Raw genomic sequence first — 72,089 nt, forward strand, 5'->3', positions numbered from 1 at the left:
ATATGACCCTTGTATATGATGTTCAAAACCTGAAAACAGCAGCTATTGCCTTGAAAAACGCTTGCAGGGCGCTGCAGAAATTACTGTCTGCGCGTCTGTGGGAGGAGAAAATTTGTTTATAATGCCCATAGAATTCAAAAACCGGAACCCAAAAAACAATAAGACAAATTCAAAAAAAGAGAGGAAGGGAAATAAAAAGCTAACAGACAATTTTTCCAAAATTTAAATTTGGAAAAGTATACACTATAAAGTATACACACTTGCCCAAATTCAAACCATAATAAATGCAACACTAGTCTATATTTCTCACCACTTAAATAGGACTAACATGGATGAACCAGTCAAGTTAGTCAAATAATTTGTATTTATTGACTTTCTTAATTTGAGTTGGACAGATATGTTAGTTTATCTATCTGTGTTCTTTTATCATTGCGGGCTTCACCCAAACTCCCAAAGTACATATTAGGAAAGCAGTTGCAGGCTCTTCAGTAAATTGAATGATAGTTAACTTGATAACTACAAGATTTCAAGTTTGACTTTTTATGAACTCGCTATTAATCTTCGTGATTTGATCCGATCAACTATGGACAACATAAACTGATTTATCTTATTCTGGTCTTTTGCCGGCTATGATCACAATGTCGACTTCACCAAAAATTTTGGAGCATGATTAATATACCTGAAAATCACAAATTTAATTATTGCCAACACTTATTTAATCGCACAAAACCTTTCTAGTGTGATTTTTTGCTCGTGTGTAGACTATATGACCATTAGACTTTGGTATGTGTCATATTGAAGAGCTATGTGTTATATTATTATGGTTATGTGACTTATTTATTAACATTTTTTTTGTAATATTTAAATTTTAAAGTTTTACTTTCCAAAATATAATACTTGTCATATTTTTTTTAACATAAATATCGTCACATCATAATCATCTATTCATCTTTATTGTCATATTAGTTCTATCAGTCTGTATAAATAATTTAATTGAGTTAATACCCAAAATCGTCATCGACTATAGTGGTTTTTCTCAATTTCGTCCTAAACGACTTTGGTGACCTAATATCGTCCCAGACTTTTGTGTTTCGCTCAATTTCGTCCTCCATTTGTTATTCCGTCAAATTGGTGTTAAATAAAGGGACAAATCAGTAATGTCAATATTGATCTTTCTTTACTTTCAACTTGTGAAGTGCGAAATTCCTCTTTCTTGTACGAATTACACCCAGAATTACTCCCGGACTTGCAAATCAAATTTTATATTCGCAGTTTTAGGAGTAATTCTGGGAGTAATTCATAAAAAAAAAAAAAAGGATTTCGCAGTTCACATGTTTATGAGTAAAGAGATGTCAATATTAAAATTACTTAATTGTCTATTTATTTAACACCAAATGGACAGAATAACAAATGATGGACTAAATTGAGTAAAAGCACAAAAGTCTGGGACAAAATTGCGCGAAACACAAAAGTCTGGGACGATATTAGGTCACCAAAGCCGTTTAGGACGAAATTGAGAAAAACCACTATAGTCGAGGACGATTTTGGGTATTAACTCTAATTTAATTGATCAAATGAGTAAAATTTGAGAACAATATTAACTCCACTACGTCATATTACCATGTATTATATCATAATGATAATGAAAGAATAAATCTTCAATATATTATTATTAAACTGAACTTTATCAACTAATATTACAATTAGGAGTATCAATTTGTTAATATCTGTACTATTTTATTTAATTAAATATTTATACTTTGCTTTGGATTTGATGTAAGTTAGGAAATTAATGAAACATCTTCCGATTTCACAAATGTACGAAAACTTAGAAAAACTTGTTGAAAATTTTACAAAAACTAATTAAATAGAGAGATTTTTTAACACAAGTACAGACGGTTAACATATAATTTCATTATTTAAATCTATTGTCTTAATATTTAATTTCACTCACTCTATCATAATTTCTTTTAATTAAATGATGAAATTACTTATTAACTATTTTTATTAAATAAAGGAATGAAAAAACTTTAGCATCTACATCAGAATAGAAATAGGGGAGAATTCGCTACTTCTAAGATCAAAACGCCATGGTGGCCGAGACAAAACCAAGAGAGAGAAGGGGTGGGGAGCATCTTTTGCAAAGGTTGAGATATTACTATGCCCAAGAAAAATGAATTAATGATGGAAGAGAGAGAACCAATAGAGAAAAAGAATTACTCTGACATGCTTATTTTTTATATATTTTTTTAAAAAAATTAGTTTCGATTTTTTTTCCTCTCCTCCCACATTATTCTCTTTCCTACTCACTCTTATATTCTCCCCCTAATATCCCCAACTGATAAGGATACTCTTAAAAAGATGAATAATTGTAACAAACATATGAAAGTTTTAAAATGTAATGAAGCAAATTTTTTAAAATAATACTAAATATAACAATGTTGCAATGGTCAATTATTAAAATTGGAATTTACATTTTATTTAATTATCAACATTAAACATTTTTCTAATCTATATCAAGTTTACCAAGATACTACATAGTACATATAGATTAGAAAAATGCTTCTTAAGTTTCCTAACTTACATATTTTTAACCAATATTATAAACATATAACTTAAGGGCCAAGCACCTTGTGCTTAATGACACCTATGTTTCGAGTCTTTAGGCTGTAATAAATAGAGAAAGTATAAAACAAATACTACTCTGTAATAGAGTTCATAGTATTCAAATATATATATATATATATATATATATATATATATATATATATATAACTTAAAGGGTAAAAGCATCATTTTCCATATGTAAAATAATGAAAATGAAAATTATTTTTTAAAAAGATAATAATAATGAAACACAAACACCATATATCAGATGAATTATTATCTACGGACCATGGTCCACATTTGTGTGAATCATAAATAAAAAGTACATTTTTAATATATTAAAAATATATTATTTGTATACTGTAAAATACATTATTTTACTGTACATGATTTTTTATATGTTATCAAATAATGTACATTCAGTACACAAATAATGTACTTTTAATATATTAAAAATGTATATTGCATTCATAGTCCGCACAATTTTATGTGGACCATGGTCTACATAATAATTTGTCTGGTTGTTATACCATGGATCATGATCCAAAAACGGCACCGTTTCTTTAAGTAAAGAAACGACATGCGTTAAATTTTAACAAATCTCGTATTTTTTGTGTGTTCATAACAAAATGAAACTAGAGTGTATCTAAAATGAAACTGTATAACTTGTCTCGCATATTGTGCTTATATTATCAAATGAAACTTTAATTGAGTTGAAATGATACTTTAGTTGTGTTGAAATGAAACTGCAGCATGTATAAAATGAAACTGAATAATATATCTCACATATTGAGTGTATATTGTCAAATAGAAATGTACATAGTTGAATTAAAATGATACTTTAGTTTTGCTGAAATGAAAGTACAGTATGTATAAAAAGAAATTGAATAACATGTCTCACATATTGAGTGTATATTGTCAAATGGAGCTGTAGTTAATGATACTTTAGTTGTGTTGTAATGAAACTACAGTGTATATAAAATGAAACTAAATAACAGTTTCACATATTTGAGTGTATATTGTCCCATGAAACCATCGTTGAATTAGAATTATAATTTAGTGATGTTGTAATAAAACTACAATGTGTATAAAATAAAATTCAATAACATGTCTTGTTGTAATAAGACGATTTTATATATAATGTCGAATTAAATTGTACTTGAAACAAAATGAAACCACAATGTATATAAAATGAAATTGAATATGTTATACAAACAGAATTAATTACGCGGAACGGGTGTCGTTTCATTTCATTAATGGGCTGTTTGGTTCACGGAATAGGCCTGGAATGACATAGCATTCCCAATAATAGGCCTATCCATCTGTTTGGTAACCACTTGTATTCCCAGGAACATTGTTCTCGGGAATGACATATTCCCCTAGTAAGGAGAATAGAGATTCGTGGGGGGCCTCTGGTATTAGGTTATTCTTGCGTTCTCATGAATAGCCTAAAGTTTCTATTTCTTATTTTTCCCCAGTTAAATTTATTTCCTATTTCACCACCGTCGTCGTCGCCATCGCCGCTACCACCACCCCAACACTGCCACCACCATCACCGCCGCCACCACCGCCGCCACAGCCGCCGTCGCCACCACCACCCCACCACTGCCACCACCGACGCCGCCACCACCAACGCCACTGCCACCATCACATATTTTTATAAGGGTATTTATGTCTTTTAAAATATATTTCATTTCTATTCATTAAATCAATCAAACACTGTAATATAATCCTAAAATCTATTCCTTCCGCAAACTAAATAATAGAATACAATTCCTATTTCATTCCTTACCTATTCCATTCCGTATGAAATAACATTTTTATTACCTCAAAATTCATTCCGTGAACCAAACGTGTTGTAAAAGAAAAGACACAGTTTTAGATCATGATCCACACAGCAACGGTAAAATTTGCCATATCAAATTGAAGTCTATCCGAAATAACATACGAAAATAAAAACAGTAATTATTTTGCTGGTATTAATTAATGCGGTGTAGCTAGATTTGCATGCTGTAGTTTAATAATCAGAACACTTTACGTTGTGTACTTGTGTTCTTCTTCAAAAAAAAAAAAAAAAAAAAAAAAAAAAAAAAAAAACACTTTACGTTGTAATTGCTTGTGGGCCAACTTTATACGCCAAAAGGCCCAAAACCCAGCTGGATTTAAATTATTACTATTATTTTTTTTTTTTTTGGTGAAACAGCTGGATTTTAAGTTGATTGCGATAATTAAGTTAATCATTCCCACTTACGTATGTAAGAGCTATTAGTTGGGAGACCACTAAAATAGTATTACGTAGTATTTACTCTGTTTTTTTTTTTTGAAAATAATATTACGTAGTATTTTAATCATTAATGAATGTATTACTTGTGAAATTAAATAATAATCACTTACAATTGAAGAAATATTAAATAAGATATTATTACATTAAAACCTAGAATCACTATATGATGTTTAAACTACATTACAAGTAAATCGCAATAAAAAAACTGCGTGCGACACGTTCGATCAAGATGATATTAACAATAATTAAACTTGGATGTCACAACTTTTACGGCATAAAGGATTGTTGATGAATTTCGTACAATCACGGGTCTCCTCGCAAATTTCTAATCAATCACCTCTCGTTGCACCCACACACAAGAGGTGTAAACAACACTAGAAAGATTCTATGTGACGAACTCAATCTAAAGAATGTTGGCATAAATCGTACGCATAACCTTCAAATACAATAATTATGTCCCATCCACTCAACACCTATTTTGAGGCCCGATACATGGTTAAAATTAATATATTGAACAAAATTTTAATTTTTGCAAATGCAATCTGACGTGACTTTATAATGAGCTTAGTCATATATAAATAATTTCGTCACATTTTGACATTAACTTTCATAATTTTACCAATTTGACCAGGACTATGTGGTCTAATGGTATCCGAGTTGGACTTCTATTTGGAAGATTATGAGTTCGAGCCTCAGTGGAGGCGTTATTGGTTCTTTGTGTTTCAGTAGGTTGAGAAAGTATATGAACAGATACTACAATGTAATAGAGCCAGTAACTTTCAAAAAAAAAAAAAAACTCTCCATCATATAATTCGCATTGCGCGATTGAGATAATGCCCAATTTTTTTTTTTTAAATAAGCTAAGTACTTTAAAGTATATCAAGGCAAGATTATATTGGAATTGTTCATGCATAAATAATTGAATGTTAAATTTGCGTATTTAAATAGGCAATTCTAAGTTTACAAATACAAGATAATATAGTCAAGATAGATTATAATTGTCAATAAAATGATTGTATAGGTATGGTTGAAACCAAATACGGGACATAAGGGAGAGCAAATAAAAATTAGGGCATAAAATATTAAATATATACTAATATTGAAGAGCTAATTGCTGATTGTCAAACAAGGAGATTGTGAGATAATTTCCTACTTCAATTTGTTGTGTGATTTGAATACTCTTTTTGTCAAAAAATCCCCCAAGTAGTTAATATGATTGTCTTAATTATATATATATTTTTTATTTTTTTTAAACAATTATTATTATTATTATTATTAAATATTAAATATATGTATACCCTTAGGTCATTTTACATGTTAATCTAAATAGCTAATTTTTTCAAATATCTTTTTACCAACCGTTGATATAATTCGCTAATATAATTCGCTAACGCTAACCGCTAACTGCTGATTGTCAGACAAGGACATTGCGAGGTAGTTCTCACTTTAATTTGTTGTGTGATTTGAATACTCTCTTTGTCAACAGATCCCTCAAATAGTTAATATGATTGACTTTATTAATTATATTTTTTAAATTTTTCATGGTATTAATAAAATACTTGGTAAATAAATATATAGCATTATTTTGTATTATAACTTTGATATTTAATTAAAAAATAATGCACACAAAAAATAGACAATGTAGTGAATATAATCAATTATTTAATTGGAATGTAAAGAATTTTTATATTGAAAAAAATAAATACAATATAACTAATGAAATTATTTCTCTTATTTAATTTATTGATAATGAATAATTTTTTTTTGAATAAAAACATAGTACACACATAATTCTAAATTAAAGAAATGCATATGTATTATTTTTTGTTGTAACTACTAAATTATTATTTAATTTACTTCAACTTTGATTGGGATGAGGTTCGAACCTAAGACCTTTCTTATTGAAATCAATGAGTAAGTTAACGGTGAACTAACAAAAATTAACGGAAAAGATAATATTCAACGGAAAAGTTAACGGATAATCATATTCATTAAGGATAAATTAGGAAATCTTATGAAAAAATTAAAATCTGATCAATCTGAGCCATTCATTTGATTAAAAAATCTGACCGTCATTTTTTCTACCCATTATAGGCCTAACTCTCTTGGGCTCTTATTAGTATAGTAGATATATATACTAGTTTTTTTACGCGCATTGCGCGATTGAGATAATGCTCAATGTTTTTTTTTTAAATAAGTACTTTAAAATATATTAAGGCAAGATAATATTGAAATTGTTCATGCATAGATAATTGAAGGTTGAATTTGCGTATTTAAATAGGTAATTCTTCTCCCAAAGGTTGAGTCCCCAACCCCAAGGGCCCCCCACACTCCGACCCGACAAAGCATTGTGGGAAGTTGTAAATCACGGTGACTCAATGGTTCAGCAGACAGGGCCAAATGCTGATACACACAAGGAATCTGCCAACTTTGGACGTAATTCCCGCATTGCCGCCGCCGAGGTTCAAACCTTGGTCTCTTCTCCCAAATACTACCCACTAAACCATTGAGTTAAGCCCGTGCGGGTTAAATAGGTAATTCTAAGTTTACAAATGCAAGATAATATAGTCAATATTGATTATAATTGTCAATAAAATAATTGTATAGGTATGGTTGAAACCAAATAGGGACATAAGGGAGAACAAATAAAAATTAGGGCATAAAATATTAAATATATACTAATATTGTTTGAGGAGATTCTGACATTAGGATTTGTGGTTAAGTTCTATTAGACTTTAATATTAGAATTAGATTAATGGTGTAGTTATAATTCTATATTAGAATTAGAGGGTGAATTAACGGAAAAGTTAAATGGATAATCATATAATTAAGGATAAATTAGAAAATCTTAAAAGAAAAAAATTAAAACTTGAACAATATGAACCATTCATTTGATTTAATAATTTGGCGGTCATTTTTTCTACCCAATGTTAATAATTAAATAAATTCGCTGGTCAAATCCGCAAGTATAATCCGCTAACGCTAACCGCTAACTGCTGATTGTCAAACAAGGACATTGCGAGGTAGTTCTCACTTCAATTTGTTGTGTGATTTGAATACTCTCTTTGTCACAAAATCTCTCAAAGTAGTTAATATGGTTGGCTTTATTAATTATATTTTTTAAATTTTTTCATGGTATTAATAAAATATTTGGTAAATAAATACATAGCATTATTTTATGTTATAACTTTGATATTTAATTAGAAAAATAGTGCACAAAAAAGATAATAGATAATGTAGTGAATATAATCAATTGATGAATTTGAATGTAAAAATTTTTACATTTGAGAAAAATAAAGACAATATAACTAATGAAAATATTTCTTTTAATTAATTTATTAATAATTAATAATTTGTTTTTCACTGAATAAAGACATTGTAAGGATAATGTAGCGAATATAATCAATTAATAAATTTGAATATAAAGAATTTTTATATTGAAAAAAATAAAGACAATATAACTAATAGAATTATTTATCTTATTTAATTTATTGATAATGAATTTTTTTTTTTTTTTGAATAAAGACATTGTGGACACATAATTCTAAATTAAAGAAATGCATATGTATTATTTTTTGTTGTAACTACTAAATTATTATTTATATCTACTATATATATACTAATAAGAGCCCAAGAGAGTTAGGCCTATAATGGGTAGAAAAAATGGCAGTCACAGATTTTAATCAAACGAATGGCTCAGATTGATTAAAAGATTGATCAGATTTAAATTTTATACTAAAATTTCCTAAAATACCCACACACCGTTACTAATTCTGTTAAAATTTTAAGAATTGCCGTTAGTTCACCGTTAACTTACTCATTGATTTCAATAAAAAAAAAGGTCTTAGGTTCGAACCTTATCCCAATCAAAGTTGGCATAATTAGTACTCTATTTTACTCTTATTATAAATTATATAAATAATAATTTAGTAGTTACAACAAAAAATAATACATATGCATTTCTTTAATTTAGAATTATGTGTCCACAATGTCTTTATTCAAAAAAAAAATTATTCATTATCAATAAATTAAATAAGATAAATAATTTTTTTAGTTATATTGTCTTTATTTTTCTTCAATATAAAAATTCTTTATATTCAATTTTATTAATTGATTATATTCGCTACATTGTCCTTACAATGTCTTTATTCAGTAAAAAAAATTATTAATTATCAATAAATTAATTAAAAGAAATATTTTCATTAGTTATATTGTCTTTATTTTTCTCAAATGTAAAAATTTTTACATTCAAATTCATCAATTGATTATATTCACTACATTATCTATTATCTTTTTTTGTGCACTATTTTTCTAATTAAATATCAAAGTTATAACATAAAATAATGCTATATATTTATTTACCAAGTATTTTATTAATACCATGAAAAAATTTAAAAATATATAATTAATAAAGCCAACCATATTAACTACTTGAGAGATTTTGTGACAAAGAGAGTATTCAAATCACACAATAAATTGAAGTGAGAACTACCTCACAATGTCCTTGTTTGACAATCAGCATTTAGCGGTTAGCGTTAACGGATTATACTAGCGAATTTGACCAGGGAATTTATTTAATTATTAACATTGGGTAGAAAAAATGACCGCCAAATTATTAAATGAAATGAATGGTTCATATTGTTCAGGTTTTAATTTTTTTATTTTAAGATTTTCTAATTTATCCTTAATTATATGATTATCCATTTAACTTTTCCGTTCATTCACCGTTAGTCTAATTCTAATATTAAAGTCTAATATAGAATTATAATTACACCATTAATCTAATTCTAATATTAAAGTCTTAATAGAACTTAACCACAAATCCTAATGTCGGAATCTCCTCAAACAATATTAGTATATATTTAATATTTTATGCCCTAATTTTTATTTGTTCTCCCTTATGTCCCATATTTGGTTTCAACCATACCTATACAATTATTTTATTGACAATTATAATCAATATTGACTATATTATCTTGCATTTGTAAACTTAGAATTACCTATTTAACCCGCACGGGCTTAGCTCAATGGTTTAGTAGGTAGTATTTGGGAGAAGAGACCAAGGTTTGAACCTCGGCGGCGGCAATGCGGGAATTATGTCCAAAGTGGGCAGATTCCTTGTGCGTATCAGCATTTGGCCCTGTCTGCTGAACCATTGAGTCACCGTGATTTACAACTTCCCACAATGCTCTGTCGGGTCGGAGTGTGGGGGGCCCTTGGGGTTGGGGACTCAACCTTTGGGAGAATAATTACCTATTTAAATACGCAAATTCAACCTTCAATTATCTATGCATGAACAATTTCAATATAATATTGCCTTAATATACTTTAAAGTACTTATTTAAAAAAAACATTGGGCATTATCCCAATCGCGCAATGCGCGTAAAAAACTAGTAATTTAATAAGAGTAAAATAGAGTACTAATTATGCCAACTTTGATTGGGATGAGGTTCAAACCTAAGACCTTTTTTTATTGAAATCAATGAGTAAGTTAACGGTGAACTAACGGCAATTCTTAAATTTTAATGGAATTAGTAACGGTGTGTGAGTATTTTAGGAAATTTTAGTGTAAAATTCAAATCTGATCAATCTTTTAATCAATCTAAGCCATTCATTTGATTAAAATTTGTGACCGCCATTTTTTCTACCCATTATAGACCTAACTCTCTTGGGCTCTTATTAGTATAGTAGATTGTAGAATTATAGGCCTAACTCTCTTGGGCTCTTATTAGTATAGTAGATAGTAGATATATATATATATAATGCCCTTTGAACGAGTTTGATGTTGCAGGAGTTTCTAGATGTTATTATGCATGGATTGCATTCCACATTCAGATTTTGACGTTAACCATTATTGTTGAATTAGTTCTTAATTCAAATTGTTACCGTTCTCAACTCTCTATCTTATTATTGGACCAAAAAGGCAAAAAGTCATTGGTTACATTATTACCAATTAAATTGTTTTTGAAATCTCTATTGCATTTCGTATGGTTAACTTAATAGTACGTATGCAAATGATTTTAAGTTCAACTAATATGCCTGGCATTGTTGACAAAATAGTATGAAGAATATCATTAATCAATAATCAGTTGGTGATGATATTGACTACTGATGAGACTCTGCATGTCACTCCTCTAATTTCACCTATTAATTAATACCGTTAAATATTGATTCATTCCGTGCCGCTAATGTCTAATGAGGCAAGTAGTGATACACAAATACCATAATGTTGTTGACGGGAATCGAATTTGATTTTTTTTTTTTTTTTTACACAACATAACCATTGATAAATTATACTATGGACTATATATGGCGTAACTTGCATTGATCCAAAAATAATATTTATATTCTATATTTACTTGACACTTTCTTACTTGTAGTTAACTATTTTTGTATCGGCAAACAAATTGAAAGCACATCAAATTGTAATTGTAGACATATAACATGATAACTATAGATATATAAATTGTCAATTGCATGTACAGAATATGTTATACGCACATACATAACATGTTAACCAACATCTCATCTGTCTGAAGTTAACATCTTATGAGTCTGTAATTATCATGTTATATACATTCAATTTGTTTACGAATATAAAAATTGTTAACTGCAAGTACAAAATGCATTAATTGCAAACACATAATTTTTTACCACGATTCACAATGCAATATAAACTCTGGTCTATGGTATAACAGTGGTCTATGCCTAGTCTTGCACTCTTGCTCTTGCTTATGGATATATAAAAAAAGACAGTCGTTTTACTTAATTTTATTTCTTTCGCGCACCCATATACATTTTTATAGCTTATAATGTACATTATTTTAAAACATAATGTACATTATATATGTTACCTTAAACGTTTCATTATTCTAAACACATAAGATACAATATTCTAATACGTAATGTACATTACTCTAACACATAATGTATATTATTTTTACTCATAATATTCATAACGATGTTTTGGACCATAGTCCACACATAATTTGCATGGATATATTGGACCAACAATTAAGCCTTGCATTTCTAATTCCTTAAATTGGGCCTATGGTGTCAAACGAAGCCTAGCCCAAAATCATACCAATTTTGAATGAAAAATGGGATAAAATAAAACGGTCGTAGATTCGTATTAATTTAGAATTATTTGGTTCGCACTAATTTATCTCGCTTCGCTATAGAGATATTAGGGAAAATGACACTTTTTCCCCCTAAGTTATATATATATATAGCACTTTTTCCTCTTGAATTATTCAAGTGGCTGTTTTTCTCCCTGAAATGTTAAATGGACATATTTACCCTTAAAATAAATATTTCATTTATTTTTTTTTCTCTAACAAATTATGGCCACAAGTTGGTTCAAACCAAACAGACACTATATAAATTAAACCGAAATATTCTAATTACAATTTAGAATCGAAACCCGATATTTAGATTTTATTAAAATCGTGAATCGGGACGGCCGGTTCATGTTCCAAACTGAAAAAAAAATAAAATACATTTATTGTTGAATTTAGACTATTTTAAAATAAAAAATTAAAATTTTAAAAATAAAGACTGTTCAAAATCGCTAACCGGATCTAGAACCGTCGGTTCACGGTTCAAGATCCAGTTTTTTCAATTCATAATTTTAATGAATTGAAATTAAAATATTGGGTTCTGGATCTGAATCATAACCGGAAACTTTTAATTCGATTGCAATAATTTATTGAAAAGGAAAAATAAATAAAATGTTTACTTTAAGGGTAGAAATGTCAATAAAATATATTAGGGGGGAAAACCGCCACTTTTATAATAATTGAGGGGGCTAATGTGCTTACATGAATAATTCACGATGAAAAAGTACTATAAGTATATAACTCAGGGGGAAAAAGTGCAATTTTTCCGAGATATTATTAGGTCTATTATGGGAAAAAAAATCAATAATTGGATAAAAGAAAAACACAAAAGCGAGGTGTTCAAACATCCGAATAATAATCATATTTAAAATTAAATACTCCCTCCGTCCCGAATTGATTGTCTCATTTGTTTTTTGCACGCTTTTTAAGGAATTAAAGTAAATGTTATGTATTTTCCAATTATGCCCTTCACTTTTTCACTTTTGGGAATAAAAGTAAAAGTCATAAGGGTAATTTGGGAAAAAGTAGAATGATGGTGATGTTCAATTTTGGAAAGAGGACAACATTTTGGGACAAATTAAAAAGGAAAGTAAGACATGCAAAATGGGACAGAGGGAGTACTTGACAATTGTAATAAATTTTAGTAAATAAATGACAAGTAGAATACTAATAAGATGTAAATGAGACAATTTGAATCTCTTACAATTTAACCAGAGGTAGTTACATACCTTCAAAATTTGAGTTAGTGTTTTTCCCTCTTTTAAGATTTTACTTGACACGAATAAGATTAGTCTCTCAGGTACTAGTATACCATAACTAAGAAAATCAATAATCAGTCAAAAAAATTAGAATAAAAAATAAATAAATAAAATAATAATAATTAATTATATAATACACACACTCACAATATATATATATATATATATATATATATATATATATATATATATATATATATATATTAAAATTTCATGTTAAATGTATAGATAATGGTTTTTTTTTTTTTTAATTCCCAATTTGTATTCCAAATTTCAAAAGTATGAGAGGGGAAGGATAATAACTTTTACAGAGCGTTTGGTTGGAAGGAAGGAATTAAGGGGGAAAGAAATTATAATTCGGTGGGAAAAGAATAAGGTGGGAATAAAGTAAGAATTGCAATTAAATTATTTGGTAAGGAGGAATAATGGAAATGAGAGAAATGATATAAAGACTAAAATACCCTTGTATACGTAATAATAACATTCAAGGACAAATATGTCATTTCTTACATTTTTCCTTTTCATTGGATGAATTCATTAAATTGCAATTCATAGGGGGGAATTGCAATTCCCTCAAACCAAACAATGAAGTTTATCATTTATTGAATTGCAATTCAAATAAGTCACCGAACTATTTGAAAAACAATAATTAAAGAGTTAATTATCAAAATAGTCCCTTAATTATAGCAAAATTATCAATTTGGTTAACCTATAAGTGCCAGCACACACGAGATTAGCGAGAAAGAACCTCTATGCTATACAATTCAATAAATTTAAAAATAGCTATTGTATAAATAGTGGGGCAAATCTTCTTCCCAAACCAATGTGGGACAAAAACTAACTTTTTCCCTTCATTTTCCAACTCAAATGAGTCTACTTTGAGAGTCAATATCTCATTCACCCATTGTCTTTTTGAGTGTACAATATATCGATCTCTTCGTCTCACTACGAAGAATCCGAATCCACTTTGACCCGACCCAAATCGAAAGTGGACCCCATTGATAGTTGTACCACAAAATAGCAACTTAACATGCCATTTTATGCCATTTTAAGTTATTTTTTTCAACAATTTTTTTTTTGGATATTATTTGAGTTCGATGGTTTAATTGTTGTTTTCAAATAGTTCATATGTACTTTATCCCTTAACTCTTATTATTGTTAGGGCATCCTCAATAGTGGTAAGATTCTGAGGAGTTTTTGCAGGTGTGATTAGGAAAGAGAAATAGGTGAAAATGAAAAATAAAAAACAAAATCAAAACCCCCCCAAAATCCCCTAAAATTTTGACAACCCCAACCTTCTCTCTCCTCCAACACATCAACTTTTTCTTAAAATATGTGCAAAATCCCCTTAATGGGGATGCCCTTAAAAGATTTGAATCTAATAATAAAATAACAGAATAGCACACAACAAAAAAAAAATACTCCGTAAAATATAATAAAAAAATAAACTTACATGTACATGGCCTGATAACACTATATCCTCATACTACATGTAACCTTAGTTCATAACTTTATGTGTTGCCACCACTGTTAACTTCCATTAACTTTAATTCATGCCACAAAAGTCAATCAATTCCTATGGTTTATCATTTCAACCACCATACTCTATCCCTCAAAACCACCCTTAAATCCAATTCCCATACCACTTCTAGGGTGAAGTTAGTATGAAATTTGATAAATAGGAATAATATTGTAGAGAAGGTGACAAGACAGTTAGTAGAATTGGATTGGGCCATGAAAAATGTGTTTAAATTTCCAACAAACAAAGAGGAAGATTGCAAGTCAAAGTTGCAGTAGATCGAGTTGAGGCCAAAGAGGCATCTATGAGCCACTTTGTCGCATACGTAGGCGGTGGTGTGAGTGAGAGATGCATGAGAGCAAGAAGACAAGAGGAGATTGTTAATCTGCATCGAATTCGGTGCCTCAAAACCAACCAGAATTGGCGGAGGTGCATGGCGGTTTGCTGTACGATGCGGTGGCGCCACCCCATCCCATGCCATCGCCTTTACCTCCTTGTACTCATTTCCTCTGCCCCATATCAGATAATGCATATCTGCCTTAGCTTCCTAACATTTACCTACCTTTATCCTGCATACTATACTCCATTTCCCATTACGCTTGGATTAAAATATAATTAACCAAAAACCCAACCATTTAGAATAGTAGGTAGGCAAATCCCTATTATAATTGTAAGGAATGCGTTATATTAAGAAGTTGTAAGTCGCCAAGGACCTGGTGGCATCTAGTGGCACCAAGTTGCTCTCCATATGGAAGGTTGTGGGTCCGAGCATCAGTGGAAGTCATATTAATTATTTGTACTTTAATAGGTTAACAGATACTGCATTGTAATAATCAAATGATGGAGCTGCTTACTGCCGATGCTTGTAATGTTACTCACTTAAGAGTCAGATAACACTCTCTTGAAGGGCTTCAATTTCACCAAAAAAAAAAAAAAAAGATACTGCATTGTAATAGAACTAGATATTTTTTTAAATAAGAGTCCAACTTTGCAAATATGACCCTTGACAAATCTGGATTAGACTTTCAAGACCCACAAATTATATCATGCACTTGGAGTTGCATATTCATTTTTAGTGTATTGCAAATTAAAGTGAACTTGCATTACACTAAAAATGAAGTTGTATTAGTGATTCATCTTATGGGTCTACAACATAAGACTATAAGTATGACTGAAGACCCCTAATAATGAATTTTGATTACTCTTTGATTTACCTGAAAACCCACAATCACTATCATATGTGCGCTTTGAATGAAACTCGTCTTGTGACTATGGCTGACAAAGGATCACAAGTAAATCAGCTTAGGTTGTTTATAACTTATCGGCTCAAATTAAGAAGTAAGAGTTAAATTTAAAATTTTATGGTTATCAAGTTATGTGACATTTTAACTGGGGTGTTTAATTTGGTTAGACTCTCATTGGTGAGATACCAATTAAATAATGTTTAATAAGAAAAAGCAAATGATCTTCCTTAATTACTCTTTAATTCCCTAGATTAACGTAGTAGTTTTAAGCATAAAATTAAATTGATCTATGGAGTAGTTAGCAAACGCAAAGCATTAGTACATTGCACAAAATCTGAGGAAAGATATTAGGGTGGCTGAGATTGTAGAACTACTAAACGTCAATATATAGGGGTTTACAACAATTAATCACCATGATCAATTAACGATCTTAATTCCCGAGGACGAAAAAAACATACGGAGTACAAAGGTTTTAGAAAACCTCAAATAGCCGCCTTATATTAATGGCTCTGTCGTTGAAATTAATCACCAATCCACCTAATTCATTAATACTTAATTGTAGGAATCTGTAAATGAGTTTATTCCAGAAGTTTATGCTTACACATACTTACTCCAACAAATATGGCCTTGCGGTTGCCTTTTCGTTCCTAAATTACTAACCTAATTAGTTTTATAATATATGCTTCCAGATATTAAGGACTAATTATAATTGTATTATTAATCTGATCCGTTGTTGTTTTACCTTTCTCTATTTGTTAGTCTTAGACTAAGTCTGCAGTCTGTTATAACTTTCTTTAGATTAATATATTTTGCAAAAATTCTCCTTTTTAAATAATATATTTTGATTCAAATATGGGATAAAAAAGTAACACTACACTCTTTTTTACTCGTGTTACAAAAATAAGTCAAGCTTCTTTGATTTGTGTGAAAATTCACAACTACTACTCAAAAGCGTGATATGGCCCATGACCGGCTATCTGGACGAAGTCCGCCTTGTAACCTTAGGCAGCAAAAGATCTTAAGAAAGCAAACTATGTTATATATATTCATAGTTGAATGACTCAAACCAATAAAGAACATTAATCACTCTAACTGAAAGTGAATTTAGAATCTTGTGATTACTAAATCAATAATATAATCCAACTAACTACAATAATATAATCCAACTAACTATGGTGAATCATGCATGTGAAGATCTGTTTGTTAATCAAAATGAGAGAGAGAGAGAGTTATTACTTTGCTGGAACTTCAATTCCCAAAGCCTAGGCTCTATAGTCTACACCTTACAACCCAACCGCCTGTCTTTTTCTTCCATTTCCGCAAATCCTCTCATCTCTCTCCCTCCCATATATCCATAATAATAATCCATTATCCCTTTAATTTACCAGTTACGTTTGCCATGGCGTGTAGTTTTCACTATTCTCATTATATCATCTCTCTCTATCTATCGTATCTACTATCTCTTTCATTCCCGAGAACCACTAGAGTGGAGTGCAGGGTTAGTTTTGTCCTTTCCTGCATGCCGCACCACCTCCCACTCCCCTAGCCGCTAACCGCCATGTTTTCAGAGATGTTCAACACAAACTACAATACGCATGTCAATATCTATCTGCTCACTCTATACGCATCCTTTATTATTCTCCCTATAAAACCCATTATCCTATCTCTCTATCTTTCCACCATCTCTGATCTTGAGTTTGTTTCAATGGAGGATGTTAATACGGCGAGTAATGGGTCGAGATGGAACCCCACGAAAGAGCAAATCAACTTGCTTGAGAGCTTGTATAATCAAGGGATAAGAACCCCCACGGCGGAGCAGATTCAGCAGATCACCGGAATGCTTAGGGCTTTTGGTCATATTGAAGGCAAGAATGTGTTTTACTGGTTTCAAAACCATAAAGCTAGACAACGCCAGAAACAGAAGCAAGAGAATTTGGCTTTCTTCAATCACTTTCATTACCCTTATCCCCATCCTCATCATCTTTATCTTCAACATTGTCCCAATGGTACACTCTTCTTCTTTTTCTTTTTAAAGTAACGAAAAACTTGCAGTCACTACCCGACAGGCCATTAGGTTACCAAGTTAACAGCCTGATTAAATTGGTTCGGGTGTCTATTTTGTCAACAGTTGACCAGCTTGGCTAATGTTGTCTAGACTCTTTTTGCAGTTATTTACCGGCCGTACTACGTACCACCGCAGGGGGATCTAGGGTTCTATGCAAAAAGTCCTGGTTTATTCCTTTCTGCAGGGTCCACTACGGGCTATAAAAGGAACGCACCAAAAATGGACATAATGCATAAACCCTCACCGCCAACTTCTACGGGCTATAATGAAGAAGAAACTAACACTGCAAAGGCAAAATGCAGTCCAGAAACATTGGATTTGTTCCCGCTTCTCCCTACCGGGATCTTACAAGCGTCGTCAAAGAGTGTTAATGGGGTTTCCGGTGATGCTCCGTCGTCGGGTGCGGTGGAGATTAATTGCTGCGGTGATGAACATAGAGGAGGAGGCGGCGGAGGGTCCGCCGGAGATCACCCTTTCTTTGATTTCTTCTGCGGAAACGGTGGTTATGGAGCTCACTGAATGTGACGCTGCTGTTATATGCTGACAATGTTTGACTGATAACTCTGATGCCTATTTCCTTATCCAGTGAAGTACTAGAAAGATGTGACTGTTTTTCTTCTCTTTTTGGTTGTTTTTGACATAGACTTGAGAATCAAGATTATGTTTCCTTAGTTTTACAAGAAAATGTGATTTGAAGAAAGTTTAATCCTTTGTAATTTTAATGTTTTGTTTTGTTATATGGTTAACTAATCAAATTATCTTGTTTTTATTACAAACTTGTTTAGCAAATGGTTTTGAATTTATAAATATGCAAATATGAAATGTGTGTAACAAATGTTGTTGAAACAAAAACGCATTGTTGAAGAAGATGGCCATGTTCTATGGCAAATTATAGTGTGGGCCCAAGTCTATCTTTCGGTCCAAAATTGCATTGTTTTGCTTCAAAACGAAGCGGTTTGATTTTTTTTTTCTTTAAATTGCTTCTTTCCTTGCCGTTGTCGTTGCCGTTAGTATTCATAATTCGTTTATCTATGTTTACAATTTTATATCTCAATATACAAAATTGCATAATTCAATATTCACAATTGTCGAAGTCTATATTTACAATTTTAGAACTCGATATTCACAATTGCAGAACTCTATATTCACAATTTATTTTTGAACTCTATATTCACAATTTTAGTATTTAATATTTACAATTGCAGAACTCTATATTCACAATTATATTAACAGTTAACACTATTTTTGAATCTATATTCACAAAATAAAAATAAAAAATCACTGACTGAGGAAACAGTGTCACTAACGGCACCGTTATTCCAGACACGCAAAGCAACGTTGTTTTGGACTGCAAGGTGGACCCAGATCCATGGCATTACAATTGATGTTCTGTGGAATGGGCTGGTTGAAAGCCCATTTAATTTAAAGGCCCAGCCCGTGAAAAGGTGACCATGTCCCAATGAAATTCGACCCAAATTCTCAGTCAGCACCCAGCAGGCCAGCAGTATCTCTACACGTTAACAGTCGTCAACGTTTGATAACGTTGTTCAGCCCGTTATCGTGCGGGCAAGCAGAACGTGTAAATTAGGGGTCAACGTTAGTTAAAATGCGGATGATAACGGCATTGGTAACGTCGCCGTTTACCCCGTGTATCGAACAGGGTAGGGGTCTCTGTGTCCGGCGTCTATTTCCCCACAATCTCAAGGCCTGTGTCCCTTTTTTTTTTCTTCTCCTTCTCTTTCTGAAGCTGTGGATATCTGCAGATGATTCTTGCGAAGATCTTTACAGTTTATATGGATTCAAAGCAAATCTCTTTGATGGTAATCTCAATCTCCCTAGATCTTTTTACCCTTTTGTTGTTTACTTTTATGTTTCTGAATTTTCTTGGTTTATGCCACTGTGAATACCCCTTGAACTTGATAGTTTTCTCTGTCAAGATTTCAGATTTTCTGGGTAAAGCCTGTTATGCTGATGATTTTATAATTTCCCATGTTAATTTTATTGTTTGTAGGTAAAAATTGAGTCTTTTTTGCTGTGATGACTGGTGAGCATCGTTTAGGGTATCTATTTGGGGGCTTTTTGTATATGGGGTTGTTGTGAAGTGATTTTACTGATTTTTGGGGCCTTTGGAGGCTGCATATAGGAATTAAACTTGAATTGTTATAAAATTAGAGGGCATAAGGCTTGAAGGATGGGAGAAGACTTGCTTACAGGGCTGTCAATTGAGAATTACCACCCTTCAACAATCTTGTCCATGGATTCAATTGCCACCTCTCATGAAGAATCGGAGAGAGATATGACTCGGCATATTGTTCTGTCTTGCCCACCAGATATTAATCTCCCTTTGTCTGTGGAACCTAGTCCCCCACCTCCATCTTGGAACCATGAAGCTTTTGATATGCTGGAGGTTGGGTTGGGACCTCAAATTATTGACTCGGATAAACTTCTTGATATACCGAAGGTTGGGAGGAAATGCGCGAAAAGACTGGATTGTGTATGGGGTGCTTGGTTTTTCTTTAGTTTCTACTTCAAACCTGTTTTGAAGGAGAAATCTAAGTCGAACATTGTTAGGGACAGTAATGGGGTTTCTGGCTTTGATAAGTCGGATCTCCAGCTTGATGCCTTTTTGGTTCAGCATGATATGGAGAACATGTATATGTGGGTTTTTAAGGAAAGGCCTGAAAATGCTTTGGGGAAGATGCAGTTGAGGAATTATATGAACGGGCATTCCCGGCAGGGGGAGCGGCCATTCCCGTTTAGTACGGATAAGGGGTTTGTGCGTTCTCACAAAATGCAGCGTAAGCATTATAAGGGAATTTCTAATCCTCAATGTCTTCACGGGATTGAACTGGTTCCGTCGCCAAATCTGTCGTGTATTGACGAGGAAGAGCGGAAGAAGTGGATGGAGCTTACGGGTAGAGATCTCAACTTTTGCGTCCCATCTGAAGCAAGAGATTTCTGTTCGTGGAGAAACCTTCCAAATACAGATTTCGAGCTCGAGAGACCAATCCCCGCGCCAAAGAACAATGCGCATCCTCCCTCGAAAAAGTTACTTAGCGGGTCTGGGATGAACTTGTCGACACAGTCATCAAACCATGTTAACAGCAACGGGTTGGATCTTTCTTCAGGTTGCGGGAAGAAAAGGAAAGACCTTTTCTCACATGGAAGTGACGAGGAGTGCTACTTGCCTGCTATTCCCGGTTCCGAAAGGCCTCAAGATGCAGGAGACGTTCATTCCATCGAGCGGCCTTGGATGAGCGAGTTTTCTGGGGTAATGAGAAACGTTTACGGTCCCGTCACGGCTGCAAAAACGATATACGAGGACGAAAATGGATACTTGATTATCATCACTTTACCATTCGCAGATCCCGGGAGGGTTAAAGTTCATTGGTGGAACAATCTCACTCATGGCGTCGTGAAGATTTCGTCCGTGAGCACAGCATGCATGCCGTTTATCCAGAGAAACGACAGAATGTTTAAGCTAACCGATCCATCTCCAGAGCACTGCCCTCCCGGGGAGTTCAAACGGGAAATTCCACTCCCCACCCGAATCCCCGACGATGCCAAACTAGAAGCATACTTTGACAAGAGCGGAACGGTGCTTGAAATAAAAGTGCCAAAACACCGAGTTGGCCCAGAAGAGCACGAAGTTCCTGTTTGCCTTCGCCCTCCAAACGAGTTTGTCTTGACTTAACCATTTTAAAAGATTGGAGAAACACAAGAACTATTTAAAAGATTGGAGAAACACAAGGAATTGGTAAAGGCAACTTCTATTCAATTCGACGACAAGGTAAAAGAAGGGAATCGGGGATGTATGCAGGTCAAGGTTCTTAGCCGTATTGACTAGATAGGTTATTTAATTTGGATCATACTGATTATATCGGGTTTTTGTCCTTTTGGCATTGTGATAGCTTTTTAGTCAATAGCTCCCAATCTTAGGATTTAGTCGATGTGTTAGAGCCAATTGTAAGAACCCTGCAGTTTCTCTCTGGCTATAGATCAGCTATTCAGCATACATAATGCCTGCCTTGTTATCTATCTCTTCATTACCTGCTTAACCTTTTGATCTCTTTCTTCCATTCATGAGATGATAGGTAAATATTGTTATACTTTACAAAACTTGGGGCTTTTGCATCTTCATTACAGGCATTGAATGTTTCAATTTGGTATCAGAGCCATGCCAAAAGTCATGTGTTCGAATAAAAAAAGAGACTATGGTCCACGTGTTGTTTGGAGCCCATAAGTAATCGGTCTAGCCTATTGTGGAGTTTTGGCATTGCTCCATTTAAAAGGAAAAACGACATTGACATGAAGAGCTTCAACTTGCATTGCATACTATGTATAGTTTGTGTTGTGTGGAGCTAAGAACCGTACTGTGATGGCACTGTTAAGGTAAAAGATAGAATCTTTCTTGGTTAAGAATACATGCCATTTGGAATGCGCCAAAACTGAGACACCCTAATTTGTCTATACCACATTTCAGTCTGTGACTTTATCCCGTCTTAACCAGAAGTCTCGGGTTCGAATTCGCAGAATGCAATTACCTTAAAACCTTATTGAGGCTAAACCCATCCTTAATCTTCCCAAAGATCAGCGGAAGTTTCATTTGACAGATGTAGGATACACTTGTGTCGTAAGATGCTTTAACTGGGAATGCATATCTTCTTATTTTTCGTTAAAAGTCCCATACAAAAACGATAAAGTTGAAATCATTTGATCCGAAGCTCCATTAGGTCCACTTTTTGCACCCACAGCATATGCGGAAAGCACCTGTGTAATATTCCTTTCTCATATGTGGATTCATGAGTTGAAGATATAATAATCTGATAAAATTGAAAAATCTGAGATATAAAAAAGAGTTAATTATCAAAATGGTCCCTTGACTATAGCAAAATTATTAATTTGATCATTGATTATTTTTTTAACTAATTAAGTTCCTCAATTTTAAAAATTTTAACCAATTTGATCCTCCGTTAGTCAACCGTTAACTTGGGACCAAATTGGTAATTTCTCTATAGTCAAGGGACCATTTTGGTATTAACTTTAGGGGTGGACAATTCGGTTTAGTTTTCTCGAATTGAACGGTACTGAACCGAACTGAACTAGTTTGGTTCGGTAATATACTGAACAACCGAACGGTATTGGATTCTTGTATACTGAACGGTTCGATAAAAAATCGATCCGAATTATTCGTTAAAGATTGAACTGAACCGAATACCGTTTGATTTTTGTTTTTAAATAATAATAATAAATAAATAAAAAGTAAATTCAAGTCCCATGATGCATGCTCTGCTGTTTAGCTCATATTCTCACGGGTATCCCTCGTAAATGTTTTATTTGATTTTTTTATGGTTTGTTATCAAAAGCTCTATATTATGTGTTATGATGTTTACATAGTCCATATCCAAAGTCTAATATATAACAAAATAGCGATCCAAAGTTCAAACGGTATTCTGCTCGGTTCGGTTTTTATCGAACAATTCAGTTCGGTTCAAGTTTTTACCGAACCGTTCAGTATACAAGAATCTATTACTGTTCGGTATATTACCGAACCTAACTAGTTTGGTACGGTTCGGTTCGAGAAAACTGAACTGAATTGCACCCTTAAAGTTAATTACCAAAATGGTCCTTTGACTATAGCAAATTATCAATTTGGTCCCAAGTTAACGGTTGACTAACGGTCAAACAAACGGAGGACCAAATTGGTTAAAAATTTTTAAGTTAAGGCACTTAATTGGTCAAAAAAAATAATTAAGAACCAAATTGATAATTTCGCGATAGTCAAGGGACCATTTCAGTAATTAAGTCTATAAAAATAAATAAAATATATAATATTTAATAATGATAAAGTAAAAGTAGGTAGAAATTGAAATGGACCTGCTATCTTTTTCTCAGGGTTTAGAGAATCCTCGCTGCTTGTTAGAAAAAAAAAAAAAAAAAAAAAGAATCCTCTCTGCTTTGAACAAACAAAAAGTAAAACAGACATTTGGCAGTATAATCGAGTACGTGCCTTAAATCAATGACATCCAAGGACCACTTGTCTGTTTTCATTTGTTTTCATGATGAAGCTCCCTGTTCTACACTTTTTTTGTTTTTGTTTTCTTTTTCATTTTAAGGATATTTTAATTCCTTCCAATAAACTTTAACATTTGCATGCAACTTTAGTCTTAATAATTGGATTAATTGATTACGTAAAGTGATATTAGTTAGGGATGCAGGGTAAATGTACTGTTGGTGTAATGAAACCGGTGAAACACAAAAGACATTTACATTAAATTATTATTGTTGTATGAACGTGAAGTTTAGGCCGTCCAATGGATTTAGTAGGCAACTGGGCATTATTTGATTTATTTCAACAAAAAAATATACAGACTATATAATAATATATTTGGCCACATGAGCAGCTCAATCGGTCACAAGGGTAAAATTTAGAAACAATGATTCAGAATCAAGTTTTATCAACGGCAGTGTGGGAGCAACATCTCAAAGCTCTATGTTCAACTAAGTTATCATAACTTATATCCTTCCAAATATTCTGTCTGGTCGAGACGTGAGAAGTCTTGAGTTTCAACATTTTGGGAACAACAATATAGTAGAATGAAAAGCAATTTGTTTTTGAAAATGGCAAAGGGCACTTTCGTCATTACGCATTGGTCTTTTAACATACGACTCCAGGTCCTATATAGACGCTATACTGGGTACTGGATGGCATTAACGTTGTGAATTGCAATTATAGACTTCACCAATCCTTAACGCCGGCCATGGCCGCTCCGATCAGCCTCTTCTCGCTCTCTCTTCTTCTTACCCTCTGTGTCCTCTGCAAAGCCACGGCCCCTGGCCTCATTCTCACACTGGTTAACAACTGCCCTTACACCGTCTGGCCGGCCATCCAACCAAACGCCGGGCACCCCGTTCTTGAGCGCGGCGGCTTTGCTCTCAACACCCTCACTCACCGCTCCTTCGCCGCACCTAACGCCCACTGGTCCGGCCGCATCTGGGCCCGCACGGGCTGCACGTACGCCCACGGCCACTTCAGCTGCGCCAGCGGCGACTGCGGCGGCCGCTTGGAGTGCGACGGCGCGGGCGGCGCCACTCCCGCCACCTTAGCCCAGTTCGTGCTCCACCACGGCCACGCCGACTTCTCCTCCTACGGCGTCAGCCTCGTGGACGGGTTCAACCTCCCCATGACGGTGACCCCGCACGAAGGCAAAGGCAAGTGCCCCGTCGTCGGCTGCCGGGCCAATCTTCTGGACACGTGCCCCGCCGGCCTCCAGTTCCGCTCCCACGGCGGCCACGGCCCCGTTGTTGGGTGCAAGAGCGGCTGCGAGGCTTTCAAGACCGACGAGCTTTGCTGCAGAAACCACTACAATAACCCGCAGACGTGCAAGGGGTCCACCTACTCGGAGTTCTTCAAGCACGCTTGTCCGGCCACTTTCACTTACGCCCACGACAGCCCGTCGCTCATGCACGAGTGCTCGGCGCCGCGTGAGCTCAAAGTCATTTTCTGTCACTGATCGAGCTAAAAGACAAAATAGTAATCGGAAAACTAGCTAGAAGGTGTCTTCAATGGTCTGTAACCCAGCGCAAATGGTTTCGTATCTTTTTCGTAATTCCTAGATAGACTGTGTTTTCTTTTCCAAGTAGACGATGTCGTAGTCTTTAAGATTATCTGTGATGGGTTCGCATTGTGAGGCTTCAATAACGTTGAAGTTATGTCTGCTTTGGTGACTGGTAAAAATGGAACAAGCTTAAGTTTAATTACCCTGTTTAATCATATCTTATCTTGTGTTTTATTCATTATTTCTTGTTATCTGTATGCTATGTATTGGTTGGTGGATGACAGCATATTTTTCTCGGTTTTTGGTGCTATGCCACGGCCCACTTAATCTGCGGAAGTTGTCGTTTAGAAGTACGAGATTACTATTCCACTTTTTAAATTTATGTAAAACTAAATAAGCACAGCCACCAATACCTTGTGCAGATGGCATGTAGTAACATCTTTTATGTGAGAAGTCATGAAATTAAATTTCAGTGAAAGTGTTATTGACACTTTATATTTCATTAAATCTAGTACTTTGTGCTCATATTACATGTAGTAACTAACAAAATTATCACATTGGGATATTAATAATGGACTCATTGATATTATAAAGAATCATGAGTTTTAAAAATAAACAAAATGATTTGAAACAAACATTAATAAAAAAAAAATGTTTTACTTATCCTAAGTACCAACTACCAAGGAGATGAAGGACTAAATGGATTTTACTTCGCTCATAAAAAGGTAAAAAAAAATTACTTTGCCTCCATACTTACACCCTAACTTAACAAAATAGTAGAAGATTAACTTATAATGACTTAAAAACTCATTTAAAATGACAAATCCTTAATATTCATAGTGAGCCTATTATATTAAATTATATTCAGGGTGTATTTAATTTGCACAAGAAAATTAAAATCAAAATAATAATCAAATAATTGATAATAGTAATGAATTTTGATAAAAATATTTTTTTTTTTCATATTTGATAATAAAGTGGAATAAAATAAGTTTTAAAATAATTACTTATATATGACTCTAAAATGAGAATAAATGTTTTTAAAATACAAAATTTAAAAATAAAACAATTGATTCTAATATAACACCATCCAAAACACTAATATGAAAAAAAAATCAAAATAAAATTCTAAAAACAATATGTAATGAAAACTTAAAAATCAGATTATCAATAAGATAGAGTGATACTTTTTTTCACTGGTCGAGCTTTTTACAAAAAAAAAAAAAAAAAAAAAAAAAAAAAAACAAACTATGCAGATTTACACGTTTTTAAATAAATGGATAATCAAATCTTATAGTTATATTTTATAAAAAGTTATCAACCAAATACGTATTAACTATGACGTTATGTATACACCCATGAACCAAACACACCCTCTCGATTGTCCAAACTCGATCCTATTTTGATGTACAATCTACTTTAATCATAGATTCATAGGGATGGTGGTGCGCATGGAGAGCGTGGTGTTTGACCGTTGGACGGAGGAGCAAGTTGGCAAGCCGAGAGGTATTAGGTATAGTAGAGTTGTTGGCTTGGGTACGCAGTTTGATGAGCTTGTTAGGTCTGAACACTTATCCAGACATAGACAAGGAATCTCTGAAACCCGGCAGGCCGGGACCATTTTACTGTTAGTCTGTTACTGTATACGCCTCCTAGTTTCAGTAACCACGTACCAATGCCTGTTTCCCTTGCTACTCACCATAAATTAATATAATATATATAAATAAAGCTCTACTCCATATATCATCTCAACTTAAACGGCTTTTCGTTTAAGCCACACAAATGCATTATATTGCATGTAGCATGCATAGTCGAACTCTCATTTCCTACTACTCTTTAACTTTTACTTTAATATAGACAATTATATTAAGATTTACCTGAAAAAACTAACTTATCACACTTCGTCACATGAAAGAGTAAAATAAAATTTAAAGAATAAGATTTAAAAGTAGACAACCTCTCTCCACCCTCTCGACTGTCGAAACCTCGTTCTTTTAATTTGTTCCTTACCATGCATGCCCCTCGTGCACGTCTAGAGACTTCCAATACTTAAAAGGATCTTATTATATTCCGTATTCAAGTTAATGATTATAATATATATATATACCATATATCCACGTGCAAATGAGTCGTTCTAAATGTATAAAAATTTACATATACTTGTGAGAGTGAGACGAGATGAGATGGAAAATAAGTAACATACTTTAATTTATTAAGCATTAGTTATTGTGCTTGAATTGGCGGCTAGCTTGCCCATACGTACATCATCGGAACATATATATTTATTATTTATCAATTTATGTATGTGTTTGGTTGTTTAACTACGTTTTGGTTCATTTACATGGCTCCCCATCCTGACGACGTTGCCATCGATATCTCGCACGTATCCCACTCTTTGTCCCCATGTTTTATCCTCCGGTGGGTTTACCGGCACCGCTCCATTCTCCACCGCTCTCTGATCATCATTTCATTTCACCAAACCCAAACTCAATCAATCAATATATGGAGAAAAGAAAACCAAAAACTTACGCCGCCGGCCTTAATTACCTTGAAAGCTGCATCAAGGTCTGCATAATCGAAGCAAAGCTCAATCGGGTGTCGTCTTTCGCCCCGGGATTGCGGGGTTTCGACCTCGCCGGTTAGCCCATCCGTCTCGCGTTGGTGAATCGGCGTGAACGCTATCGTCGTCGACCCACTCTCTAGCTCCGCCCATCTGCGCCGCCGACACACGAATTAACATTATGCATGCATGGTATATTCAAGAATTAATAATACGAAGAGAGGTGATGGGAGGCGGCGCGTGCATACGTACTTGCGGTTGTGTTCAAAGCGGCGGACGTTGTAGCCGAAGGCCTTGGCGTAAAAATCCGCGGATTTGGCGACGTCGTTACAGTAAACCACCGTATATGCAAACGCCGGAGCGCCCAGGCTTGATGCCATACTTCTAACTTCTAGCTCCTAAAGATCTTGTTAGCGCTCCGTCTTTTATATCTGCATGTTGAGGGGGATGCGGTTGCGGATGACACGTGGAGGGGCTCCAGAGTACACGTGTACACCATGCAACACTAGAGCAGGTTTATTGCTGCCACGTCTGTCATCTGACGTAGGTTGTAAATGTCCACTGTATATGTGTGCGTGTTTTTTTTTTTTTTTTTTTTAAAAAGGTTCTTGACCAGAGTTAGTTTGGATTAGTTGTGACAATTTAATTACTCAATTAATCTGTTTTCAATTGTCTATATATTTTAATTTGGTGGTAGAAGAGACCATCTACCCTTATATTGGGTGGGTAAAAGGTTAAGGGTTTAAATATAATCCAATTTCTACTTTTGTATCATTATAATGATATTATATTATATATGACTCCTCACACAATTTGATATAACAATATTATTGCCACATAGGTAGATTTAATAAAAAAAAAAAAGAGACCGATGTTAAGTACAAAGATTAAATTGATGAACAAAATGTAGGTCATGTATTTTAAATGTAGGTCATGTATTTTAACCAAAAACTTCTCAATAATCTATATCTATACTATCTATATGACTATACTATTTGTACTATTATACTATATATATAAAAACTAAAATTCTTTACTTTAACTTCCCGCCTAATTCCTAAAAAATTTTCAGAATTAAATACGCTTGGATTATTTTATTCTTTTATTATTAATGATTGACATTACCTTAAACTCTGTCTTGTGATCTTACAGGTAGAAAAAATAATAAAAGAATTACTAATTTGATAACTTGGAAGTAGAATTTACGTACGAAAGTATTGCATGGATAATGGGATAAAATTTTCCCCTTTTTGATATATTATCTTACTTAGATCAAATAGTTAGTGTCCTGACTTAATTCTAACAAGAAATCGTTTATCTAGGCAAATTATCAGCAGATAGAAGGATAATTTTAAAAGGACTGAAATACCTTTATTTATGAATTAATTCAGATATATCACACTATAAATACCCCTCTCTACATCGCTGTGCTCTTCATACCGTCACTACTTCAATCTTCTTCTCCATCAAACCTCTGTGAGAAATTAAGCAATCAATTTGGTGAGAATGGGAAAGGGCGCTAATGGAGTACCCACAGAAAACAACATGGCTGCTTGGCTTCTCGGCGTTGGCAACCTCAAGATTCAGCCCTTCAACCTCCCTCCTCTTGGTATATATATATCATCACCTTCGATTTTCGATTTTGAATATATATAAAATGTTAATCTTACTGTATTTAATTTGCGTGTTGTTGTGTGATAGGTCCTCATGATGTTAGAGTGAATATGAAAGCAATTGGTATCTGTGGGAGTGATGTTCACTACCTCGAGGTGATCATCGTTTTGTTTATGGTTTTTAGGGTTTTATTTTGATTTTCAGTTAATTGATATAGAATTTGATTATTATATATTCAGCATGGGAGGTGTGGAGATTACATTGTGAAAGAGCCAATGGTGATCGGCCACGAATGCGCAGGAATCATTGAAGAAGTCGGGAGCGAGGTGAAGAGTCTGGTCGCCGGTGATCGCGTGGCGTTGGAGCCCGGCGTTAGCTGTTGGCGGTGCAGCCATTGCAAGGAAGGCAGTTACAATCTGTGCGACGAGATGAAGTTCTTCGCCACGCCGCCGATCCACGGCTCTCTCGCTAACCAGATCGTGCATCCGGCGGATCTGTGCTTCAAGCTCCCGGAGAATGTGAGCTTGGAGGAAGGCGCGATGTGCGAGCCGTTGAGCGTGGGCGTGTACGCTTGTCGCCGGGCGAACATCGGGCCGGAGACCAACGTGCTGGTGCTCGGAGCCGGCCCTATTGGCCTCGTCTCCATGCTCTCCGCTCGCGCCTTCGGTGCTCCGAGAGTTGCTGTTGTGGATGTCGACGATCAGCGTTTGGCGTTCGCTAAGAAATTGGGAGCGGATGCGATTATCAAGGTTTCACACAAGATGGAAGATGTGGAATCTGAGGTGGAGAACATCAAGGCCGCCATGGGAGTCGGAATCGACGTCAGCTTGGACTGCGCAGGTTTTAATAAGACAATGTCCACTGCCCTTTGCGCAACCCGCTCCGGCGGCAAGGTTTGTCTCGTTGGCATGGGCCACTGCGAAATGACAGTCCCCCTCACTCCTGCAGCAGCAAGGTAATTTTTAATTAATTATCTGAATTTATAATTGTATTATTAGTAGAATCTCGATCGAGATATCTGTATTGTGTTTTGTTAAAAGGTTAAAGATGATGGTTGTGTTGTTGTGTAGGGAGGTGGATTTAGTGGGGATATTCAGGTACAAGAATACATGGCCACAGTGCATAGAATTTTTGAGGAGTGGGAAGATTGATGTGAAGCCACTGATCACACACAGGTTTGGGTTCACACAGAAGGAGGTTGAAGAGGCATTTGAAACCAGTGCTCGTGGTGGCAATGCTATCAAAGTCATGTTCAATCTTTAGAGTTTAGATTGATTATATCAATATGCTTAGTTATACTTTTGTCAAATTTTTGCTATACATAGGAGAACAATCACACTTGTCTTTGTACTTGTTCCAATTTTTTATCATTTTCATGTCCATTCCTTTGTAGCTAGGCTTTAGTGTTTATTTTATTAGATTTATTAGAGAAGTATGAATTTCATTCAACTACCCAATTTGTTAAGTTTATTTTGCCTTCATTATTGGTCTCAGCTTTGAACATTTTAGAGGATTGCTCCCACTTCTGTCTGGTTTGTGTTTATTTTCTCAATGCTTAAGTTGTTGCTATTTTCTGCTTTCGTTTGTTTCTCTTTAATTGGTTTATTTTTCTCTAGTTTAATTTTGTTTTGGTTTTTCGTTCGTTTCTCTTTAATTACTTTATTTTTCTCTGGTTTAATTTGTTTTGGTTTTCTTATTGCGTAAATTGTCGTTGCTATTTTCTGCTTTCATTTATCTTTAGAATCATGAATTTATCTTCTTGAAGGGGGCAGTTAATGCCTTCTCCGGAATAATCTAGGCTAGGACACTTTTTCGCGTGAGATACGAAAATGGTGTGATTTTGAAAACAAGGAAATGAGATACGAAAATGGTGTGATTTTGAAAACAAGGAAATGAGACATTCAGCAGACCGCAGACCGTTTCTTCAAACTTCAAAAACGTTAGTAGCAGGCTCGTATATAATAATATAATAGCTGTTGATATACTATGTTATCTTTAAGTAATTTAAGGTTCTGTCCAAATTAGGAAGTAAAGAGCACATTACATTTTGAACACTAATTGTAAAACCAAAAATGTGATTTTCCCTTAATTATTTATACTCCGTATTATATTGGTGTATGGTGGACATAAATACAGAGAACACAATAAATAGTTTTGTATTTTTGTAGTTTTCTAGTTTTGTACCGTATCCCTCACCGACCGGACCGAACAAAGTTGATTCTCTCGTTTTCATCTTCGCCCAGAAATCTTGGTTCAGAAAGCCAAAGCCATCTGCAAAAGAGCTCGGCTTTTGCGATCCTACAGTTTCTCTTTTTTCTCCATTAAAATTCGTCGACATTTAGCCCATAACTGTATCTCTTCATCAAATAACTATTCTGAATTCGTGATCCAGGTATCTCCGCAATTGTTATACCATGCACCAAGATGCATATAACAATGTGCGCATCCCAAAATGACATTGTTTTATATTCTGTTATAAAATTAGTACATTCAAAACAAAGAATTTTTATTATTTTTTAATAAATGATGTATTTTCAAGTATAAAAATATGTATTTTTCGATATGAAATTCTATGTTTTTTATTATATTTTATTATGTACATTCGAAACATGAGAATTTTCAATTATGAAATTCTGTGTTTTCAGGTACAATTATAAAATTATGTGTTTTTAAGTATAAAATTATGTGTTTTATATTATATAATTATGTATATTTGAAACATGAAAATTTTTAGTTATAAAAATTGTGTTTTCAAGTATAAAATTCTGTGATTTCAAATATAAAATTTTGTGTTTTCTATTATAGAATAGATTCGAAACGTGAATATTTTTTAAGGGGTTAAAAGCAAACACGCGAAAAAAGACACGTCTTTTTGGATCTGGTGCACGTTATAATTTGCCGTATCTCTGTCCATTAGTTTCCTCCGATTTCGTGTACATGTTTGGTTATGTTAGGATATAATAAGAATAAAGATTTTAAAACTAAGACAATTGATTGTATTATAAATCTAAAATATCAATAAACAAAAATTTAAAACCAATATTCAAATTTAAAAATTATATGTTACTAATAAAATGAAATGATACAATTTTTAATTATAAAACTGAGTCCAATTCTCGAAAGCTCTTTCTTTTAATTTGTTCCTTACAATGCATGCATGCCCCTCGTATTCAAGTTAATGATTATAATATATACCACATATCCACGTGAAAATTAGTCGTTGTAAATGTATAACAATTTATATACTCCGTACTTGTGAGTTGTGAGATGATGAGATCAGATTAGATGAACAATAAGTAACATAACTATAATTTAATAATTAGTTATTGTGCTTGGCCGCTAGCTAGTTTGCCCATACGTACATTGACACACACACACACACATATATATATATATATATATATATATATATATTTATCAATTTATATATGCATGTTTTTAGTTGCTTGTTTAATTAACGTTTTGGTTCATTTACATGGCTCCCCATCCTGACTACGTTGCCATCAATATCTCGCACGTATCCCACTCTTTGCCCCCATTTTTTGTCCTCCGGTGGGTTTACCGGCACCGCTCCATTCTCCACCGCTCTCTGATCATCATTTCATTTCACCAAACCCAAACTCAATCAATCAATATATATGGAGAAAAGAAAACCGAAAACTTACGCCGCCGGCCGGCCGGCCTTAATTACCTTGAAGGCTGCATCAACATCTGCATAATCCAAGCAAAGCTCAATCGGCTGTCTTTTCCCCCGGGATTGCGGGGTTTCCACCTCACCGGTCAGCTCATCCGTCTCTCGTTGGTGAATCGGCGTGAACGCTATCGTCGTCGACCCACTCTCTAGCTCCGCCCATCTGCGCCGCCGACACACAATTAACATTATGCATGCATGGATGGTATATTCAAGAATTAATAATATGAAAAGAGGTCATGGGAGGCGGCGCGTGCATACGTACTTGCGGTTGTGTTCCAAGCGGCGGACGCCGTAGCCGAACGCCTTGGCGTAAAAATCCGCGGATTTGGCAACGTCGTTACAGTAAACCACCGTATATGCAAACGCCGGACCGCCCTCCAGGCTTGATGCCATACTTCTAATTAATAATAACTTCTATAAAGATCGAGATGCAAAGCTTTTGTTAGCACTCCGTCGTTTATATATGTGGAGGGGGATGCGCTTGCGGATGACACGTGGAGAGACGCCCAGAGTTCACGTGTACACCATGCAACAGTAGATCGAGAAATTGAACAAAAATTAAGTCATGTATTTTGACCAAAAATTTATATAACAAAGTTTTATAAAATGTTGATATAGTACATTGTCTTTAAGTAATTTAAGGCAAGTCTCCATCAAATTGGTAGAGGTAACATGTCATGTTAACATTTAATAAATTTTTTAATTAAAATCTTAATATCTTAATTTATTATTCTTACACTTATTAATTAATTTAATAATTAATTTTATTAATTATCTGTCAATTATAGTGTAGTGTGATAATATTCCAGTTCTAAATGAATGGTAATAAGTCTAAATTTGGATAGGAAAATTTAGATTCTTTAACACTACCGTGTAAAGAATCATGAGATTTTTTTTAGCGCGTATGAATAGCTCAACTGGTCATAGAGGTAAAACTTTTAAAGAATGACCAGGAATTGAGTCTCACCAGCGGCAGTAATGAGATTTTTTACCTAAATATAAAGAACGCAATACTTCAATTTTGTACCGTATGCGTCACCGACCCGACCGAAAAAGTTGATTTCTCTCGTTTTCATCTTCGCCCGGAATTATTGGTTCAGAAAGCCAAAGCCAAAGGCATCTGCAAAGAAGCTCGGCTTTTTGCGATCCTACAGTTGTACTCTTTTTCTCCATTAAAATTCGTCGACATTTAGCCCATAACTGTATCTCTTCCTCAAATAGTGATTCCGAATTCGTGATCCAGGTAAGATCTCCGTCCATTAGTTTCCTCCGATTTCGTGCACATGCGCTTACTTTCAAAATCATGTAATGAAATATTGAGGTAAAAAGGAAAAGGAAAGGAGATTAGCAGCGTTAAGAAACTAATTAAGCTTAGATTCTTGCCGTACTGTTGAAATTTTGAAACTTACTCGAACTTATCAACTAGTTTTAACTTTTAAGATCTCTGACGCAGCTTTAAATGTCTGATGCCAGTGTAGAAAATAATGCAATTGAATCCTAATTGCGTGTGGCGCAATTTTTGCTATCGAATTATTCTCTTTAGATTGTGTTTTCCGTAATTAGCACATTTTAGCTTCAGTTGGGAGAGCATATTGGGTTTAAAAGTCAGAGCTTTGAGGTGCAAAATTAGAATTCTTGTGATAAACGACACTATGCAGTGGCCATAGGATTTTATGGCGCCTTTTTACAAGAAGTTCGATATTTTAATGCGTTCATCACAACTAACTACTTCACAAGTCACAAATCATGGCTCAGAGAGGCATCTCTTATGCTCACCTCTTAGTGAGGTATTAGTTTGAGTTTAGCCGTTCAGGGCTTAACTTCAGTTGGTATCTTGGTTTGATTTTGGTATTGGAGCTAATCTTGCACTCCAAAAAGCCTAACTTAATTAGGCCAAAACTTGAGGCAAAATGCTATTTTTCAATGAGTTTCTCAAATGAAACTTTCCTGAAAAGTCTGATTTTTTCATAGGCTCCGGTCCTGCCAAACAACCACTAGATGATCTTAACATGTGCTTGAACATGACAATGGGAATAAACATTAAATTTGAACATGTGAATAATTGATAGTGCTTTCTGGAATTTGTGCTTCAGTTATTAATTAACTGATATATCTTGCATAGTTTTTTGTTTAATGATGCTAGTGTTACTGTAAGAATTTATAACCAATGTTTGCTTATGCAGATACTAATCTCGTTTATGCTTGATACAGGGCAGTTGTTATATGAGCCACAACTACCAAACTTGAGCAATAATTTCTCCCAGGATTTGGACCAACCATTACCTTTATATACAAATTCTGTGAGCATCATGCTCGCATTAGATTTAAACTTTCACTTTCTTTGAAGTAACTTCTGTGTTAAATATCCTGCAATTTTCTGCATGGGAGATTCAGTATCTAATCCTTCCTCAAGGAGAAATTCTGGCACAAATGGTGCCATGATTAGTAGCGATCCATCAAAAAGGCATGCCATTGCTTCTGGTTCAAAATCTTTTGCACATCAATCTTTAAAGCGAATATCTTTGCTGGACGGTGGAAAAGTGGGAAGAGGAGCTGGTGGTCAGATAGCATTGTTCTTATTGAAAGTTGCTGCCTTGGAGAGTGTCAGGAGGATCTCAAAGTCAAAATGTCCACATGTGTGGTCTGGTCTCCAAGCTTTGCAAGTTGTCTGTTATCCCCCATTTAAATGGATCGAGAGGTGGAATCCTTTTGGAATGTTGGTTAAAGGCATGCAGGTTGGTGCAAGCTCAAAGATTTGATATAGTCTTTTTCCCCATGTTCAGAATAGTGTATACTTTCTAAATGAATTCTTTAACAGAAATTTTAGTGTTGTTCCTTTCAATATCATGAAGTGCTACTGCTAGATTTCATTACACCATTGGTTACAATTATGGCTTGTTAATTCCTCATGTTTGATTATTTTTTTCAATTCGACATGCTCTAGCAAATGTTAGCTCTGTTGTTATCTTCCTCTGGACATCTGATGGTTATACCATTCATTTTTGGGGTAGATGTTATCCCGGCCACTGCTGGTGCTATCTATTGCCACAGCATTGTCTGATAATCCAGAGTGCAGCGATTCCACTACAGAAAGTAATGAAGTTAATCAGGGGCATATTGATCCTCATGATGTTTCAGAATTTGTGCCTGAGTTATCCTCTACACAGTCTACCACCACTTTGAGGTACCCAACTGATTTAGTACTGGTATGCCATTGCTGCAACCATTGATACTTTGTGATCGGCAAACATATTCAAGTTCTCTCTCCTTGTCCAGAAATCCCACTGTGGTTGAGTGGCATATCCTACTTGTATAGTTGTATCCTTGATTACTGTATAATGTTTACATTGAGATTGATGTACCACATCTAAAATATTTTATTCCTCCTCCTTTGGTAGATTAACATCTGAATTCAACTATACCTTTCTTGGTGCAGGGTTGAGGATGATCCTCAGCAAAGTGTGCTTCCTGCCAATTGGCTACCTCGGCTTTATAAAGAGCTGGAAAATCAGGGAATTACTTTGACAGATAGGTTATTTTAGATCAAACCAAATGTTTTTGGAAATTCTTAATTTAGTTGACACTTTCTTGGTATTGATTGTGTGAAAAGGCTCTCCCATTGAAATCCTTTCTGCACGGAACAATATTAATAACTTTTCCACACATTTTAATCATGGCATCTCTTACTGGCATATTGCAGAATTATTGGCTTCTCCTCTTGCAGTGGAACTTGACATAATAATGTTTTTGCAGAGTTAATGAAGAAGAACTCCATAGATTTTATACTGCTGCAGATGGGGATTTTTTAAGATTGCTTTCATCAGTAAAGAAAACAATCCATTGGAGAGAGACTTATAGAATTCTTTCTGGACAAGAGCTTGAGAAGTGGACAAGTATGGTATTTTGGCATGGGTTTGACACGAAGCAGCATCCTCTCCTTATAGTCCGCCTTGGTTTAGCTTGCAGTAGCTTGCCATTTTCTGACCGACCTCGCTTTGGTCAAGCTGTTGGTATGTAGTTCTGTCTTCAGTCTTCAATTTTGGCTTTCTAGTAATCCTTCACTAGCTCCGTTTCTCTTATCTTGGGAAATAAGAGTATACACTCTTTTCCCTATGATTTTTCTCAAATTTATTTTCACCCATCCATATTGATAAATGAGTAATAATTTTTACGTTTCGAGTTTTAAATTTTTGAAAAGGGTTTCTATAAGGGTGTACATATCAAATAAAAATTTGCTATGTTGGATAGTCCATCCTTTTCTAGTTTTAGCAGCAGATTTGATCTCGAGCCTCAATTTAGCCACTTGTGTGAACCAATGACTGCCAGATTATGTTAGCATTTATAGTGGAAAATAAATCATTCCTAAATGGGCTTCAGTAACCAGTACTGCGGTAGTTGTTAGGTCAATGTTGTTTCATTCCATATATTCATTGCATCAATCATGCTCATTTAATCAAAATCGTTGCATCTGAAGTATCTCAGGTATATCATGGGACCATGCATCTAGCTGACAGGGAAAATCCTCAAATAACTGTCCTGGTGGACTGTGAAGGTTTGTCTCCTTTGAGACTTCCTATGCAGATGATAAGAACCTGTTGTACTCTTCTGCAAAATCACTTTCCAAACGCCCTGGGCTGTTTATTTGTTATACGCCTTCCATCTATTGCTCGAGTTGTTGCACAAACTTTTGTCCAGGTATGCTTTAGATTTCATTTCTGGTTTCATTTAATGGTTTGCATACAGGTTTTGATGGAAAATGAAGTTCATACTATCTCATTTTGCCCAAACCTTTAGGTTTTTAAACCTGTCACTCGGCAAAAATTGAGATTCTTAGGAGATACATACAAGAACGTTCTTTCTGAGTGCGTGGAGACACTCCCATCGTATCTTGGCGGGTCCTGCACATGCTCGAGATGCTACATTCACAAGATGCGTGACGACTTATATATTCTCGAGGACATGCCCGAGACTGGAGCAGATTCAAAGCATGACGACGATCTCCCATCAGCTCTTTCAGGTGAACAAACATATGCACCATACGGTGCTAGAAGCCTTGACGTAATGTTACGAATGGCTATACTGGGCGTCCTTATACTCTGGGTGTTATTTGCTTTTATTGCTGGAATTTACGATCCAGAAAGCCGTCCAGTTTTACTTCCTTGAGGTAAGCTCATAGCCATCATTGCTTCATTGTATTTCAGTTTCTCTTAAAGATTTCCAGGTGTGTATAAGAGAGAAATGGTGGTTTTTAGAAGTAGAGTGGGGTGATTTGATTCACATTGTTTTGTATCAGCAGACAGTGAAGTGTCTCCTACTTCCACAAACAAATTGTTATCATTTTGTCCAAAATTAGAACCTAAACGACCTGTTTGGTTTGTGGAATAGAATTGAGAAGAAATTGGATTGTTTGGTTGATGACAAATAAATTTTAGAAAATAATTAGTATAAAAATTCAAGTATAGTAAAGATATTTGAGAATAATATAAAAATTTGTATTGTAATTTTCTTTCAAAAACTTTGAAAATGTAAAATACAAAAGGAAAATAAGAAATTTATTTTCTTCAAATTTAAAATTTTCATTTTCATTGAAATAAATTTTTATCAATCAAAGAATTATTTTTTCCCCTCAAATTTGAAGAAAAAAATTTTCTAGAAAAATATTTTTTTTTTGAACGAAAGATGCCATAATTATACGAGATTATTTCAAATCCGTATGCTAATTATACAAAATTGGAAGTTCAAAGTCTTGATTATAATTTTTTAAATTGAGGTACTTGATTTTTTTTTTTTTAAAGGAATAAGGGTCAAATAGGCTATTGAACTGCACACGATAATGTAATTAGATTTCAAATTAAATTATGTTTTTTTAAAATTAAATTTCAAAAAATAATTATTTAAAATTAATAATAATAAAAAAAGACCTCCGTCCGGAGACCCTTCTTCGTCTCCGGGTCTGTTGTGCTCGCCGGAGGAGATTCAGATCTGCTCGTCATCGGTAAATACTGGAGTTGCTGTTTATCTCGTCTTGATGTTCGCCGTCGACGGTGGAAGTGGCGTTGTTGGTCGCTACCGTCACTCAACCCCTTCGTTGCTGGTTCGTAACTCACCGGAGGAAGGGGAGCTGCTCTACCTAACTGCCGGAGATGCCACCAGTTAGCTCCCGTTTGTTGGTGCTCGTCGTTGCCGAAGGGGAGTTGCTCTGCCTAACCACCGGAGATGCCACTAGTTAGCTCCTAGTTGCTGTTGTACATTGGGTCTGTTTCCAGAGATGCCACCAAATAGCTCCCGTCTGTTGGTGCTCGCCGTCCACTGCCGAAGGGGAGTTGCTCTGCCTAACCGCCGGAGATGCCACCAGTTAGCTCCCAGTCGCTGCGGTACGTTGGGCCTGTTTCCCGAGATGTCAGTTAGCTCCCGTTTGTTGGTGCTCGCCGTCCACTGCGGAAGGGGAGTTGCTCTGCCTAACCGCCGGAGATGCCACCAGTTAGCTCCCGTCTGTTGGTGCTCGCCGTCCACTGTCGAAGGGGAGTTGCTCTGCCTAACCGCCGAAGATGCCACCAGTTAGCTCCCAGTCACTGCTATACGTTGGGCTCGTTTCCGGAGACTGAGATATGAAGATGTTACAATCCCTGCCACCATCGGCCTCTTATTCTTTTTAAAAATTAAATCTTCAGAGGCTTGGTGAGTTGGAGCTAACCCTTAACCTTGGGACATAATTGTTACTAGGGGTATCGAACCCACAACCTCAATGAAGGCTGCCCGATGTCGTTCATTTGTCAACTGGGTCCTTCAACAATATAAATAGGCACTCTTCCCTCCCTTTAAAAGGCATCCCTTGGCTCACCAAATCCTTTTGGTTTGTTGGTCCGAGTCTTATCCCTTATACTGGTAGACCAGGGTTCAAGTACTGTTGGTAACATATTTAGTTTTGTTTTATTTATTAGTCATTTACCTTGTTTTATTTATTTATTATTTGGCCGCCATTTTGAGTCATATTCCATTAGGGCTATATTGTTCATTATTTATGTATTCTTTGGGCCGTCGTTTTGGAACAGTATCTCGAGCTTTGTACGTACTATTCAGGGCCTAGCATCCCGGGTAATAAAATTACTATTTTCCTACTCTCATTCTGTACCTTTATATCCGGTTTATGGTGGACCCAATTCTAACAAAATCATTATTTTCGTAGTATTATTTCGCTACAAACAACACTAGAAAGGGCTCATGCAACTAGTTCGATCAATTGTATTAATTATATAAGTAGAGTTTTTTTTTTTTTTTTTCTTAAAGTATTTTTTACCAAAATTCTTTGAAAAGATTCAACCTAATTTTACATATAATAATATAAATATAAAAATACGGTGGTTGGGGTACCCTAGTGCACCCTCCCTATGTCATATTGCCATCGTTTACACGCACAAGCAACAGCAACAATCTTCAATTCGTGTTTGGGAAGAATTATTTAACACTAATAAATGTGCGATTTATGTTGATTTCGCCTTTAATTAAATTAGTTTGAGTAAGGGTGTGTTTGGTTCGCAATGAGAATCGGAATCGGAATCGGAATGTAAATTAAATACTTGGTAATATTAATGAATTTTGGTGAAAGTAGCTTGCATGTTTGGTAATATGGTGAAATTGAAATGATTATCAATATTGATGTTTAGTTATTTATAATCATACAAATGTTTTAAAAGTATAAAAACAAAAAAAATCAAGAAAATTGATCCTAATATAATACATCCAAAACATCAATATAAACAAAAAAAAAATTGAAAAAAAAATCTAAAAGTATTAATCCTGAGGACATAGGACTCTAAGGGACCCATTCAATAGGGGTCCATTTTTATTGTCAGGGGTGAAGAAGGAAGCAAGGAGCAAAATGTTATAGGATGTGCTACCAAGGGATATCAAATCCACAACCTCAAGCATAACAACACACCTTTCAAACCACCAAGCTACCACACATCTTGTGTATTACGACATGATAATCTATTTATTTGTGTGATGATCGTTGACATCCAGGTAGTGGGGGACACGTGTAATGCCTCTTTGGGCTGCAATAGATAGAGAAAGTATAGAACAGATACTTCTTTGTAATAGATCAAAGAGTCAATAGTACTAAAAAAAAAAAAATGAAAGCAAGACGATGCCGTACATTTGTCAACCATCTGGAGGGACTTTTACACTATAAACATGCACCATTTCCTCTCCTTAAAAATCATCTCTTGTCTCACTATAGTGAATGTTATGTATCTAAACCAATCAAACTCTATAATATAATTTTTGAAATTATTCATTTAGCGAACCAAACAATGAAATAAAACTCGTAATCTATCTTGACCTATTATATTAATTACTTATGAAATGAGATTTTTATTCTCCTAAATTCAGTTATCCAAACATGTTGTAAATGTATTGCAATTTTAAATTTATGCCATGTTCAGTTGTCAAAAAGTATTCCAAATATTTAGTAAAATAAAATAAATCAATTGTGCATTTTTGTGTATATATATGTCTCTCGGTCGAGATATTTTAATTTAAAATGTTTAAATATATACTCTTTCTATCATATTTTATCTTACATACTTACTATTCATTGGTCAAAACTTATTTCTATTAGTATTTTTTTAAAATTTATAAATTTGATTTTTGTGTGTGTGTGTGTTTAATAGTAATTTTAATGTAGTTTTTAAATATATAAATTTTACATACTAATTCTAAACTTAATATTATAAAAAATTAAATTGTAAATAACTTTAGTCAAATATCGTCGAATCGACACATAAAATTTGAGGGTTGGAATATTAATTATTTCAATCATTATACCGCCCACTTGCTTTGAGCTTTTGATGATTTAATTGAGCAGCCGTCATCAATTAATTGAAGAACTTTATTTAATAAATGATGTTATTTATTTATTTTAATTTGTACACAAATTTTACTTAACTTTATTCAAACATTTAAGTCGAACTAATGCCTACCAATAGAGCTTTAGAATGCTATTTTGCCACAAAAAAGATAAAAATAAAAATAAAAATAAAAATAAAAATAAAACAAAACAAAACAAAAACAAAAACAAAAACAAAAACAAAAACAAAACAAAACAAAAAAAAAAACAAAACAACAAAAAAAAAAAAAAAAACGATGATATTGTTTGTCACATGCTACTTTTATTTATTCTTCTTTTCTCAACTCAGTTGATATTATCAAAAGAGTAGTGAATATTCCTTTACAAAAATCTCACTAATTGACATATCATTATTATATTGATTTTTTATTTTATTTATTTTTGGTATTTGATTGTCTGTGACTCTTGATTAACTCATTGTTAGGTCGACCAATTCACGACTAAGTAATGAAAATAAAAAATTTCCTCTTTTACTTAATATTATGTGAGTAGTGTGCTTTCAAAATAAAATGTAAAGTAGTGATTAGTGAATATTTTGTAGGTAATGCAATCGAGAAAGTAACTTTTTTTTTTTTTTGTTTAACGAGGTAAACTTGTCAATAAAATTTGAGGTGTGTATTAGGTAAATCTCACTTATGTGTAATAGTCTGCAAACAACACAGATAAGGTACACCATATTAGGAAGACTTCATGCTACAAGCTCAACTAAAAAGGTGTTGGCAAGAATTGAATTTGATTGAATCAAGTTTTCTATTTTTAAAAAGAGGTATTGTAATAAAAAGATGGGAAAACAGCACTGTTGCCCCTAAATTATTTTACTTTTAGAAATTTGATAATTGTCAATTGAATTGAACAAATTTAGTCTTTTAATTGTCTATAATATAATACATTTAGGCTATGAAGTTATATAACTATAAATTATGTTAATAAGTACTTTTTTATGAGGTAATATTTGTCAGTTATTTTACATGTTAAAGCTTATTTCTCTCTCACATCTCTATGGCATAAATTCCCATTAACGCCAGTAATACATTTTCACTGCCGACAGTGTACCTTCAATTATAGCAGCTAAACGACAACGATCTAGAAGGTGAAATTCTAGAAACCTTAGTGACTTTGAAGTTTTTCAACAATAGACTATATGGGAAGAGTTGTCCTAAAACTTATGTATGAACTTGAAATTGATGGATTTTGATATTTCTGGTAACAATTTAGAAGGTTCACGACCACTGAATCTTTGTTGAAAAAAGACGTAAAATTTGATTCTTTTCAAAAGATATATATGTTTGTTTTGTGTAGTGTGATACATTTAGTCCCTACGGAATGAATAAAGTTACGTTTTGTTTGGTGTAGAGATATGTAAAATTAGAATATATGGTCTAGTTGAATACATGGCCCATTTGAATTTAAATATATACACAAGTAGATAATGCTAAATTGGTAATCTACTAAAGAAGTCAAATTGTTCAGCTGATAGAAACTTCCTATTATCTTGGATAGTCTAGTTGAATACATGGTCCATTTGAATTTATAGCAAAATTAAATCCCTTATCTACATGCATACGGCAACATTAACCTTTATAATGCACTTAAATGTCACGAGTTTAATTCTTACAACACTTTTTTTTTTTTTTTGAATCTATCATATCAAACAAAGTCTTTTTGGTGTAGTTTGCCTCATTTATTACACAAAAACATATTTATCAAATGTACACATTTAAATAATAGTTATGAGGCATTCAAAAAAAAAAAAAAATAATAGTTATGAGTTTTTCTCGTCATCCAACAAATTTAATTTGATAATATCATATTGAAGCTTAATGTAACATGAATAAAAGTCCAATAACATACATTAATAGCCCACTAGATGAGAAAATGGAGTTTTCTCCCAAATTATTGTACTCCCTTTGTCTCGTTTTACCTATTTTGTTTATTATTCATTAGTCAAACCAACACTTTCTTCATTGCTTAATTTCTTTAGTAATTTTTAATTATTTTTAATTTTAATTTTTTTAATATTTAATAGTACTTTTAATATAGTTTCTAAATATATAAATTTTATATACTATTATTAAACTTAATATTACGAAAAATTGATTAAAAATAACTTCAATAAATTCTCGTTAACTAAACTCTACAAACAAAATGGGACGGATCGGAGGAGTACTTTTTACAGCCTGTTTGGTTCGTTGGAAACTATTTGAAGAGAAATAGAATTAAAATTCCATGGAAAATAAATCCAGGAAAATTGATTCCAATGTTTGGTTGGTGGAAAAGAAATTATTGAGAATATAAATTTCATTATTTGGTAGGGTTTAGAAAGGTAAAGAATCTACAAATCTAATAAGAGCCAATAATGTTAGGCCCTTAACTGGAACAAAAAAATGTCGATAGTAATTGTTTCTTAAAATGAATGGTTCATATTATTTTGATTTTAGTATTTTTTTTAATGATTTTCCTTATTTACCATCCATTATATTATTTTCTTCCCTTAAATAATACTAATTCCGTTAGTATAAACTTTAGTAACGGAATATTTTGTTAAATATTTATTATTCTTAATATACTCATTTGTAATAAAAAAATTATTAGTATCACTTTTAAAGAATATGGCATGACAAAGTGTGGTGTGAAGATGATAACTCACACAAGACATGTGTCAAATAATTGACATGAAATGTACTCTAATTTGAAAAATAAATTTAAAACATTCATATTTTGGTGAAAAATACTAAATGAATTTACATTTTTTACTCTTAACTTTTATTCTCTCTCACAAATTTAGACTTTTTTTTTTTGAGACTCACATGAAAAAAATACTCAATCCTTATTTGTCGTATCATAAAATAAAAATGAGGGAGTAGAATATGAAAGTACATAAACTTCAAAATTTGAAAGTATCTTACTTAGTGAAGAAACACAAACAACATCCCCAACATGAGATTTTTGTAATTTTCAGAGTGTTTGCTTACTAAGAGACACGAGAAAGATGGTTTTTATATTCATATTAAGGCGATTTTTTTTCTCAATTTTCAAAAAGTAATTAAAAAAAAAAAAAACAAAAATAAGACACACACTAGCACTACCCCGGCCCGTGGGCGCATTAAAGGTGGTCGTCAACTTGTGAGGACCCTCAAATATCAATTCCCCCCTTGTTCTTTCTTGATTAGCCTGACAAAAAGCCCAACTTTGAGTTTTGGGCAATTTAAACGGTGTGCGATGTGATCCGTAAATAAATGTTCATTTTTAATATACTAAATAATGAGCTTTCAATACACAAATAATGAACTTTCAAAAAAGTAATATTCAATGGATTAAAAGCGAACCTTTATATTTAAAATGTACATTATGTCAGTGGTCACTTTACAAGGTGGATAATGGTCCATGGTATAATGATCCAGAGTTATGGATGGTGTAAGAAACGTTCAATTGTTATGCAATGAACCATGGTCCATAACGGTGCTGATGGGAAATATACCCTGGACAATCCGTCAAGTATGTGCTCGATCGGTATGTACTTCTAGGGGCGCGAGGAACAGTTCCCGACATAATAAGAGTCTCAACCCGACCTAAGTAGGGATGTAAACTCACCATTGAATGTCTGCTCGGTCCCGACCTCGAGGCTCAGTTCAGGCATTTTGAACAGGAACACTTCATATTCTAGAAGATAGGCATGTCTGGAATCAAAACCCACGTGTAATAATTTATAATGCCACCAACCATACCAATGCATGTAGAACACGTGGCGAGCATGCTGGACGCCCGTCATGTGTTTCCATCCATCCCCTATAAATAGGAGTAAATACCCAAAATGGTCCCTCGACTATAGCTAAATTCACAAATTGGTCCTCAACTTTCAATTTCAACCAATTAAGTCCTTAACTTTACAATTTTGACACGATTTGGTCCTCCATCTATTTGACCGTTTGTTGACCGCGATCTTTGAGGATATATATGTAGTTTCACGTGCAAAGCTCAAGAGAATGCTCTTGGAGGTGACATCGTTGTTTCGGAGGGGGAAGTGCTTCTCTGCTTGCTGCTTGGGGATCACGAGCCGATTTAGCTTAGAGAACGCTCTTGGAGGTGACATCGCTGTTTCGGAGGGGGGAAGTGCTTCTCCGCTTGCTGATTGGGGATCCCGAGCCAGTTCAGCTTACCTACATCGCCTGGAGTCACGGCTTTCTCGAAGAGCCACTCTAGGGACTTCGGCGATCTATCTATCAAAAGTTATAATCTCTCCGGCATGGGGTGCAGCGCCGGCAGTGGATTCAAATGTAACAGTGCGGTCTAGAAATGCAACCAGAACCTTAAAAAACCGACGATGGACCATGAAATTACATATATATCCTAAAAAAGTGCAGTCAACAAACGGTCAAATAGACAAAGGACCAAATTGTGTTAAAATTTTAAAGTTAAGGATTTAATTGGTTGAAATTAAAAGTCAAGGACCAATTTGTGAATTTAGCTATAGTCGAGGGATCATTTTAGGTATTTAATCTATAAATAGAGCATTTATTGCAAGGAAGGGAACTTTTGGAGCATTTACTCCCTAGAATACCTAGAAGTTTGGGACCATTGGTCTTAATTATCATATCTACTATATTATAATGTCTACTCGTATATGTAAGGGTGTTGCTATTTGCACCCCCCTTTGACTAAAATGGGGTATAAAGTACACTGAAAATCTAAAAAGGTGAAAAATTATAATATATACATAGGTGGTGCAAATGGCCTAATGGGTGGTCAAAATGCTATTTGCACCCCCTTATTCAAACCACATTTATTAGATTTAAATAATAATTAATTAATTCAAAATTTAATTCATTAAAAAAAAAAAAAAAAAAAAAAACCCTCCCCGGTCACCTTCTCCGGTGAGAAGGCAGCCCAGTGGGTCGCCTTCTCACTGGAGAAGGCGACCCAGGTAGTTGGGTAGAAACTACCTGGGTTGCCTTCTCTGGTGAGAAGGCAACCCGTGGGTTGCCTTCTCCGGTGGGAAAGAAAAGAAAAGTTACTGAAGAGTTCATTAAAAACCCTGAAATTTTTATTTTTATTTTTTTGGAACACTACTGACTCTATTACATTGTATTATATGTTCATACATACTTTCTCAACCCTGAAAAATACTTAATTTTTAAATAATTTATAAAAAAAATTTACTTTTTTTATTAAAAAAATTCATTGTTTAGTATTTGGTTAAAAAGTTAGAAAATAATTATTTTTTGTTAAGCTGAAAAACTGCATTTTTTTTCTTTTTAGTTCACTTTTCAAAAAAAAAAAATCTATTACAAAGTTATTACTTATAAAATATAAATTATTTATTAGAGAAAATTACACTTTTGATCCTATGACTATAGGGGGTGGTAATTTCAGTTCGTGACTTTTAAAACTAACAATTTAGTCCTTTAACTATGCTTTTTTTCACACATTTAGTCCTCCCAACCAAATCACCAGTGAATTTTGGCCGGAAAAACACAACCCCTTGTTTATTAAATATCTGAGGGGTGGGGTGGGTAAAATGGTCATTTCAGATTCTTCCTTTTTATTCCTTCTCCTTCCTACTTCGTTCTTCTTCTTCTTCCTTCTTCTTCGTTATACAAATTATCATGTTTTGCCAAAATATATTTCACTACCAAATACCAATATCTACAATCTACCATTACTTTTCCAAAGAACTAAAGTTTTTTTTGAAAAATAAAAATAAAAGAATTCCTAATGCTTAGGCCTGATTTCAATGCCTTCTATAACAATTAACAAGCCATCCTTTAACGTGACAACCATTGACCTCCGTGAATCTCATCGTCACTTCTCCTTCATTCTCCTCTCTGGTGAAAAACTCTCCCAACTCAATCTCCATCCACCCATCGCCCCTCTCCCGCAACTGTCTCTCCTCCCCGTTAACACGGGATTTCAACTTCTCATTTCTGTTCCTATAGAGAGCATATTCCAACCACTGTTTCGCCACAACCTCCGCCGGCTTCTGCAAATACGCCGTGTCGGCGGTGGTTTCCAGCTGCCGCTATTATAGTGCAATATATTTTGGTAGTGCAATATTATTGCTGCCCTGCAACTCTCTACAAAAAGAACGAAGAAGTAGGAAGGAGAAGGAAGAAGAAGGAAGAATCGAAAATGACCATTTTACCCCCCAAAATATTTAATAAACAAGGGATTGTGTTTTGCCGGCTAAAATCGACTGGTGATTTGGCCAGGAGGATCAAATGTGTGAAAAAAAAACATAGTTAAAGGACTAAATTGTTAGTTTTAAAAGTCACGAACTGAAATTATCACTCCCTCTATAGTCATAGGACCAAAAGTGTAATTTTCTCATTATTATTATTATTATTATTATTATTATTATTATTATTATTATTATTTAAGAGTGTAAATATATAAATTGATAAATATAATAATTTTTTAGCTGAATAACCGACGATGCAATATCTTTTACTTGATATATCATTTATGTAATAGTGTTATTATAATAACCCATCCCCCTAAGCAAAAGACTACAAAAAGTGTAAGAAAAAGTACTTGGAAGTGCTCTTAGTAAATTGTGGGACTAAATTTGAAATGAAAACCCTAAATATATGATATTGTCGTAATATTCTTGAAACTGAGAATGAAATCTATCAAACTTAATTTTACCAATATTTTTTATTTATTTATTTTTGACATATGAGAATACATATCAAACTTTTGCCATTAGACTATGACATCCTTGGCATTAGAGATAGTGTGATAAAAGGCACTGTAGAAACTACTATTATATACTATCAATTGAAAAATATAAAATTTACACCATTGAAATTAAAACATTAGGATTCAATATGTAAATAGCAAAAAAGTTTAAATATGAAAGAAATTTCAAACCCTAAATTTGTTTCTCATCATTGATGCAGACTCTTTTAGTCCTCCGTTTCTTTTTGGCCTTTTCCCTCCTTTTCTCTTTAATCTCTTTAATCTGTGAGGAGATTATTAGTTTAGTTGTTACTATTTATTTAATCTTTTTTCTTAACCAAATAAATATTTGTTTAGTTAGTAAACACTGCACCTGAGATTTCTCATTTAAAGCTAAAGTACAAATTTGCATTTAGAACTGAAGTTCAAATTCACAGCCACAAACTCAATTGTTGCTTTTATATTTCTTTGTACGTCGTACCACCATAGCTACCAAAAATTTGGTCATGTCTAGTGTATTAGGACTACTATAAAAGTCGTACTACGTGTAAATTTTTTTGAATGCTACTGACTCTATTACATTGTAGTATCTGTTCAAATAAAACGCTTCTACTGAGGCTTGATCTCATTACCTAGAGGTCACTACATGTCATCTGAACACAATGTGTTTTACTACATGTAATTTTAATTCTTACTCCCTCAATTTTTCTCTTTGATGTAGTGACAAAGATAAATAATTTTTTTTCCATGTGGTCCCAATAAAAATGTCTACATTTAGATTTTGAGTATTGAATAAAGGTTGAGATTAGAGAATGAGAGTCCACATAGTATTTTTCTTATTATAACCGCTAGAGTTTATACTTCACTCCTACAAAACCTTCTGAAGTGAGGTTCACCACGTGGACCTTGTCCAGATTATGTATTTGCAATTAATATATTATGTAGTTTCGGTTAATAAATTATGTGTCTATTACAATTAACATATTATGTACTTTCAATTTATTTACAGGTATATAATATATATTAATTGAAAGTATATAACATGTTAATGGTAGATACATAATCTGAACGCCATTTTGAATTAAGGTCCACAATGTAAGGTGGACCTGGTCCATGGTCTAATTTGTAGTACAAACCTTTGTTCACTTTTCCAGCAAATTTTATTGTGGACCAGGAAGCAATACGACGTAGTTCGGATAATTTTAGGAAAAAAAATTTGTGACCGTTAAAAATATTGCTAGATGACAAATTTTGATAGAAGTCTATGCAGTAGCATCTTTCATCTTCATTGCGATCTTCTCATCCGCTTCTCTCATTTTTGTTTTTCTGATCAACCTCTTCCATATTTGTTTTGTCGAGTGTATTCCCAGAGTTTTATCGATCATAGATTAATCGATAGATAGAAGCAATCAGTGTTCAATAACTGTGTGGATAATTCAATTTCATTTAATACATACTGTATTTTAATTACAACACCATTAAAATATCATTTTAATTCAACTACAGTTTCATTCAACAATATATATACTCAATATGTGAGACATGTCATTTAATTTCATTTTATAAACACTGTAATTTTATTACAGCACAACTAAAGTATCATTGTAATTAAACATTATTTAAACTATAGTTTTATTTGACAATATACACTCAACATGTGAAACCTGCTATTCAGTTTCATTTTATACATACTATAGTTTCATTACAACACCACTAATTGTCATTTTAAATCAAGTACATATTCATTTGACAATATACTCTTAATATGTGAGATATGCTATTAAAATTTATTTTATACAACTGTAATTTTATTTTATCATGAGTACGTCGTTGACACAAAAACAACTGAACGTAACGACTGTTGTTAGGGGCAGAGCCATAAAAAAGGATAAAGGATGGGGGGAGAGGGGGGGGTGGGGGGGAGTGGAGCAAAAAGACATAGTTGTTAAGTTTCGATCCTAAAACTCTCAAAATAATATAATGTTTAAGACCACTAAACCACTTTAACCTTCATTACTTTTTATATACAATAAAGTATTATCTAATTCTATCAAAACCGCCTCAGTGGCCTAGCGCCCATGTGAACCCTGTCTAGCCTGCCAACCGGCGTAGTCGGGCGATCAGACTAGGTAGTCAGTGTGTCCCCGACTAGGTGCCCATTCCAGAGACGGTGGATGAAGATTTTGCGGAGATTCTTTCGGTCTTATCCTAGGTAACAAGAAATTTCCTATTTTTATATTAAGAAGCTAGATACAACAGCGGTTTTAAAAGCTTTCTTAAGTATAAATTAATTAATTTCTTTCTTCTTGTATAAGTATAGATTCTTTTCAAAGCCTCATATATCTTGTATAAATACCAATCGTTATATCGTGCACCAGGGCACCAGGGCAGAATGCATTGTGCGCCCCGCCCTGCCCAAAACGACGTCAGTTTGTTAAGTTGTGTGGAGAGTTGACGGGACGGAGTCTATATGTATTCTATTATACAATTATGTACATTCGAAACATGATATTTTTTTAAGAGTTAAGAGTTTATGTGTATTATATTAAGAGTTTGTGTATTATGTATTGAGTTAATACCCAAAATCGTCCTCGACTATAGTGATTTTTCTCAATTTCGTCCTAAACGACTTTGGTGACCTAATATCGTCCCAAACTTTTGTGTTTCGCTTAATTTAGTCCCAGACTTTTGTGTTTTTGCTCAATTTAGTCCTTCATTTGTTATTCTGTCCATTTGGTGTTAAATAAATAGACAATTCAATAATTTTAATATTGGCATCTCTTTACTCATAGACATGTGAACTGCGAAATCCTTTTTTTTTTTACGAATTACTCCCAGAATTACTCCTAAAACTGCGAATATAAAATTTGATTTGCAGGTCCGGGAGTAATTCTGGGTGTAATTTGTACAAGAAAGAGGAATTTCGCACTTCACAAGTTGAAAGTAAAGAGAGATCAATATTGACATTACTGAATTGTCTCTTTATTTAACACCAATTTGACGGAATAACAAATGGAGGACTAAATTGAGCGAAACACAAAAGTCTGGGACGATATTAGGTCACCAAAGTCGTTTAGGACGAAATTGAGAAAAACCACTATAGTCGAGGACGATTTTGGGTATTAACTCATTATGTATTATGTTAGATTATGTGTATTATCCTTTCAAAAAAGACTGTGTATTCTGTTATACAATTATGTACATTCTATTATACAATTATGTACATTCGAAACATGTGATTTTTTTAAAGAAGTTAACAACAGACACAAAAAACAAATTTTAAAAAAAATCGGTACAAAACAACGTCGTTTTGGGCCAGAGTGTTGTGCGCCCTGGTGCACGATATAATTTGCCGTATAAATACCTTATGGGGTCACAGTGTAAAGAGTTCGAAAATCAATACAACCACTATTATACTCTGTCATATTTTCATTCACTTTTTACTTAATATTTTATTAGTATTTTTCGACAATATTGACTTGTCGTCTAGTTGTTCTAAGCCGTAAAACCATCTATTCACACAACTATGTGGATGATAATTGATACAATAATAATTGTATTTATAGGTTTTGGGCCTGGAACCGACCATCCGATGGACCATAGCCTACGATGAACTCGTTGGATTCATTAAATATGTTACGAATAGAAAAATATATTTTAGAGTGCATTATTATTATTATTATTATTTCTTATATAAGACGAGTAATGCTTTCAAAAAAATATAAGGCCAGTAAGGAGAGCTTTTACATGATATATCCTTTTATACACACATGTGTACATTAAGATACATAACTTTAAATATTTTATCTTTTTAATGTTTATTTCATTTTTATTCCATAAATCAATCAAATATTAGAATTAAATTCTTAAAACTTATTCATCCATCAAATCAAATAATGAAATAGATTCAATTCATATTCTATTCTTTACTTATTCTAACCCTTATAAAATAGAATTTGTATTATCCTAAATTTTGGTGAACTAATTAAACATGTTATTGTAAATGAATTATAAATTAAAATGTATGCCATGTTTAGTAGCTAGTCAAAAAGTTTTTCAAATATTTACTAAAAGAAATAAATTATATTGTGAGTGCATATATCTCTCTCAAGATATTTGAATTTTAGATATAGTAATTGGAAATGAATTTTTGAAAGGAATTGGCATTGAAATTTTAAAGAATAATTTTGTATTTAAATATGTGCAAAGAATGTTATTTTAAGTTAAATTTTGAATTATATTTTTTTTTTGTTGAATTTCTAAATATTATATTTTGATATAAGTAGTTTAATAAATATTATACTTAATATTTTATATTTGTATTTATATAATAATTTTGTTAAAGATAGTTAAAATTAAACTATTAGACAGAATCATATTTTTTAAAGCTAAATTAGCCCAAATGTCAAATAGCGAATATTTTGTTTGTATTTTAATAGGGAAATGAAACATTTTTCTTAACAAAATACTATTGCTTTTTCAGCGAGGTGATTAGTCATCATGTTCAAAGGGGGAAACTCTGGGTATACGGGTTGCCTTCTCCGTTAATTCAAAATCGACCGGCGACCGCTCTACGGTCGTTGGTCGATTTATTGCTAGAAATGTTGACTTGAACCTAGTGACCTGTAATAGTAGATCACTAATTGATTTTTGAGCTTCATTACACTAAAATGTGATGTTGATGGGTTTAATTACAACTTTAAAAAAAGTTAAGAGCATAATTGACTTTTTAGGTAAAGATTGAGGGCTTATTGACCATTTTTTCTTTTCTATTTTTAAAAAGAGTTATTTAATAAGAAACATTGTAAAGTTTTCCTACCACACGTTACTTGGTTTACGCGTTTCTGTAGAAATGTGTAAAATTAGAGTTTTTTTTTTTTTTTTTTTTTTCTGAAATAAGTGTAAAATTAGAGTATAGTTAATGCTAATCTATTTAATAAGTCTAATTAATCAACTGAACCATCCAATTAACTTTGATAGTCTATTTGAACATATGGTCCATTGGCATTTATAACCAAATTAAATTCATGATGTACTTGCACATGCGAGATGCGACTAATTAATAACTTAATTTGATAATAATATCCTATTGAAGCTAGCCTAATTTATAACAAGCCCAAGAACAAACATCAATAGTCCCATAGAGGGCAAATTATGCCCTGGACCCGTGTCCACATTGAATTGTGGACACGGGCCCAAAACGACGTCGTTTTTTAAAAAAAAACGCGTCATTTAGTTAAAAAAAAAAAAAAAAAATTCACGCGCGTTTTGCCGTTAACGGCGTTATTTTTTTTTTTTTGATTATGAATGTACAGTTATGCCGTTATGAATGTACAGTTATGCCGTTATGAATATACAATTATACAATTATGAAATTATGAACACAGAGCTCTAACATTATGAACTTACAATTATGAACATATATAGTGATAAAATTATGACCATGGAGCTTTAAAATTGTGAATATAGAGCTTCGAAGATTATGAATGTACAGTTATGGAGTTATGAATGTACAGTTATAGAGTTATGAATCTACAGTTATAGAGTTATGAATCTACAGTTATAGAGTTATGAATCTACAGTTATGAGATTATGAATCTACAGTATGGAATTATGAATGTACAGTTATTGATCGAATTATGAACAAAGAGCTCTAACATTATGAACTTACAATTATGAACATATAGTGATAAAATTATGAACATAGAGCTCTAAAATTGTGAACATAGAGCTTCGAAAATTATGAATGTACAATTATGGAGTTATGAATATACAGTTATGGAGTTATGAATGTACAGTTATGGAGTTATGAATGTACAGTTATAGAGTTATGAACGTACAGTTATGGAGTTATGAATGTATAGTTATTAACATATAGTAATAAAATTATGAACATATACTATTACAATGAAGCGGTCTGAAATTTAAAAAAAAAAAAAAAAAAAAGAGATAACAGTGCCTAACGGCACTGTTACCCGTGTCCAGCAAGCATGCTGGACACGGGTCCAACGCATAACGATTGCCCATAGAGATATTTGGTCAATAGAGTGTTGTGTGGATCATAACAAAAGTACATCTTTAATATATTAAAAGTACATTATTTATGTATTGAATATACATCATTTAATAGTATAATCCACACAGCTATGTGGACCATAATCCACAAAATAATAATGGTAGATAACATAAACGAAAAATATGTCATGTAACTCGGGTCCCACTAGCCACCTTGTAAGTTGGATATTAATATATGTTTATTTTAATATATTGTATAATTTTTAGTGCATTATATATTTATTTTTAATTAGTAGGTTTATTTTTAATGTATTTGAGGTTTTTTTTTTTTTAACGTAATGCAAGTGCGTGGGCGCGTAAATCTGTATTTTTTTTTTTTAGATTTTGATTTTATTTATTTTTTCTTTTTTTTTTTTTACTCCCCATCCATCTTCTCTTCCTTAGACTGCAAAACTTACAACAAATGGTGATGCTCTAAACTAAACGAAGATTTGCACAAGTTGAATATAAACTCTTTTAGTACGTAGTCCTAATACATTATACATTACCAAATTTTCAATAGATGGTACAAGGATATACATATATATAAAACAAAAATTGAGTTTGTGGCTGTGAACTTGTACTTCAATTTTAAATGAGAAATTTAGGGTGAGATGTATTTGAGAGTACAATTCAAAATGTTACCTTGAAGATTGGAAATCGATTAATACTAAGGAATTGAAAGCCATGAAGGTACTCAACAAACCCATACAGAAGTGCGATGGACTGTACCCAATGAAGGTTGGTGGAAACTCAACGTTGATTCAATTATCTAGGGTTGATTTTTAGATTTTTGTAGTCCTGTTTTGGTAAATAAATGAGGCCCTACCAAAATTACAATCTTTAAAACTAATATTGTAATTTTTCTAATAATATAATAAGGTGTTATAAGAAAAAGCCAAAAGACATATTATGAAATAAATTACAATTATAACAACAACAACAACAACAACAACAATAATAATAATAATAATAACAACAACAAAAAAAAAATAATAATAATAATAATAGTGTGCGCAAACTCGCGATGCAAAAGGATTAAAAAAATAAGGAGATGTTCAAAGCTAGTTTAGGTCAAAGTACCTATGAAGTCCTTGTACTATCGTATTTTGTTCAATTTAGTCATTATACCTTTATTGTGTTCAATTTAGTCCCTCTACTTTAAAAAGTTGTGAAACTAAGGACAATTGTCTAAATCTTATTAAGAACATAGTTGTAATTATTTATTTTGGACATACTAATTTAATATATTAGTGGTAAAAATAATTAATTTTAAATATTTATAAAGTAATATATGACTAGGAATATAAATATCGTCAGCGTCACGTATCATAAGTTAACGATAATATTAACACCGTTAACTATTGTCCTTAATTGCACAACTTTTGAAAGTACAGGGACTAAATTGAACAAGATAAAGGTATAAGGACTAAATTGAACAAAACGCTATAGTACAAGGACCTTGTAGATACTTTTACCGCTAGTTTAACATGCAAGTTTCGAACCTCTGACCTCCAAGTTAAAATATAATAAACATACATTCTTACCATTTCTTCATAAAGCCTTTCAAGTTTAATTGAAAACTTTTAGTCTTTATTTCTAAACTAGCTATATCAAAATTAAATATTGGGCCCCTAAAATTTGGGGCCCCTAAAAAACTAAAGGGTTTCCGCGACAACACGGTCGCTAATACCCTTTAATTTTTTATTTTTTTTTTAAATCGGCCAAACAATATATTCCTTCCTTCTTAAACTATCATTCTCACACAAACAACGAAAATCAATAGGAACAATACGATACACGAATTCCATTCACACAATTTAAAAAAAAAAAAAAAAAAAAAAAAAAAAAAAAAAAACTAGAAACAACACAAGTTTCATAAATAAAAAATACATACCCAAAAGGCATTAGATAATTGTCTATACTAATTACAACCTAATTAAAAAAAAAAAATCATGTTCCTTACAAGTCATACAAGGACTATTGAATTGCTTTTCGAGTTGAAGAACATTGAAATAAGAGACTGAAAAGTGAGAAATAATGTAGCGAAAATTGTTTTAATATTAGAAGGAGAATAAGATTTTAATTTCTTACTTTACCCCTCTAATTTTAAAGGGTTTTTGAATTTTTCATCAGGTTGAGATGGATCTCTAACGTCGGGGATCAAATGCGCCACTTTAATTATAATTGAGGTGTAAAAAATGGATATGGTCATAATTGAAGAACTGATTCGTCAACACGAGTATAATTCAATGGCCAAATAAATAATTTTTCCATTTGAAAAATATAGAATATGGACTGGATAAATGAAAATTAAAACTGGAGAAGAAAAAACTAGAGAATTAAAATAAGCACATGGTATATCTGCCTAATATCTTTTACAAAAAAAGGGAACAAAACGTTTGCTGTCCATTCATTTTGGTCTTACGTACTGCATTGATAAACATAATTAATTACTAATGAATATTGGGGCTTTTTAAAAATTTTCTAATTGAAGATTATTTAAGGAGTATTAAGACAATTGGGACATTATGACTTATGGATGCTCATCTTATTTAATTATCAAACTCACTTACGGACCAAATGGCATATATGGCTAGGAATTGCTTGTACTGAGATTGATAATTCAATTACATATCAACTTAATTAATTGGTTTAAGCTTTGTGCTCATGACTAGATATTTTAGATTTTTAGTACATTTTGATGATTCGATATCGAATCTAGTTTAATATATTTCTCCATCAATTTAAATTTTTTAATAAAAATGCATAAATTTTTCACTAGAAACATGACAGGGTTGTTGAAGCCCTATAAATTAATAATGGATCACTCCACTAATTTATAGTAGTGTCAAGATCAGGTCAAAATCCAAGAGAACTAGTGAGTTTCGTTTCTTAAATTAAAGGATAAAAAATGTGGAAAATAGTAAGAAAAGAGTAAAAACCATAAACAATAATAGTAAACAAGTTCATAGATATTGGATTTTGACATAAGAAAAATAAATGTTAAAGATGTGACTTAAATCATTAGCGCTTAAAAATAAAGTTTAGATTAAGTACTTAGCCGAAAATTAACTAAAATAGTCATAACTAGCATTTGAACTCCGTTAATTAATTGATTTAAACTAAGCATTCAAACTAACAATTGTAATTGAATAAACTGGGGACGATATATATCGTTCAATATTCACCCAATAACATTATTACACTCTAATAGAAAATAATTAAACCTAAATCACAGACTGATGAGATAGCTACAACTTACAACTTAGTCTTCATGTTATTTATGCACTAATCACAACAATATGATCAATACAAGCTACAGGGTCTAATCGTTTATGACAATTACGGGTCATAAACTCATAGATAGTAATAGGAAAATCAATAACAAACTAAGTTGTCAATTTAATTCATTATCAACATTCTTGTAAATTTTAACTTTAAAAGAACAATGAAATACAAGAATTCAACAATTCAACTAAAATAAAACCTCCCTAAAATCATAACTGAAAGTTCAATCCCCTGAATTAGAATAAAGAGAATCTAGCCAGACATAGAACAAAACACTTTAAAATACAATGGAGATGAAAGGAACAATCTACTGAAACACATCAAAACAGCTCTCCTTTTATAGGGTTCCAAATCAACTATTTTCCCTAAAATGATTGCTCTTACCGCATCAAAGGTTATGATCATGTTTAGTAACATAGTTAGCTTATCAGTCAATGTTGACTTATTTGACCATTATTGGCTAGTTGACTTGGTTAAACAACCAATATAAGTGGTTGATTAAATAGCTGTTCGTAACAGTTTATTGTTCCAAAACGTTAAAATTCAAAAAGCTATTTAAAGCAAATTTTTTCAATCAACGTTTTTGAGAATCCGATATCAACTAACAACTAATTTATCAAACATCTTTTTACAATCCGTTAATGCTATCAACTACTCAAATTCACTAAACTAATCAGCTAACAACTATTTACGAAACACTCCCTATTTCCTCTAACAGCTCTATCTCCAAATTCAAAAGATTGCTTAATTTTTTCCAAGAGTTCTACGGCAAAAGAGCGAGTCAACGCATCGCTGACCGAAGCCCTTTCAACCTCCGTTTCACTGCTTCCAGTAGCGGACCTAGTGTGGGGCCAGTGGGGGCAGCTGCCCCCACTCACCCACCACATATATATACGATATATATTATATATACTAAAATTTAACCAAGAGCTAGTTCTGCTTAGATGATAATTCCAATCCCTTTGTATTGTGTAATAATCTAGATAGTTAGAGTTCGGACCCTACAGTTTTTATTTTTTGCTTGGCTTCTTTTTTGTTTTCATTTTATTTGGTTTGGCTTCTTTTTTGTCATTTTTTAATATTAATAGTGAGATGAGTAAACTTTTGTTCTTGACATTTTTTAATATTAATAATGAGAATACTAATTGAATTTTTATTTGTATCATTGAGACTTATTCTCTTTTTTTTTTCCTTTTTTTTAAATATTAATAGTGAGATGAGTGATTTATAATGTGTTTTTCATTCAAACTATTTTATGTAATTAATTATGTTTTATATTTTGTTTTAAATATTTTTTTTTTTGATATATTTTGATTTTTTATCTTTAATCAATAATATTTATGACTCGATCTTTTAAGTGTTTCATTTTTAAACAAATATATCTCATTAGATGTAACTTTTTGCTCTCACTAAAAAAAGATTTCTGGGTCCGCCACTAGCTGCTTTCGTTCTCACTGTAAACACAAAAAGCAAACCAAAATAGTTATACTGCGCAGGATAAATTTGACTAAACAAATAATTTAGTTAATTACCTAGTGGGACCCACTAGACAGTATAAATTCTAGTTCATTTATTTGAGCTTAATAAGCTTGTTTATTATTCTATTTATTAACTAAGTTCTATAATCCTACCTTAACAAAAAAATTTATTAACAATGCTAAAATATAAAATATAAATAATAAAAGTAATATATAAAAATGTATTTAAATCAATGTATAAAATATGCTCATCAAAACATAAAAAACTAATTTCATCACATAATTTCAAAAATAAAATAAATAAATAAATAAATAAATATAAATATATATATATATATATATATATATATATATATATATATATATATATATATATATATATATAATATGGAATGTACTTGCATATAGTCCAACAAAACTCTATTTCTCACCCAATCCTAAAAATTGGAGAACTCATTTCCACAAATATGAAATAAATAACAATGCTAATTAATTACGATTTTTAAACATAATTTTTTTTTTAAAAAAAAGATAATTTAGTTAAGCCAAAAATTCATAAATTTAACTAAAACACTCTTAGATAGTGATTGTGGCGATTTGTAAGTTTCCATTGTTATTCAGAAAAAAAAAAAAAAAAAAAAGGGGGGGGGGGGGGGGGGGGGGGGGGGTAAAAATGATAAGAATGAAAAATCGAGCATTTAAACATCATTGAGAACGTAATAATTATTAAAATTGGAATAAAATGTGATAAAGATAGCACACATCGAACTTATTTTAAAATTCTAGTAACGTTAACATATGACAAAAATATTGTTTTAGAAATATTTAAAAATTATATATATGTGAATAATTGTTATAAAAAAATTAAAAAAAAAAAAAGAAAAAGAAAAAGATAGCTACGACTGAATCAATAACTAACCTCTCTAATTCTCCATTAATTCTCTCCGATGACCACCAATTAAAGAGAAAAAGATTTCTTCCAAAAAAAAGGACTAAGAGAGTCGTCATCAATGATGAGAAACTGATGGGGTGTTTTTTTTGAATGCTAGTGACTCTATCACTTTCATTGGGCTCAAATTCACAACCTCCCATATGAGAGTCCAACTCGAATGTCATCTTAGCACAAGATGCTTAACTAATGGGGTGTTTAGTTGGATAATGTACTTGAAATTCTTTTCCTACTTTATTTCATGGCAAAATACATTACAATGTTTGGTTGGACGAAATTGCAAGTCTCTTCTTTTGCTAAATTATTGCAATTCAGGTACAATTCGGTGGTTGTGAAAAGGAAAAAAAAATTACAAAAGTACCCTTAGTTATTATTATTATTTTCCAATGACATTTAGTCATTAATTTATATCACTTCATTCATTCTCATTCCCAATAATTATATTTCTCCATACCAAACAATGTAATTTGAATTATTAGTTTATTCCCACATTATTCTTTTCCCACCGAATTGCAATTCATTTCCTCCCTAATTCCTTCCTCCTAATCAAACGCCCTGTATACGACGTCCCACCGAATTGCAATTCATTTCCTTCCTAATTCCTTCCTCCTAACCAAACGCCCTGTATACGACGTGTTTGATTGGATGTAGTTGCAATTCAATTACAGCCAAATTCTTTGGCCACCCGAAATTACAGTGTTTGGTTCGAGGGAATTGCAATTCCACCAATTCCTCATTTTGTTGAATTGCAATTCAATGGGAAAAGAAAAGCGGAAAGGGAGGAAAATGACTTTTCTACCCGTGATTATTATTTTTGAATGCTACAGATCTATTACAATGTAGTATCCCCACTGAGGCTCGAACTCACAACCTCCCATATGGAAGTCTAATCCGAGTGCCATCTATGCACAAGGTGCTTGGCGCAAGGACATTTTAGTCTTTATACCGCTTATTCCCTTCTCATTCTCAATAATTATATTCCTTCATATGAAATAAAATAATTTGAATTCCTACTTTATTCTACCTTATTCTTTCCCACCAAATTACAATTCGTTTCTCCTTAATTACTTTCTTCAAACCAAACACCCTGATGCTATTTTATAATAGAGTCAATATTACTCCCAAAAAAAAAAAAATGTAGCTACAAATTATTTGGCAAATCTATTGATCTAGAATTCATGTCGTATGTAGACAGGAAAGAAAGTAAGAAACAGAAAAAGATGAATTAGGTGTTGGGAAAAGGTTAGGAGGCTAATGTGAATGAGTTTAATATTCATTCAATATATATTAACAAATTAAGTCATAGACCACTAAAGTCAAAAATAAATATTAATTCTATTTTGTGCATGTCTGACCTTTCGAATTTTGAACGGATAAAATTATGCGTAATTTGATTTATAAAAAGAGTTTGAAGTGGCTATCTAAATTCTAAATAAGTAAATATACATTTTGAGTTAAATTTATTTTGTGATCTTAATTAGAAAAGGATCACAAGAATTACACTAAATGTTCATAGTTGATCGACTCAAATTAAGAAGACTAATAGATAATTTCTTCATAAGTTGAACTTGGAATCTTATGAAGTCAAAAAGTATGGCCAATTATTTTGATGGATTGATTATTAATTTGGACTGATTTTATGTGAGATTCTAGTTACTTTTTACAACAATGACTTAATACAAATAATTGGTATTAATACTACCTTCCTTTTTTTTTTTTTTTTGTCAGACCATGAGGTTTCCTGAATATGTCCTAATTGTAGGAGGCACATTTAAACACGTACCATACTCAGACATTAATACAACATTTATTATTGAGAGTTTTTACAATATAAAATTAGGAATGCTCTTCTTACCCCTCCTAATTTTTCCCTTCTAAATTCCTTAAGACATGGCTTCTTATTATTGGGTGTCATGAATTAGCGGCTTCCACTAACTTATTTTAATAAAATAAATAAATAAAGTAACCAATCAAATAATGCCAATCAAGTAAAGTATTACTCCGTACAATTTTCTCTTATAAGTAATAAACACTTGCCAACATTACTCAGTATGAAAAATGTAATACTTTTACATCAAAATGTAAAAGTATTAAATTTTCCCACAAAAGTTACACTTCCCTTATAAGGGACACTTTATTATTAATTAGTATTATAGTTCAATATTAACCCGACTTATTTTATGAATAAGAATTCGTGAGACGGTCTCATTTGTGTGACCCTGAATAATATATGTATCCTCTTTAGTTGTAATTTGAGATGAAGATTTTAATGGGAAATGGGAAAGGATAGTAGTTGCATCCACATCAATTTTCTGCCACTAATTGGACAATGCAATATAATAACCGGTTAAAGCAGACATTTCCAATTAGTGTGCCTACGCACTTCAGCAAATGCCCTGTCCTAATTTCATATGTCACACCAGCTATTATCTCTCGGTTTTTTTTTTTTTTTTTTTTTTTTTTTTTTTTAATTTTAGTGCTAACTGTACTCAATACAATTCACTACATTATAATTATACAAGGTATAACAAAGCCTCAATAGCATCTATCATCATAAAAGTTCTCATATATTATAACATCATACCGATTTTTCATACATTTCAATTCATATATTAATGCATAAATAATCAATAACTACAAATAGCGAACTAAATACAAACTAAATACTCTTAAAATCTAAAAATACTACACATACACGAAAGTATTTTGTACGCACGATGTGCGAAAATTCATGCATAATATTAAAATATTATTAAATAAAAATAATTAAAAATTTAGTTCAAGTTATATTTTATAATTCTTTAAGGAGATAAATTTTAATTATCATATTTGAACAATATAGAGATTTTTTTTTGTTTAATGATAATGTACACAACTTTCATAAAATTTATATTTACAAAAAAAAATAAAAAAAAATATATACTCCATTTGTCTCATTTTATCAGTCCTACTTACTATTCATTGGTCAAATCAGCTCTTTCTTCTTCGCTTATTTCTATTAGCATTTTCTTATAATTTTTAAATTTGATTTTTTTTTGTGTGATTAATAGTACTTGTAATATAGTTTATAAATATATAAATTTTACATACTAATTCTAAACTTAATATTTTATAGAGTAAATACCCAAAATGGTCCATCGACTATAGCTAAATTCACAAATTGGTCCTCAACTTTTAATTTTAACCGATTAAGTCCTTAACTTTGCAATTTTGATACGATTTGGTCCTCCATCTATTTGACCATTTGTTGACCGTGATCGACGATCTCCAGAAGAACCTTCAGCTTCGTCGGAGCACGTGGAGGCCTCCAGGATGACGTTGCACCGGTTCAGAAACACGCCGTCTTCTTCGCTCTGGTACGAACTCAACTACATTGAATCCAAAGGGAGGATGAAGAAAGACGACCGAATTTGGTAGATTGCTTTCAGCAGTGGATTCGAATGTAACAATGCGGTCTGAAAATGCAACCGAAACCTTAAAAAACCGATGATGGACCATGAAATTACATATATATCCTCAAAAATCACAGTCAACAAACGGTCAAATAGACAGAGGACCAAATTGTGTTAAAATTACAAAGTTAAGGACTTAATTGGTTGAAATTAAAAGTTGATGACCAATTTGTGAATTTAGCTATAGTCAAGGGACCATTTTGGGTATTTACTCTATTTTATAAAATTAAATTGTAAATGACTTCAATCAAACCTCGTTGACTGAATCCAACACATAAAATCGGTGGAGTATATAATATTAAACTAAGACCCACATATATTGGTATACATACATAAATAATATATGTATTATATACATATATGATTTAACATATATTCATAGATATTTAATTAAAATATAATCTACAATTAAATGACGGGTATATATATATATATATATATATATATATATATATATATATATATATATATATATAGAGAGAGAGAGAGAGAGAGAGAGAGAGAGAGAGAGTAGATAGCCTCGCCCTTTAACAAATGCATCCATATCTAATAGATGAGAAGTTTCATTTAAAACTTACTTACAACGGTATGGTGGGAGTTGGATTTCTAAACCATACACTATGGATTTGGGTTGGGCATCTTGTATGTAGAAGTGTATAATTCAGTGTTGAATACGGGCTTGGAGGTGGGGAATATAGTCCAACTTGGCCATGTAATTTGGGTTGTAAAAAAAAAAATACATCCATAATATTTTCTTGAAAACATTAATTTACTTTTATTTCATGAAACAAAACATTAAAAGCAATTTTTGATTTATTGCAAAGTACGACATTTTCTTATCCTTATCATTCTGCGTATTAAAATGGTAAATTAATTCATAGCCTGGTAGGTAATTGTTTTTTTGTTATATTTATAGGAAGGGGATACCCAATTTTGGTAGGTAATTGTTATTTGTTCCTTCTCCGATCCCTATTTATTTTTTAATAATGCTATTTTTTTCCAATTACATCGTAAAGTTAACCCTTAATTCTAATATGATAATAAAAATAAAATTATATAATTTTTTTGTTAGATCACAATGTACATGTCTTGATTAGACCTTAATTATAGGAGGTGCCTTTTAAACCCAAATCGTACTCATACTAATTCATGTTCGCACCGAGTCAGTCTAATTAAGGGGTAAAATGCTGATCATATTGACTTTTTCATACAAGAGAGATTTTCAACTTCTGACCTCTATTAAGGAATGAGAATGCACAATCACCCCACGCCAATTAAGGTGGTTAAACTTTTTATATAAATTGACTACTCTTTAATTAGTTAATCCAACAATGAGTTAAATTAAAGAAAAAGAGTAATAGTACATAGACTCTCAATTTTTACTTCTAGCTAAGGTTTATTGCTATGATGATATAAGAAAAGAGGTGAATCACCTGTGTGTGTGTGCGCGCGTGCGTGCGTGTGTCCAGTTATCCACAAACAAATGTCCTTATGCACATCACCGTTGCACATATCCAACGATTTGTTATTGCATCATTAATTTGACAAATAGCCAACGCCATTACACAAATGTTGTGTCTTATATACACCAATATATGTTACTTACCATAAACGAATTAAGGCCTATTATATGTCTCCCCCAAATGGTATATTGGAGTATATATTTATTTTATTCTATCAATTCAGTTATCAGTCGATTTAAAAAAAATAAAAATAAAAAATCCAACTTATAATATCATATATATGGCTTTAAAATAAAGTCAAAATTTTAATAATTTAAAATTGATTGGCATACAAAATTTCTATGTACACATATTAACCTGTAGCAAAAGTATGTTCCGCCACCTAACTTCATGAAGTGAGCCCCCTTGCTTGCATAAGCGACTAGAGCACTTGACTACATAGTACATACTCACCCATGAAACAAAGAAGAGACAATTGAATTGGTTTTACTATTTAAGAACATTATAAAAAAAAAAATTGTAATTATTATTATTATTTTTCTATGAAAAAACAATAATAGTCCAATGAGAAGCATACGATGAGCAACTTTCTGTTTAATGAAGTTGTTCAAATATTATATAAAAATAAAATGTTTTGTCATGGAGCTTTTAGCCACGTCCCACTTGACCCTTTCTCCCCTTCAAAGATCAACAACCAAACCCCAAACTATATATCCTAATTAACAACGCATTTTCTTTTTGTAGTGGAAATCTAGGAGTAATCCACGATATATATATATATAAAAATCTTTATTTTTTAATTTATTTATTTATATGCTACATTCTCTCATGTCCAATCACTTTTCTACTTTACCTAAATCAGCATTTTGTCATTAACGTGTGCTTGGACTTACGTAGCTGCGTCAATTCGTTTACTACACATTATATTATAAAGGGACAATCCAATTTTTTTCTCAAAGTAGAATCTTATTTTTTATAATGGGATAGTTTAAAACTTATTTTTCAAATTATAGTACTTTTTTTTTGTCTTGTCATGTATTTTTTTTTTTTACAACGTGGGGAATCCGCACGCACTATTCGAAAGTATGCACGGGATAAATCATATTTCTGTGTAATAGCTCGCAAATCACACGGTCGGAAAGATAAACCACACTAGAAAAATCATTTGCGTTGAGTTCAACCAAGAGGTGTTGACAAGAATCAAACTCATCATCATCCCACCATTTCTACATGTTCTTTATAAAATAGTGAAACTTTAAAAATATGTTAATAAGAATTAAGCACACGTTGGTTTTATATAAAAATATTGTTAATAAGATTTTTTTTTTTTTTTTTTTTTTTGGAACCAATTAAGATATATCATCATAATTTTACATAAAAACTTGTATAGATCAGAGTCAATTCAGATGTATTCTTTTTAATATTAATAATAATAATATTAGTAATTTTTAACTAAATAAATTAAAATAATAAAAATTAACTAGTTGATAATATAATAAAATGGTCAAAATAGTTCAAATTTAAAATAATTATGCAAGTATCAATTAAATGGCTTTAATTGTAATCAACATTTTAAAATTTTATTAGGGAGTACTTTGGTGATGATAAAATGTCTAATCAATTCACCTAACATATTGTAGAAACACGATAATAAGTAATAACGTAACGGCATTGTAGAAACATATTTAAAAACATTCTATTTTAATGAATGATATTTAAATCTATGTATAGGGATGTTAAAGTCATAAGTGACTTCATATAACTCATCAGCTATGTCGCTTTCTAATTATACCATCACTCAAGTATATATGAATATCGCTAATACTCAAAGTGAGGAGGCTCCTTGTGCGCAGTAAGTAAAGGTCTAACCTTTGCGTTCAGCTGAGTTACTATGATTTACATTTTTTCATATGTTCTATCGAGTCGGGGTGCGAGACATCATTGGGGTTGGAGATTCAACCTTTTAGGAACAATGAATTGAATATTGCTATACTAATACTACACATCCCAAATTTAGAATCTAGGCCCATTGGTCACGTGCAAAGCCCGACATATATACTGGCCCAAAATGACGACTCAAATAATAGCTAAAGAATGGACAATTAAGAATAATACCTTGGTGTATGGGTTGAAGGTTAGGAACCATATCGCTGGACCAGGGGATTAAGTGAACTAAGTGATGACTTTTAATGCCTTATATAGTGTAGAGGGCTTTCCAGATTGTTGACAAACGTACGTTATCGACTTGCCTTCAATCTTGACCATACACATGTTCCCCCACCACTTGAATGTCAACCGTCTCCAGAGGATAAATAGAATGTCTTACCTTGTTGCACACAAGATGCATGATAGTTTGGTGGTTTAAAACTTGTGTTGTCTATCCCACATTTCACTCCATGCTTCCTTCTTCACCCCCTTGCACTTCTTTTATGAGTTTAAGAAGTCTTAATGAAACTCTCAATTAAGAGATTTAATTGCACTATTTACTCACCATACTTCATCTTTTTTTTTAATACCTATATGATTTTTTTGGATTACATGCACACCACTTTCTTTTTAAGTTATATGTCCACATTAAATAACGATGGTCATCAGATCAGATCTACCATTCCATAATATCATCAATCACACCACTAAGCATACAACAACAGGAATAGTTGGTAGTGATTGAACTGTGTTTAGTGGGAATTCTTGTGGCAGGTGAAATCATTATTCACTTAATTAGTCACCTTATATATATATATATATATATATATATATATATATATATATATATATATATGTTTGCACTACTTTGTATCACATGCACGCAAAGTACCACTTTCAAGTACGATAACCCTCCAACTTCATCACGCCATTCACCACTTAACTTTACCTTCTTCCATATATATCATCCACAAGCTTCTTTCATGTCTCCCATTATTTTATTTTCAAGTACAGTAAAAAATAGTTAAATTAATCATCTGCTAGATAATACATACAAATCTCATGTACGTCAACTAATACAAGATTATAACTATATGTATGTAAATCAATATGTAACAGAGTCAATAGTACTTAAAACTTGTGTATAATTTCGATGCGGGTTTAGACTCTAGACCAGGTACATAAGAATTTGCTAGGATTAGGAGATATAGCAGGGACTAAAGCGAGAGACAAAACTTTTTTTTTTTTTAATTGTGATTACATAAATGGGAAAAGAAAAAGAAAAATGAATTGAAGGATATAATCATCATTTATAGATCGAATACTTTCTTCCAGCATTTCTGTCATTAGGTCGCATGTGTTGATGTGTATACGATGTTTGAATTTCATTTGCTTTAGTCATGAGGGTCATGATTCATACTTTTTTTTTTTTTTTGAATTTTCTCCTTAATTGCTTGATTAAAAATATCCTTCTTACATTCCACTATATATAAAGGAGGGTTCAAGTAATAACATATTCTCTTATAAAAAGTGTAGACACATCTATACCCTCCATATTAATAAATCAAAAGCTAAGATTTTAAAATTACTAAACTTTTAAGTTTACAATATAATAATTGATACAATTAATCCCCGTGAATGTAGAATGTATATTGTAGATATGTAACATGTATGAACAATAATGAAGTAGACTAGAAGTAGCTCAAAAGGGGTCTCTTTTATTCATAAGTGTTCTTTGTAGAGAGGGGAGAGTGTTTAGAGAGAGAAGGGAAGAGGAAGGAACCCCTAAAATGAAAGGGTTAAAAGCCCTTATATAGGTCAAACCAAGTCGGGTTTGACATTGACCCGAACCGTTTGACCTGACCCAAATAGGAGCACGGAGCGTATGGAGAGCCTGAACCAAGGGTATATTCCCCATCAATAATTATAACCTCCGTTCTTAAAAAATTTCAATAATTATAAAATTGATCCTGTATGTTTTTTATTTTATTTTTTTTTTTTTTTATTATAAAGAGATCGACTAGATAGTACATAATTATGTAATTCTTTAAAGAATAATGGGAAACTGGTCAAATAGACCCTTGAACTTTACGCAAAAGTGTAATTAAACTCTCAAATTTGTCAAAATGAGTCAAATAAGTTCGATTTACCAGTAACCAATATGTTACCGGTAATATTATCGACGTTGACCGTCGCAACCACCATTAAAAACCTATAAAGCAACTTTCGATGACCTTTTTCACTAGAGGAGGCGATTGGATCGGTCGCCTTCTCAAGTAGAGAAGGCATACCAGTCCAGTCGCCTTCTCCGCCGGAGAATACGACTGGCTGGTTGTCTTCTTCGGTTAGGCCACCTGATTTTTTTAAAAAAATTTTGTTGTCACTGGAATTATTATCGGAAATGTCCTCAGAATATTTTAATGACATGTTATTATATTCCAAGTGAATAACCGGATATTGAGTTTAGACACACTAAAATAACAAGTTCAAATCTTTAATTGCACTTTTTAAAGTTTAAGGGTCTAGTTACACTTTTGCATAAAGTTCAAGGGTCTATTTAACCTTTTTTTTCAAGAATAATTAAGTGAGACATATACCTTGTATTGTAACACAGTATGTAGTTATATATATTACGGAGTATAATTAAGCTAACTCACTATATATCATTCCCATATGCTTACTCATTTGATCAAGCGACTATTACTTGACCGAGTTGGATGTTTTATGCTAAAGTGAAAAGAAATCAACTAAAAAAAAAAAAAAGAGGAATAAATAGAGTATATACTTAATACTTAAGAAACAACACCATTTTTAATCTTTAAAAATGAAAAATAAATTAGTCTAATGTATGGTGATATTGTTTGGCTATGTGTCCTAGGTCCAGGTGGTAGATCATGATCCACCTTGTATTTTAGATCCAACTTTAAAAATTATATATTCGTAGTTAACATATTACGTTGATAAATTATGAGTTGCCAAATAAATTAGAGTTAAATACATGATATTGAAAAAAAAAATCTGCATATACACTAATTACCGCCGCAATAATAAGGACTAGGATGGTACGTATATGCTTGGGATATAATTAACATTTAAAGAATCCAGGAAAAATGATACAATATTTTAATTTATCCTAATTATAATTAATAATAATGTGACATAAAACTAAAGTTTTCCGTTGTACCGAAAAAAATTGTGACTTAACTAAAGCCCCCATCCTGTATGGAAAGTTCTTGGATGGCGTTGCATCCACTCGCCGCTATCCCCACCTAAAATAAACCTCTCCCCACGTGCTGTCCCACAAATCTTTTTCCTCTACTTAAACACCTCTTGCCCCTACCATATTTCTGTAACCCATTTTCTCCATTTTCGAGCTTTCAAGAAAATTAAAAAAAAAAAAAAATTCTAATGGCTCCGCTTCCCGATTTGTGGCGTAGCTCTCTCGCCTCCGCCTTCAGGACCGCCTTGGCTTGCTCTATAGTGGGTGTCGCCACCCTTTACGGCCCGGAGGCGCTGAAGCGCCAAATAGCATTCCCGGCCTTTTCTTACGTCAACGTTATTCTTATTCTGACGGACACCACCTTGGGCGACGCCTTGCGTGGCTGCTGGTACGCTATCTACGCCACCTGCCTAGGGGTGTGCCCGGCTATTCTGAGCCTGTGGCTGATTGGCCCGGCCCACCTCACCACCGGCACCGCCGCGGCCGCCGTGGCTATCACCGCCTTCATTGTCGTGCTGCCGCAAAACACCCACGTTGTAGCCAAGCGCATCGCGCTCGGCCAGACGGTTCTCGTCTACGCTTTAGCCGGCCCCCGGACTCAGCCCATCATGCACCCTCTCCGCGTCGCCGCCAGCACCGCCATTGCCGTCGCAGCTTGTGTCCTGGCTTTGCTGCTTCCTTACCCTAGCCTAGCTTCTTCTAAGGTGACAACCCCTTCTTCTCCTCCCATTACATAATCTATAAAAAAAATATATATATTAACTAAAATTACAAAATCAACATACCCAATGGTGTGTACTAGTAAACCAGCTCAAGCCGAAAACGTCACGTAGGAGTCAAACTTTTTGGTTATTAAGTTAATGACTAATTTGGCAACTAGCATACTCGAGGGAGGGTGTGTACTAATAAACCAGCTCAAACCAAAAACGTCACAGACTTTTCTGGTCGGAGTCAAACTTTTTGGTTATTAAGTTAATGACTAATTTGGCAACCAGTATACCCGAGGGTGTGTACTCGTAAACCAGCTCAAACCAAAAACGTCACAGACTTCTTTGGTTGTAATTAATTTTTGTGGTTATTAAGTTAATGACTAATTTGGCAAGGAGTTGCCCAACATGAAACCAGCACGTAATTACTATACGTACATGCG

At 32.8% G+C, this 72,089-nt stretch overlaps 8 protein-coding genes across 10 annotated transcripts in view; 6 read left to right on the forward strand and 2 right to left on the reverse strand.

Annotated features, from left to right (window-relative positions):
* The first annotated feature begins 17,736 nt into the window (after positions 1-17,736).
* Positions 17,737-18,775, forward strand: LOC109192881 (WUSCHEL-related homeobox 2). The gene is made up of 2 exons (XM_019343588.1): positions 17,737-18,037; positions 18,200-18,775. The coding sequence occupies exons 1-2, from the start codon at positions 17,737-17,739 to the stop codon at positions 18,613-18,615; spliced, it is 717 nt and encodes a 238-aa protein (XP_019199133.1). The 3' UTR covers positions 18,616-18,775.
* A 1,004-nt stretch (positions 18,776-19,779) lies between these two features.
* Positions 19,780-22,205, forward strand: LOC109193156. Its single transcript, XM_019343997.1, has 2 exons — positions 19,780-19,916; positions 20,108-22,205. The coding sequence occupies exon 2, from the start codon at positions 20,288-20,290 to the stop codon at positions 21,788-21,790; it is 1,503 nt and encodes a 500-aa protein (XP_019199542.1). The 5' UTR covers positions 19,780-19,916; positions 20,108-20,287; the 3' UTR covers positions 21,791-22,205.
* A 2,586-nt stretch (positions 22,206-24,791) lies between these two features.
* On the forward strand, positions 24,792-25,872 carry LOC109192767 (osmotin-like protein). Its single transcript, XM_019343469.1, has one exon. The coding sequence runs from the start codon at positions 24,858-24,860 to the stop codon at positions 25,608-25,610; it is 753 nt and encodes a 250-aa protein (XP_019199014.1). The 5' UTR covers positions 24,792-24,857; the 3' UTR covers positions 25,611-25,872.
* A 1,964-nt stretch (positions 25,873-27,836) lies between these two features.
* LOC109193131 (uncharacterized protein Mb0911c-like) lies at positions 27,837-33,929 on the reverse strand. The gene is made up of 4 exons (XM_019343958.1): positions 33,786-33,929; positions 33,521-33,683; positions 33,247-33,418; positions 27,837-27,942 (listed from the first exon to the last, which is right to left on the reverse strand). The coding sequence occupies exons 1-3, from the start codon at positions 33,914-33,916 to the stop codon at positions 33,284-33,286; spliced, it is 429 nt and encodes a 142-aa protein (XP_019199503.1). The 5' UTR covers positions 33,917-33,929; the 3' UTR covers positions 27,837-27,942; positions 33,247-33,283.
* On the reverse strand, positions 27,842-28,613 carry LOC109193130 (uncharacterized protein Mb0911c-like). The gene is made up of 3 exons (XM_019343957.1): positions 28,468-28,613; positions 28,203-28,368; positions 27,842-28,110 (listed from the first exon to the last, which is right to left on the reverse strand). Exons 1-3 carry the CDS (start codon positions 28,593-28,595, stop codon positions 27,973-27,975), a joined length of 432 nt encoding a protein of 143 aa, XP_019199502.1. The 5' UTR covers positions 28,596-28,613; the 3' UTR covers positions 27,842-27,972.
* LOC109193129 (sorbitol dehydrogenase-like) lies at positions 29,670-31,197 on the forward strand. Its single transcript, XM_019343956.1, has 4 exons — positions 29,670-29,824; positions 29,917-29,984; positions 30,069-30,784; positions 30,900-31,197. The coding sequence occupies exons 1-4, from the start codon at positions 29,722-29,724 to the stop codon at positions 31,090-31,092; spliced, it is 1,080 nt and encodes a 359-aa protein (XP_019199501.1). The 5' UTR covers positions 29,670-29,721; the 3' UTR covers positions 31,093-31,197.
* Positions 33,930-34,537: 608 nt separating the features above from the next.
* Positions 34,538-38,945, forward strand: LOC109193128. 3 transcript variants are annotated; one of them, XR_002056211.1, is made up of 8 exons: positions 34,538-34,766; positions 35,735-36,258; positions 36,535-36,707; positions 36,960-37,055; positions 37,277-37,533; positions 37,998-38,218; positions 38,318-38,787; positions 38,820-38,945. XR_002056211.1 is itself a non-coding variant. In XM_019343953.1 (7 exons), exons 2-7 carry the CDS (start codon positions 35,905-35,907, stop codon positions 38,684-38,686), a joined length of 1,470 nt encoding a protein of 489 aa, XP_019199498.1. In that variant the 5' UTR covers positions 34,538-34,766; positions 35,735-35,904; the 3' UTR covers positions 38,687-38,945. The 3 variants fall into 3 exon arrangements, 2 of the variants coding, with proteins under 2 accessions (XP_019199498.1, XP_019199499.1); XM_019343953.1 differs by having other exon boundaries at positions 38,318-38,945; XM_019343954.1 differs by having other exon boundaries at positions 34,542-34,766; positions 35,740-36,258; positions 38,318-38,945.
* A 32,116-nt stretch (positions 38,946-71,061) lies between these two features.
* LOC109193187 overlaps positions 71,062-72,089 on the forward strand; it is a 3,136-nt gene continuing 2,108 nt past the window's right edge. The window contains exon 1 of the mRNA XM_019344034.1: positions 71,062-71,643. Within this exon, the coding sequence (XP_019199579.1) occupies positions 71,128-71,643 (516 nt within the window). The 5' untranslated portion in view covers positions 71,062-71,127. The remainder of the gene's footprint in view (positions 71,644-72,089) is intronic.

This window comes from Ipomoea nil, unplaced genomic scaffold (assembly GCF_001879475.1).
Source record: "Ipomoea nil cultivar Tokyo-kokei standard unplaced genomic scaffold, Asagao_1.1 scaffold1834, whole genome shotgun sequence".
NCBI lineage: Eukaryota > Viridiplantae > Streptophyta > Magnoliopsida > Solanales > Convolvulaceae > Ipomoea > Ipomoea nil.

Coding starts and splice junctions, on each gene's coding strand:
- LOC109193156 (XM_019343997.1), top strand. CDS start 20,288: ATGGGAGAAGACTTGCTTACAGGGCTGTCAATTGAGAATTACCACCCT.
- LOC109193128 (XM_019343953.1), top strand. CDS start 35,905: ATGGGAGATTCAGTATCTAATCCTTCCTCAAGGAGAAATTCTGGCACA. Junction 37,534..37,997: donor TCGCTTTGGTCAAGCTGTTG/GTATGTAGTTCT, acceptor TTGCATCTGAAG/TATCTCAGGTATATCATGGG. Junction 38,219..38,317: donor TTGCACAAACTTTTGTCCAG/GTATGCTTTAGA, acceptor CCAAACCTTTAG/GTTTTTAAACCTGTCACTCG.
- LOC109193131 (XM_019343958.1), bottom strand. CDS start 33,916: ATGGCATCAAGCCTGGAGGGCGGTCCGGCGTTTGCATATACGGTGGTT. Junction 33,684..33,785: donor CGCTTGGAACACAACCGCAA/GTACGTATGCAC, acceptor TCGGCGGCGCAG/ATGGGCGGAGCTAGAGAGTG. Junction 33,419..33,520: donor ATGTTGATGCAGCCTTCAAG/GTAATTAAGGCC, acceptor AATGATGATCAG/AGAGCGGTGGAGAATGGAGC.
- LOC109193130 (XM_019343957.1), bottom strand. CDS start 28,595: ATGGCATCAAGCCTGGGCGCTCCGGCGTTTGCATATACGGTGGTTTAC. Junction 28,369..28,467: donor CGCTTTGAACACAACCGCAA/GTACGTATGCAC, acceptor TCGGCGGCGCAG/ATGGGCGGAGCTAGAGAGTG. Junction 28,111..28,202: donor ACCTTGATGCAGCTTTCAAG/GTAATTAAGGCC, acceptor AATGATGATCAG/AGAGCGGTGGAGAATGGAGC.
- LOC109192881 (XM_019343588.1), top strand. CDS start 17,737: ATGGAGGATGTTAATACGGCGAGTAATGGGTCGAGATGGAACCCCACG. Junction 18,038..18,199: donor TCTTCAACATTGTCCCAATG/GTACACTCTTCT, acceptor CTCTTTTTGCAG/TTATTTACCGGCCGTACTAC.
- LOC109193129 (XM_019343956.1), top strand. CDS start 29,722: ATGGGAAAGGGCGCTAATGGAGTACCCACAGAAAACAACATGGCTGCT. Junction 29,985..30,068: donor GTGATGTTCACTACCTCGAG/GTGATCATCGTT, acceptor TTATATATTCAG/CATGGGAGGTGTGGAGATTA. Junction 30,785..30,899: donor CTCACTCCTGCAGCAGCAAG/GTAATTTTTAAT, acceptor GTTGTTGTGTAG/GGAGGTGGATTTAGTGGGGA.
- LOC109192767 (XM_019343469.1), top strand. CDS start 24,858: ATGGCCGCTCCGATCAGCCTCTTCTCGCTCTCTCTTCTTCTTACCCTC.